Source organism: Agelaius tricolor, unplaced genomic scaffold (genome assembly GCF_023055355.1).
Source record: "Agelaius tricolor isolate 1412-34295 unplaced genomic scaffold, bAgeTri1.0.p SCAF_7, whole genome shotgun sequence".
Lineage (NCBI taxonomy): Eukaryota > Metazoa > Chordata > Aves > Passeriformes > Icteridae > Agelaius > Agelaius tricolor.
In genome coordinates, this window is record NW_027269267.1 from 50,544,592 (window position 1) to 50,616,680 (window position 72,089).

Below are 72,089 nucleotides of genomic sequence, written 5' to 3' on the forward strand. Positions count from 1 at the left end.
TAAACCTAATGTATAAGGCCCATCTATATGATAGAGACCCACTCAAACACTGGGGGGTAAAAGGTTATTCCAGTTGCATCATCAGATTTTCTTACAATATGTAATGCAAAGACTTCTGTAATGATAACTGAAAAAGACATTTTCCATGGGTTTGTTTTTCTCTTTCTCTCTTTTTTTTTTTTCTTTTTTCCCAACTGGAGAAAGGATTATGTAAAAGATGAACAGAGATTTTGATTTACCCAAGATTGGAAAAAGTGACTGTTAAATCCAGCATCATGTGGAAGTGACTATGTCCTCAGACAAAATCCAATCAACAGTGATCAATCCTTTCAATTGTGTAATAAAATCTTGAGAAGATGAAGCTTTGCCACTGAAATGTGACATTATTTTTCATTAAATAATGAAGCAATTATTGTCATAGTAGACCACTGTCAAACAACAGTGAGTAAGGACAATCCTTCACCTATAAATATCTCATATTAGTTCATTTTGTTGAGGTGCTTGAAGCACTGGACAAAAGCATACAGGAAAAAATGAAAATTAAAATATTATAATGGATTCACATTGCAATGAGAAAAATTTTTACTTATGTCCTTGTTTGCATTTTATTATTTCATGAAATAATTAAATAGTTACTGAAATACCTGTCTTCTATTGTTTTAAATGCATCTCTGAAAAACAGATACCACACTGAGGTACAAGAAGGAATCAAAAGAAGTAAAAAACCATTGAAGTTCTGTAGCAATGGATATAATTTATCTCTCAGGTCTTTATCTTTCCATCTTCACCTTTTAATCCCTACTGTCTCTCAGCTTTTAAGGAAATAACCCTGCAATAGCCAGTGTTCATTGCCAATGTCTACCTTTGCATGCGTTTTTGTTTATTTTTTTGCATAGTGGCTTTGAAAACCTGAGCGAGTGGATAAACGAGGTAGCTTTCTTCTTTCCCATACCCTCTCATGAGCTTCTTTCTCTAAAGTATGATGCCTATTGATGTATTAAATATTCACCACAGTTACAGGACTTGAATCAAAAGTCTCCTGAATCAGCTAGTAAAAACACCACGATGGAAACCTTGAAGCAGAGACTAAAAGCTAACTAAATATTTTTCCTCTTACGGTCTTTTTTGCTGAGAAATCACATGTAAAAAAGACTTTTTTAACAAATTACATTTTTAAATATGAATGCAGAACCAGAAATTATGTCCAGTAATGTACTAATTAATGATAAGGAGTAAGGCTTCTTATTTAACATTTGTGATGTTTGGTATTATGGAGGAAATTAACAACAGAACATTTTCTGAAGAAGTTAATGCTTATTTATTTTATTAAAACAAGTATTCAAATATATTAATAGATATATATATTGTATAACAATATAAAGAATTTTATAATATGCTGAATTAAATATATGCTTTCTAAGACAATAATGACTGAAAATGGACCTACAGCTTTAAAAGGTCAGATTGCAAACAACACTATGAAAGAATCTGAAACAAAACTTTCAATCAACTAAAATTTCAATACTAATGAAGTTTACCATTAAGAGTTTGAGACATTTTGGACAGCATTTAATTGGTGAATGTGAAACACTTGGTGTGAAGAAAATGAAGAAAAAAAGAATTATGCCTGACTTCTAATGACTGAAAACAGAAAGAAACTTTGAAAAAATAATCAGATAAGAAGGAAATGAAATGGCGAACACTGTAACTACTTATATATCGTTCTCTCCACGTCATTCTTTTTAGTTATCATTTTAAGAGCAAACCAAAAGACATTTTAAGTTCTTATGTCTCATATGATTCTTTGTGATAAATGGTTGAAAGTGACAAAGACTTGTAATTTACTTCACTTGTTTTCTGCTGTGTAAAAGGGGATGTAAATATATAATGGTTATGGTTAAATGGTAATGTAAAATATATTAAGAAAGAGAGAGGATTTAGGTTATATGTTGGTTTTATATTTATTATTTAAATAATTATTGGTACCTATCAAAAAAAAATTAAAAAGAGAAAAAGTAAACAGGATATCTCTTTTTTTCCTGACAGGCTCTAGTTAATCCATTTCCCCCAAAGCAGATAATTAAAGGATTTTAGATGTGTTGCTGGTGAATTCAATTTGACACATTAGAGTTTATAATCCCTGTGACCTCAATTATTGAGTATGAATGATAGCAAACACTACTAATCCGAATGCCTGGTGTCTTAATTTCTTTATAAAATCCAATACTTAGTTACCTGGCTGTGAATGAAGGTTATATGAATCACACAAAACCCCAACCTTCACCTTTAAAAAGAATAAAAACAGGCCAGTTGTTCTATCTCTGAAGGTCACTCCAATGTGCATTGTCTATGATATAAAATATATGGAAAAGAATGTGCAAAAGATTTTGTCTTTGACATTTATGTAAAAAAAAAAAAGGAAAATTGATAGAAGAATGAAATTTTGTAGAGAAACTGATTCCTTGAGTTTTTTTTTTTTAATTTTCTGCAAGTCTATGCTAAAAAACTTCCATGTTACATTACTGGATAGCTTTGAGGAAATATACAATGAAGTTGGAGTTGCTATTCAAAATGGAGTCAGACTCAGAAGCAGTAATAGTTCTATATTCCAGCTAAAATAAATTTCTGATATATTTAATCTTTTTTCTTCAACTTGGTATATTTCAAACTTGAAAACTATTGTTAAGGAAGAGATCCAATATATCCAGTTGGTGGCCAGTCACTAGTGGGGTTCACAAAGTCTCAATACTGGGCCCATATCTGTTTAATATCTTTATCAATGACTTGGATGAGATCAAGTGCATCCTCACTAGATTTTCAGAGAACACCAAACTGGGTGGGAATGGGCCTTATACATTAGGTTTACTCCTTCTCTCACTGCTGTTGTAGAAGCACCTTCACCTCATTGTAGGTTTTACTCATGGATTCCCACTGCCATCAAGCAAAAAGTTACTATGTGTGACACACACCTGGCTTTGAGAGGACAATGAGAGAGGGTCCTTTCTCAATGGCTGCAGAGTTCTATTCTGTCCTTGTTGACAGCAGGCACAAAAATCTTGGTTCTTCAGATCTCATTTCCACCTCATATAGATTATGTTTCCTTTTTCCAAAGGGTAGGAAGACTCTGCAGAGGGATCTGGAAAGGCTAGCTGGATGGGCTGAGGCCAGTTGCCAGAAGTTCAACAAGGTCAAGTGCCGGCTCCTGCACCTCAGTCACAACAACCCCAAACAGCTGAAAAATGGTTTAGCAGAAAAGTACCTGTGAGTGCTGGTCAACAGGTGCTGAACATGAGACAGCAGTGTGCCAAGAGACTCTCATTGTCTATTTGTGTGAAACTGTTCTGTTGTTTGAAATAAATTATGAAAATAAGTGGGTATATTCCTGCTATACTGAAACCATTGTCTCATCATATATTCTAAGTTTCTACAGTGACAATTTAATTTTCTACAACTTGAAGGTGACTTTGTGTGTGATAGGCATCTATAATTATGTTTTCATATATGGTTTCATTGAAACACTGAAACTGAAACTGTTTTCTAAATATTACAATGAAGACAGATGTTTTCTTTAATTTTTTGTCATTCCTCAGCTAATGTATTTAATACAAGTAAACAATTATAAAACAACATGATAGAAATTACTGTTCCCATGAATGTCATCAGAGTGAGAAGTCCATCTTTCATCACATTGCTTGAGCATTGCCATGCAGCATTAAAATTAAGGTTATCTGTTGCACTGTGATAGTAATTTTCCAGCAAGGAAAAATAATAAAAATTCCATCTAAATAAAAGAGAAATTTTTGAAGTGACTTCAGCACTACCTAAATGAGATTTAAATACCATGTAACATCCACATTAAAACAAAAGTAATAGCAATTACATTACTATCACTTTAACAAAGCATATCTGTTTTGCTGTAATTATGTTTATTTTCTGTATTATATAAACTTCTAAGCTGCATTACGAAGGACTGTTTTCCATGTTTTTAGAACAATGAAAAATTAAGACATTTTGCTTTTGAAAAGGTATTGCTATTTTAAGAGTTTTGTTATTGTGGTTGCTATCCTTCCATAGTGTGTGTTATTTTCATTTTGTAGATTGTATATTCTAGTTTTTGTAATACTTCTAGAATCAGAGTCCTTTGGCAGCCAAAAATGATCTTTCTATCTCCCTGACAAGACTAAGTATGGTGTTAATCAAATGACATAAAAAATCAACACCACAGGCGCTTTGGGCTTGAAGGAGTGCATAAGAAAATGCCAACAATAAATTCTCTGTGTAGCTAAGTTTTTTGTTAAGGAGAATGTAGGGTTGATTTTCAGCTGATACAGATCACCTCTGCAGCATAAAGCTGTCGATTGACCTTGACTGGCTACTGAGGATGGAATTGAGCTATAGGTTTTTTGCTACTTATTATGTTACGTGTATATAACAACTTTGTGCAAGAAAAACTTCAGTAAACAATTTTTATTTAACAATTTTTTTAGAATACTTTCATGGTTTTTATAGATATTTTTAGGTTATAGAAATCCAAAGGCTTCATAAAACCCAGTATCAAATAAGACATTGTCATTTACATCCTTTTGCTGACATATCTATGATTACATAAAATGAAAATCATAATTGAATTTGGCCACAAAATTTATATGTAATTTTCTTAGTAGGAGTAGTACATCTCAATATAAAGATATACCCCAGAAAGAAAGAAGCCTTTGAAAGTGTTAGGAGAAAAGTGTTGAAATCATCCAGAAACAGCACTTAAAAATAATTTTCAGATAGAAATGAAAAAGCAGTTTTTGAGAAGTAAATGATGCTTCTAGACTTTTATCTCCTTTTGTTTGAGCAGCTGCACACAGAAAATAGGAAAAGTATATTGATTTTTTTTTAATATAACTTTGGTTTTTGAAAATATTGAAGTTCGTAAATATATATGGTTTACAAATATTTGCATTCTATAATTGCTTCTACAGAGAACTGGAAAAGTTGAAATAGAGTAGTCCATTTTTTTTTCTGCAAAGAGCAGCAGAATTTTAACTAGTTTCTTTTCCCACTGTTCAGCATCTGATAGTTGCTCTTCAATCAAATTTCCAACCCCCCGCAAAAAAGCTCATATGTGAAATGACAAAAAATAAAGAGCCAATATATTTAGATAATAGGAATTTCTGAAAGTATTATGTGTAGTGCAAGGTTCGGCATGCGTGCCATAATGGATTGTTAAGCAGGGTTTGCTTTCATGATATTTCAATGTTGGATTTTGAAGAGCAGTTTAAAGTTATTTTGGTGCTTCTTAATACAAGTTGTATTGATTTGGAAATGCTTAAGGTCTTTGCTACTACACAGGATCTGCTTGTATGAAAAGTGCATATTTATATGTTTAAATGGATATGTAGAAAATTATGAAGAAGTAGGTTTGTTATACAAAAGATGGTGTTACTCATTTGCTAGACTTGTCTCAAAATCCTCATAAGTTTAAATAGACTGTATAATGTTGAGTAAGAAAAATGCATGCAAAAATTGGTTTTAAAGCAGATTCCATTTTGATTTATGTAGACATTAATTTGCCATTTAAGTCTTAAATTTGACTATTAATAATTCTTGACATTCAAAAGAACTTTTTATATCAAAAAGTCTAGTTAATTTCTTAAAAAGATGACTTTGCACATTAGTGCATTTCCTTAAGGAGCCATGCATTTTTAACAACTTTGAACCAAAAAGAGCTGTCATTAAATTACCAACTTATTATTAAAATACTAGTCTGCAGCCATTGAAAAAGTACTGCTATATATTTGCTCAACATATAAAATAGCAATTTATTAAAGTAAGAATCAAAATGTAGTAGTATTCATAAAACATGGCATATTTTCCAGCTTTTAGTTGCTATATCTAAAGCAAAATTACATTATTTCTTGGAAAAAAGTTTAAAATAATTGTCTAATTTAAAGTTTACTTAATTCTTAGGTAAGGGCAAAGGGAAGTTCCTTTCAGCTTATAATGTGATCACAGAAAGTAACCAGAAATAATCACACTGATGCCCTAAGTTTTAGCTTTCATATTTTCCAGGTTCTGTACTGCATTAGAGTATACATCTAAACTCCATATAAAATGTTAGCAAGTTCTCACACAGTTCAGTTAGACAAAACAACCCTTTTCCAGTGAGAACCAAGGACACCCTTGCAGCTTCAGGCCCAAAAGGTATAAACAGCAGCAAATTGAGGAGAGCAATCTGTGAGGCTGGGACTTCATAACCTGAAGCTGTAATTGGACAATTAACCCCAATTTGTAAATGGACCAAAACTTATAAAAGTATGAAAATATGTGATCCATCATCCATCTTGGGTGCAGCCTCGGCTGTGCTCCTGTACTGCCCAAGGTTTATCCTTTGAAGGCCTTTTAATAAATATCTTCTTTAATAAATACCCACTTTATTCCTTTAACACTGTCTAGCCTCTGTTCTAGGTAGCCTCTGAAGGCATCAACATAATTGAACAATATGTTGGCAAAGATAATGGCAAATTAAATGCTTTGGGATATTGTTGGCAGAGAAAGAACAAATAAAAAACACTTAGTAGTTTAACAGCAGATATGTTGCTTACAAATGTCTTTCAAAAGAAACATTATTCCTCTTTACTACTTTTATAAAACATGATTTTCTAAGGGTTCTAACATTGTTTCATTCTAACACAAATGTATCTTTTAATATCCCACTGAGAGAGGTAAACACAACATAGACTCTATGTATATGTCACAGACTGGAATAGAGTGAGAAAAAAAGACTGAACAGCTTACAACAACAAAAACAACAGAAAAAGATCTCCAACGGGAGAATGGACTGCTCTAACTTTGGAAGAGTAGTGAGTAAGAAATGCTGGTTGACACCTGAGGCTGAAAATAACACTGAGAGCACCCATTAGAAAGAAGACTGGAAAAGTGAATGACAGGGTAAGATTTAAATAAAAGCAAAAAGGTGAAAACTATGTAAATAAATACAGCTGTGGTGGTATACAAAGACAGTGGCAAAAAACATGAAATCTGAAGAATACTTCTTGACAGATTGAACATTCACATTGGGGTCTCAAGAAGAAATTAAGTATTATGTATAAATTAAACAATTTTAAAGAGATGGGATATCAATGCTGAGTAAAGATTAGTGGATTCTGAATAAAATATTAATACAAAAAATAGAAGAAATAAGATTTTCAATGTCTAGCAGTTCTCTCAGTATCTTTAGAGAACTCTAAAAAATCTATGTTCTTGTATATCACAGGAAAAAAATATGAAAAATATTGAAGCAGCTTTGAGAGAATGTTGTTTACTGGAGGTTGTGATAGAGAACAAACTGAGAGAGAAGATCAGAAGAATGTTTTCAGTTTGTCTGTAACACATACAGAGTTCAGGAGCAGACAATGTCAAGAACAGAAAATTGGTGAAAGAGCACAGAAATATACTGCTTAATGGTAAAATAAACTGTGAAAATGAAACCTTCTATCTAATTGGGAGAGCTGTGAAGCCTCCAGCATTCTGTTACATTTTAGTTTCATATTTTTCAGTTACAGGAGGGTTGGATGACATCTGTCATAAAGGCTGAATTTCTAATTTAGTCAAATAGAAAAGTGAATTGCAGGAGTGTCATCTCCTGCTCTTTAGGTACTGTGTCATGAGTGGAGTTGGCATGAGTTAACTAACAGGACTTCTTGTAAGCATGTCTTGTGAATAGCAATAGAGGATAGTGTTATGAAAATCTTCCACTAAAAGCTTTTAATGACAACTTTGATACTTTAAATGGAAACAGTGACACTGGGGGGAAAATGCCCAAGCTATCTTATATTTCCATTTTACCAGCGCAAGAGACCCCAGAATATTTTCGGAATGAAGGATAAGAAATATTTGAGACATATTTTAAGTTTAGTCGGATTGAATTTCCTTAGCATGTTCAGAATACAAATCTTTTTCTCCCTTTCTCTTTCAAATCATGACATGAAAATGTAATGTTTATCAGAAAACAAGTATTAACTACATCTCCCTGCTCCCTCACAGAAAAAAAAAAAAAAAAGGGTTAAAAAAAGAGAAAATGTGATTTTTGGCAAAACTAAAAGCATAAATGAGAATGTTTAATTTCTTAACATGCAAAAATATGGAACATGAGTAAAGAAAAGCAGTTCTGTGTGTTTAAGGTACTTCTGTTTAATTACTCTCAATAAGCTTTATTGAGTTTTCTTCAATATATTTAGTTGACAGAGAATGTAGTTGTAGAGGGAAAGGCAGGGTGGAAATTGCTTATTGTTTGAGATGAATTTATAAGTGTCAGGGCCCTGGGGTAATTATCATCTTTACTGTCCCTGTTCAGCCTCCCTTGGGCCCTTCCCAAGCTGTACGTGGCTCAGGACGCCGTGTCAATCTCCTGAGACATCAACCCCTGCCCCTGTGGTGCCACAGCAGGGCCAGCCCTGCCAATCCCACCCTCCTCATGGCAGTGCCCATGGAGCTGCAACTGGGGCTGCCCTGGTACCAACAAGGTGCTCTGCTCAGTGCTGTGGAACAGGTCCTGTTCCGTGTCCTGCCGTCAGAGACCGTGAGGAGAGGCTCCCCTGCTACCAGCACCCCAGATCCCTGGGAGCAGCAGGTTGAGAAGGGACACAGGTCAGGACTAATTCAGATGAACTGGATATCCTAGAAAGTTACTAAAAATATTTCAACATAGAAAGAAATTAATGAAGACAGCAGGGAGTTAAAATAAAATCATATTGTGTAAACATTAAAGCCTGGTAAAAAATTATCTGAATGATAATTGTCCCACGGTTGGGGAGAAATGAAAATTCAAAACCCTACAGCAACCAGTTGCCACAATGTATGGCAACTTAAGAATATTCTTTTATTTCTATTATATTCTAACCAAAAATTTAAGTAATAGTGTTATTTCAGCTAGAATTTAATTAATTTTTCACACTTACATGTGGAACCAAGATGTTACTCTCTTTTCTTTTTTTTTCTTAATATTAGTTATCAGGAAAAAGTTGAAGGCCTTAAAGTGGGGGAAAAGATTCTTTCTTTCTTTCTTTCTTTCTTTCTTTCTTTCTTTCTTTCTTTCTTTCTTTCTTTCTTTCTTTCTTTCTTTCTTTCTTTCTTTCTTTTCTTTCTTTCTTTCTTTCTTTCTTCCTTTCTCTTTCCTTTTCTTCCCTTTCTTCCTTTTCTTTTCTTTCTCTGCTCTTAGAAACATGCAGCCTTCACTTGGTCTGTGAGCTATGTGACATCATAAAAATAAGTTCTATGGCACAGCACAGATTAGTACAAAACGTTAACTAGAAAAAGGTGGTGTCAGAAAAAGATTTAAGAGGCAGAACATTAATTCCTTAAGCTACTACTGTAGATATGCATTCTTCATTGTGGCTCCTTTAAAATGTGAAACAGATGTTTCAGTACAAAATAGTATAGAAATTCTGTTATATTACCCAGTATTTCAGCATGGAAGCACTTCAGATTAAAATACAATACTTGGTTCATTTCTGAAACATCTCTGGTTTTGAGAAATGAAAACCCTAGACAGTAATGACAGCAGGAATAGAGGGCTGTGAAGGTGAAAGAAGTACCAAAACATGTTTCAATAATTACAGATTTCCTTCATCCTAGGGAGAAAAAAAAAAAGTGAAACCAAGATACATCTTCATGAAAATTATTTTTTCCTGTTCTATATCCAGCAGAAACAGAGCACTACTTTCTGTAATTTGAATAATCTTGTGTTGCCTTTTAAACTGTCAGTGTCTTTCCTTACACCCTTACACCTCTTAGGATTTACTTTAATACTGCCAGCAAAAATAGGATAGAAGGTCCTTTTGCATGGTCAAAGCCAAACTCTAATACAGACTTAAACACCTACCAGACTACCAGTCTTAACTGATTCCTGAAAAATCCTACAGGTCATACCAGGATATTCAGAAGGTCAAAACAGGATATTCAAAATGTATAGAAACATATAAAGTTAAAAACAACAACAACAACAACAACAAAAACAAAAAACAAAAAAAACCCACAAATAATAAAAAAACCAACAAACAAAAAAAAACCTAAAATCCAAAAAAAATCACAGTGATACAAAGGTCCTGGATATATTTGAAGACTTGACTTTGGGATAAATTTTAATGAGAGACTCAATGTCACTTTAGTAATGGTGTAGACAAGCTCACAGAAGCTTCAAGGAGAGATGATAAGAATATTACAAATGCATAAGATATGGTGTATGAATAAAACTTGAAATTATTGGTGTTGCAATGTACAGAACTGAGAAAAGTCAGAAGAATGTGTTGTTTTCTACCAGTGGGCTGCTCAGATCCTCATTGCCTCTTGCTTTTGGGATGGGCAAATAATCAGAGTAAAACTGAGAAAACTTATGGGTAGAGATCAAGGCAGTTTAATAAGTAAAACAAAAGCTGTGCACACAAGCAAAACAAAACAAGGAATTAATTCACCTATTCCTGTGGGCAGGTAGTTGTTCAGCCATCTCCAGGAAAGCAGGGCCCCATCACTTTTAAAAGTTACTTGGGAGGACAAATACCATCCCTGTGAATGTTCTACTTGTCCTTTTTCCACAGATTTATACAGATATTTTAACACATATACATCTAAATTTCAAGATTAATCATTCCCAAGATGTTCAGACACTTTCTCAAAAGCTTTATTACTGTGAACATCAATCAGAATTTTATTTACAAATGTACATAATAGAAATGGTTTTGACATGATCAAAGAAATTAATGCACATTAAAAAAGTTTTAATTCTGCATGGGGACAAAAACTGAGAAAAATCCTTTCCTCCTTTTGACATACATATTATTATTTCCCACTTTTCTGAGAAGTCTTAAGATAAACTGATGTAACCTCAACTAGGAATCTGGTGACATAAAACCAACCAAGAAAAGGAGAAATATGAACTTTGGGAGATGAGGGCAAGTACATCTCAAAAATTCTTAAAGGAAGATTTGGAATATCATATCTGAAATTTTCTTGAATTGACTCAATTTGTGTTTACTAAATTGGGATAGAGCAGATGCAGCTGGCAAGTTAGAACTGAAGTAATCAGAGAGGCTCAGATAGCTCTTTTTTTTTTTTTTCAGAAATGTGACAGTATTAGAGGGACAATGTATGAACACACAATATCTCCTCTGTCTCTGCTTCCTCTGTCTCCTAAGGATTCACTTAGATTTGTGATGCTAATGTTATAAAAATGGCTTCCTGAGCATACAAATATGTATGTTTAAATATGTTACACTGGACAAATAGGATCACATATAAGTCAGTGAAAACAAAGAAAGACAAATGAAAACAATTGGGTTGCTTATTGTTTGAACCAATACAATTTTTTAGTAGAAAAAAGGACATTTTCATTATATTTCATTATTTAATTGGATGAATTGTGCTAACCACAAACATAACTGCAAGAATATAACTTTCAGAGAGTAGAAGATGGATCTCAATACATGCATCATTTGCTTTGGGGACTGTGTTTCAAAGTTATGCAACAACATTGTTTGCTTTCTTTCATGAATATGGTGTTTGGAATAGATGATAAAATGACCCTTTCAGGATAAGTTGAAGAATGCAGAGTATTTGATCAATGACCTATATTTGAACTCATTTCTTCACATCTGACTATTAAGGCTTTTGGTAACATCAGTATGATTCTTCAGAAGTAGCTTATGAACCCAAAGAGAATTATGAACCCAAAGAGAAAAGAGAGAAGCTTGCACTTCTAGGAAAACTTTTTTGTTTAGAAAATATCAATGTTTGCCTAACATTTCCAAGTATAGGGATGTAAATCCTCATATCTATGGGCTAAGATACATAGTTACTGATCTAATTGAGCTAAAGATCTGCTTCAAATATCAGATTTTTGCATTTAAATTTATTTTCATTCTCTATGGTAATAATTGATAATAATGTGTGTGTGATTCAACATTAATGTTGAATGTCAAAAAGAATAAAAAGGTCTACAAACTACATAATATTTATATCTTCCTTCTAACTAACAGCACAAAAATTTTTATGGCTGTGAGTGATATCTTGGTTACAGAGATATTTGTGGGAGTTTTGTAGCAATTTGAAATGAAACAGGTTTTTGACCTAAATCTGTACCCAAAGACACATTAGTGGTTTCCTATGGAGCAAGACAAGAAACTTTACTATAACGAAAATTGTAGTTCCAGACCTTTTTTTAAAATTTATACAGTCTTGTAAAACTATGTTTATACAAACTGTAATGGTCTGCTGTTTGTATGAAATTAATCAGGAACCATAACATGAACTTCAAAACATACATGCATTTTGATATGGTTGTTTTCTTACCCTCCTTCACATGCTTTGGAAAGGGTAGAAGCGAATGCAGTAAAATTGAAACTTCACTGTTGAGATCACAAAGATTGATCATTCTGCATCTTCACCCCAGATTATTGAGAGAAGTCATGAAATAGGGTGGATATAATGTAAATCAAAAGCACCCTGCTCTATGCTCCTTTCAAGAAATATAAACATACAAATTAAATACAGTTGGATCAAATTTAACTGAGATACAAATGAAATGGCACCAGCAGGATTTAAAAAATAGAGTGTTAATAAGGTGGGAGCATTAAATATTTTTATTTTCAGTATGTATCCTAAAATCCTCAGCATAATGTCTGTTAGAGCCACTTCTGCTCTTGGACAAAGTTTTCTGCCAGGGAAAAAATGCTGCTTTTACTTTTTTCTATTCCAACAGAAATCTTGACAATAAACTGATAAAAGACACTGCAACTCCCTTTCTATAGTTTGCTATAAAAACTCTTACCATTGACCCATAACAGCCTGTGCATTATGACTTCACTGGCTTACTTTCTTTCATTGTGAGCCATGGAGTCAAATCAATCAGGATCAAAGGGAGAGGTGTAAGGATTGTAACCAGCAGAACTGAACAACCAGTAACTGTTTATATGAATTTTCATTCCCTAGAGTTGCATAGAGAAAATAAATAATGGTGGTGTTTGAACAAATTTAGCTGTAGCTGCATCACTGACATGTTCCCCCACACACCAAATTTTATGATATAAAGAAATAGAGCTTTCAATGGCTTTTAATAGAAGTTAAACTATTTCCTTTGACCTGAATTATAAACAACTCTCATTTTATTGTCTCTAGATACATAATTCTAAAATATTTTCATTGATTCCATCAGAAGAAAAAAAACAAAACTCAACAACTTAAAGAAACTAATGAAGCACTGCAGCAGGTATCTCCACTTACATAATAGCAGAATCTCAAGATCTTGCATTACTTTAAGATTTGAAGTAAAATACTATGAAGGACATAATCATAACATCATGCAAATTGGAAGAGATCTCTGAAGGTACTTTTTTGCATTGTCTTTCTTGCTGTTAGATAGCTAGATTAAATTGATAATGGGTTCTTCTGTTCAGTTTTGAATAAATTCTAGGATGGAGATTCCATAACTTTCCTGGGAAAACTCTTGAAGTGTTTGACCAGCTCATGCCTCTTCTTTGATTTTGTTTTTACTATTTGGTTGGATTTCCCTGTGCTCTAGCTTTTGTCCAATGAGTCTCGCCTTTCCAACATGAGCCTCTGTCAATAGTCTGGCTCCATATTTTCTGCAACTACCCAATAGATGTATGAAGAAAGGAATAATATTTCCGCCCTAGACTTTTCCTTTCAAGGATAATATTCTCTCAATCACTCGTCTTCAGCCCCTTGGTCATCTTGGTCAAGGTTGGGTGAACTTGCTTGAGTTTATTCCTTTCTTGTACTGAAGTTCTCTACACTAGGCACAATACTCTAGAGATTACCTAAAAAGTGCCAAATAGAAGGGGAGAATTTTTACCCTTTATCTGTTGACTATACTGTCATTATAGAGTAAGATCTAACAATCGGCCTTTCTTTTGCTAAGAGACCGTCCAGCTGACTCAAGTTCAACATGTTGCTTATCTTTTTCTAGAAAGCTGCTTTCTATTTAGTTGTCTTTCAGCTTATTAACTTGCATGGAAGTATTAGGTCTCAGGTGTAGAACTTTGTATTTTTCTTTATTGAACTTTTTGAGATACTTGTTGGCCCATTCCTCCTGTATGTAGAGGTTCTTCTGCATAGCAGACCTCAGTGCTGGTGTTCTTCATAAACTTGCTGATATTGTATTCTATCCCCACATGCTGGTTGTTGTTAAAGATGTAAAACAGTTCTCTGTATTGATCTCTGAGGCATATCACTCATAATGGCCTGCCAATTACATGATTTTCACCACTGATCACTTCCCTTTGAGACAAGCTGTCAAGCAAATTTTCCATCCACATCTTGGCTACTTGAGCCTATACCCCTCCAATTTTAGGTAGACTGTGAGGGAAGTGTGTTAAAAAGGTTAAAACCCTTTAATCTCTAAAGTTATGTATACAGCAGCCACTGCACTTGCTTTTTCCATGCGGAGATTTGTCTCATTGCAGAAGGTAATCAGTTTAACAGGGTATCATTTGCCATTTGTAAACCCTTGCTGACTGTTCTGGTCCTTCATATACTTCACAATGGTTTCATGATCTTCCCAAGACCTGTAAGCTGACTGCCCTGTAGTTACCCAGTCCCTCCTTCTTACCCTGATTAAAGATAAACATTACATTTGTGTCTTTCAGTAATTCCTCTAACCACCATCACTTGTAAAGATGGTAGAAAATGGCCTCACACTGTCACCAGTCAGCTCCTTCAGCAACTCTGGTTCTGATTATTTGGTCCCATGGACACCTGTATGTCCAATTATCATAAGGGGTTCCCAAATTTTAGCCTCCTGTGCTATGATTAAAGAGTTGTTCATAGAGGTGCTATTTAAAGATGTAATGGCCCGGGATGCCCAAAGACAGATATTATCATTTAAAACAGACAAAAAAGAAATTTTTTTCCACAATATTCTAACACGTAAGTTACAGCCTACATTCTCCTCATTCTTCCTTGACTGACAATGTACTTACAGAAGCTCTTCTTGTTGCACATCACAATTCTTCCTGCTTTCAGTATCAGCTGAGTTTCACTTTGTTAACTCCAGCCTTGCATGCTCTGTCAGGGTCTGTATGCTCCTCCCAAGCAGACCTTTCTCTTTTTTACCTTCTATATAGTTCAATTTTCTTTTGATGTGTTCCTCTACTCTGGTACACCATGGGACTTACATGAATTCATAACTCAGTTTGACTCCACATGAAATTCAAAATACTCATAGTCCTTTTTGTCATCCTTTTCACCTTTAGCATTCTGGATAAAGAGGGTAACAGAACTTTCACAGTAACATCAGAGCTTTCATGAGCTTGCAAGTCACACTCTTAAAGCATTTAAGTGAACAGATGGTGGTTGGTATAAATCCATGGTTTTGGCAGCGAGGTGGGGTCTGCACAGGATACACTTGAGAGAACAGTCCAGGAGCTGCCCTATGTCGGACACAACCTGTTCTGCCATCTCCAAGGGACTTACTAAAGGACACATCTGAGCCTGCCATGGTGGTGCCTGCAAAAACATATTTAAAGTGTTTAAACACCAAAAAGAAGCAGAAGCGGGTACCATAGCAGAAGGAATTCTTTCATTGTATAGCTGATATCACCCCTGAAGAACTGCAGCCACATTACCTCAGGCAAGACCCTTGAAGTGACTTGTGACCTGTAGATAAGCACATACTGCATCATGATTCCTGAAGGGACTGTGGCTCATGGATAGGCCTACAACAGAGGAAACAGAAGGTCTGAGCAAAGAGAAAAAGAGAAAGGAATAAGGAACAAGGGAAAGGAATCACAGCAGCCTGATTCCAATCTCCTCCTCAGCCCATTGCCTCACCAAGGTAAGTGAGCTTAACCTTCACTGATGACAAGGGAGTGGAAATTTGAAAAGGGGAAGGAGAGGTGTCTGGAGTGAAAAGGAAATGGGAAGAAAAGATATTTTCCCTAAGTGTTTAAATATTTGTCTACTTTGTTTCTAAATATCCATCAGTAATTAAATGTCTATACTAACTAGCAATGAAGTAAGTTAAATTTTCCAAGCAATTCAGTAATTGGTAAGTGATTTTCCTGATGAATTTTTATGCCCTTGTTCTTGCTGTTTTCTGCCTTGTCCCACTGGAACAGGGACAGTGAATGGGTGGCAGAATGCATGCTTGACTGCCAGCTTTGGCAAACACCATACAGACAGAAAAAAATCCAATTGTTGCGTAAACTTCAGAGCATATAGAAATCCCAGGATATCTTACTCTACACTATGAAAGCTTATGAAATGTTTTCAGCTGAATTTCTTATTAGGTGTGACTATGACAACCGACCAGACCTAAAAACTACATGGGGTAACATATATATATATCATGAAAGATTCAGTAAGAGAGAGAGAATAAAAAAGTGATTAGAAGTCAGGGTGAGTGGAGACACTTTCCCAGACCTCACTTAACACAAACTGTATAGCTAAGAAAACACTATTGCTAATGCTTTTATTAATATATAAGTATTCATAATCAGTAATATGTAGGAAGGCCATTCTCACCTACCTAAATATCAAAGAATTTAAAAAAATTATTCCAAAAACAAGGCACATAGGACCAAACCTCTTTCTTTGCAAAAGGAGGTTCAAAGCCATTCCTGCTATTTCCAGAAAACTTCTACTGCGTATTACCTCTTATCATTGGAGTCTTTACCTTCAGGCCAAAAAGTTAAGACACCTAATTAATTATCTGCTTTCCTTGACACATCCTCTGTGCAGCATAAATTTCAGGAACTGGTTGGTCATTTGCCAACTGAAGAGTGTGAAAACTGTAAGAGGGGCATGACTGTGGTGTCATAGACATCTTTTTGTGAAAATCCTTTCTTAGGATTTTTTTCCCTTCTGAGAAGCTGAGGCCTCAGAAACAAAATGTAAACAATGGTTATCTGCTGCTGTGGAAAGCATCAGGGGGATTTTTGATTGGCCCATCTTAGATGTTTATAATTAATAGCCAATCAAGGCCGAGCTATCTCGGACAGAGTCTGAGAGAGCTGCCTTTTGTTATTCATTCTTTTCTATTCTATTCTTAGCTAGCCTTCTGATATGAAGCCTTTTCCTTCTATTTCTTCTTTGGTATAGTTATAATGTAATATATATATCATAAAATAATAAATCAAGCCTTTTGAACATGGAGTCAACATTTTCATCTCTTCCCTCATCCAAGAACCCCTGTGACCACTGACACACTGTGGAGCAAAACAGAGACTTGCTGCTCTTTTAAACACAGAGGCACACTAAGCAGGTTTTAAATAATATTAGCTTGCTTATCTTTAAATGTTAACACACTGATAAAAATAGCTAGGAAGCAATATATTTCTGCACTCAGTAGCCCATTTTATTACCATCACTGGAAACAGGATTTAAGCCCTTATGCTAACACTGCTATAGATCATCCTGACCTCTTAGGTTTGTTATCAATTGCTATGAAACTCACTGTGTGAAGCAGAGCCTAGCTGACTGTACAAAACCCCAAACATTTTATAAAAGATGACCTTGAATTAGGAGTGAAGGGACAATGGGAAAAGGGCACCTGTGTGTCTTCTAGAATTCCTTAGTGAAGAGCTCTCAACAGCATGATTTCTCCATCTTTTTCTCCTTTGTTCTTTACTGTTTTTTTCTTTACCAGGAAAACCCTTTTATATTTCTTTGCAATATAATTTTGAGCTCTAAGTCATAACAGGTAAATGTAACATACAAAAATATACTTCCCATTGCTTTCTGTTAAAGGTTATATTTCCTATTGTCCATTTATGGTTCTTCACATTGATAATGAACAGAATAAAAGAACATTCTATTAGGTTTTGAATAATCTGCATAACCTAATAGAGAATAATTCTCAATGTTTTTTTCTCCAGAAAAGATTATAAAATACTTCCTTGATAAAGAAAAAGTTGTGGCCAGCAGAACTGTTCTTAGGGAATCATTACGTATAAACGGTATAAACTGTTTGAAATATTCCCTACTTGCTATACTAATTTTATATATAAAAGCAGCTTGCAAAGCAAGAAAATTATTTGTTGTAGGCAGATCCCCATGCTTGGAGATTTCTATTTTTTTTTCCAGACTGTTTCTTTAATATTCAAGTTTGGTTGTTTTGCAAAGAATGTTGAAACAAATTTCTAATCATTTTTTTTCTTCTGCTTGTTGGTACACTTACAAATTAGAGTTTTTTTGCCTTAAAATAAAATTAGCTTGTAATGCTATTTATCACTTTGGCACATAATTTTAATAATGTCTGTAATGATCCATAGGAGATATTTATTTACCTTGAAATTCCATTTTCATCTGAAGTACATTTACTGTTTGCAAACAAAGTATTCCCCAGCACAATGAGTGCCATCAAAATCCATATAAATCAAATCAGTTACAAGTAAGGATAATTGAAAAGTTCTAAATTAATATGAGTAAGAAGTTACAGGTCTGAAATTTATGGAAAAAAAAATATTGGCCAACACAGATTTTGTATAGTCTCTAGATTAAAATCTATTTCCAGTTAAATGTCATTGAAGGAAAGTTTTACACTTGGAAAGCAAGCAAACAAACAAGAAAATTAAAACTCAACTAAAAATCATGGTATAAATTATGTTCTTATGAAAAAAAAATCATTTCCTGTATCCTTTGTTTTGCATAGCACAAGATGAAAAATACATCTCCATGCTATGGCTTGTTTTCCAGAGTAGTTTATGGAACATGCTATCGACCTCACCCTTTCATGTGTCCTAAGCATGAAATCTCAATTACCAAGAATCTTAGCTTCTATAAGTTTTCACATTGATCTCTATTTATTACTTGATGAAAGCAATTTTACAGAAAATTTTAACTTAACTGTGAGGAAATATTGAAGAGAACTACATTTCTATAGAAATAAAACAGGAGACAGAAGAGTTCATAAGGGGAATAGGAATGCCAATGCACTTTAAATCTTGGTGAAAGTATGTTTTCAAATATTATTTTATTTAATACATAATGCATTTTTGTTTTTTTATCAATGAATGAAAAATAGAACATGTGTCATGGTCTTTCATATATTATGGACAAAATCTGATTTCCATTCATCTACAATGTCTTTCCTACAATATTTTTATAGGATGTACTTTTTAAATTACTTTAAATTTCCTTCTTGATATGCTTGGCAAAAGTTTATAGCATTTTTTAAGTGGGGGGTTGATATTTTTTCCAATTAACACTTGAGTTTAAATTTTTGAATAACATGACAACAAACCTGATGAGTAATTTTAGTTATGGAATAGCCAAAATTAATACCAATTATCTCTTTGCATTTATTTCACACTATTGTGCAATGTGTACATTTTGGAATTTCGTAGGGCTAAGGAGTTTCTAGCATTGGACCACAGTAGTAGTCTCTCGTCTTATAAAAAGAGGGGGGGGAAATAAATGAAAAAATTTTTAAAAGACATTAAAATAAGTAAAAAAGTTATTGCCCTTGGAAAGAAAATAGACTCCACACTTATTTTCACATCAGTTCTAAGATCTAAAATGATGTAACATTTACACTTTCTGGTCAGCTCAGAAAATTACTGGAAAGTAAGGCAAGAAGAAAAATGGATGAGGAAGTGTTTTCTTGAAAGAAGTTAATGCAAACAACAGACATTACAGCAGACTTGAAAAGAGGCAAAAAATGTCCAGAGACTGTTATTATTTAAAAAGCACAGTAATCATTTGTTATTGCTTGAGTAAAAAGGTCTTCTGGATATTTCTGCATATTGGTTGTGATGTCAAAGAAGCCTTACTTTTTCATGGTGGGCTGGAGGACCCATTACTCAAAAGTAGGAAATTACACTATTCAATCTGAAAATATCTTTCAACTCCTCTAAAAGTGCAATAAAACAAATTTTCTGCTGTGGCTGCCAGAGTAAATATATTTTCCAAATCATGTTGCATTGTCTTCAAAGTATCTATTTTCTCTTATATCCTCTCCCATACATTATACAGAGGTCTCCAAGGAATATTTTGCAATGAAAACTATTGTTTGTTTGTTTCCTCTAGCCTGTCCTTCTCTCATATAAGCAAAACTGTGCTTTTAATCTTAAAGAGAGAATAACACATGAAACCTTAATGGCATAGAACAGCAAAATAAATCTCTATACACACTGCTGAAATACCAATAAGAAGACTTAAAAAAAAAAAAACAAAACAAAAAAACCTGTGACAGTGTTCACAGGGGTTCTTGGATGAGGCAAGAGATGAAAATGTTGACTCCATGTTCGGAAGTCTTGATTTATTATTTTATGATATATATATTACATTATAACTATACCAAAAAGAAATAGAAGGAAAAGTTTCCTCAGAAGCTAGCTAAGAATAGAATAGAAAAGAATGAATAACAAAGATCTGTGGCTCACACAGAGAGAGAGCCAGCTCTGCCGTGACTGGTCAGTAAATCCAAACATCCACAGGAGACCAATCACAGACACACCTGTTGCATTCCACAGCAGCAGATAACCATTGTTTACATTCCGTTTCCAAGGCCTCAGCTTCTCAGAACAGAAAAAATCCTAAGAAAAGATTTTCACAAAAAGATGTCTGCGACAAAAAAACCCCAAAAAAATGAAGGCAAGCTAAATAGTCAGGAGGAAAGAACTAGAAATAGTGAAATAGTAAATGTTTCTAAGTTTTCTAAAAGTATAAAGATTTCTTTGAAACGTTAAAATGGCGGGACAAATTTTGAGTTAAATAATATCTCTCTAATTAAACTGAATTAGAATCTTTCTCTGCTTACCTGGGTGCTTGGGGTTTTTTATCTCCTCTATTGACAGAAATATGACTCAATACTCTTACAGATTCTGGATCTAACAACTTAGATCATAACAAGATTGTTATGATCCTGAGAACACATACTTTAAAACTGAACAATTACTACTCAGAAAACAACTTGAAGAAATGTAGATTTCATGTCTAGATAGGGAAGGGCTAAAAATAAAAGTTGTACAGTTCCAAAAATTTATTGTATGCATTTTATGGCATTGTTGTTTGAATTGAAACAAAAGTATTTTGGTAACAGCAATGATTAGATTTCTGACAATGCACAGGGAATTACTTTCATCTCTGTTTATGTTGATCAGAATTGCACAGACGTTCTGATTCATGGTCTGTACAATCCTTTTTGAAGTGCTCTCTAAAATTTAAATAATCTGGTTTTTATTCTTCTCCCTTTTTTTTTTACTTCTCATCTGAAAATTACTGTTGGCATACAGAGGTGTCTTTTTTTTCTACTTGTGCACATAACTCCCACTAACATTAAGATGAGGTAAGCATAAAAGGAATGTATCCCTTAGAATTTTGAAGGTATCTCTTGCAGCCCCCTAGTATTTTGTCTTCAGTTTCCTTTGATAACTCACTATCAATTGTACGAACAAATGAAGTCAAATCTTTTTAGATCTTGTACTTTCAGTAGAAATTTCTTACAGGATAACAGTTAGTGTATAATAATCTGGAGTTGCTCTCATTTTCTTTTTTAAACAGGCTCGTGTGTTTTTCACACCAAGATGTCAATTTTATTTGACATAATGCAGTATATTGTACCTGCAACCTGATGAAACCCATACTTCATGAAATTTTTATAGGTTTCTATTTCTAACAGTTTGCACACTTTAATTTCTCACTAAGCCTTTTTGCTAGTGACAATTGCCCTGAATGGCTGTTAATAGCCTTTGCCTTTCTTTATTTATGTTGCATTACACACAAGTTAGCTGCTGGTAAACTAATTAAGACATTCTCAAAGTATAAATCTGAGCCTTAATCTTTGCTCTTGAATGAAAGATGGGCTTTATTGATCAAGCTTTAAGATTATCTGTTTATCATCTGATGGAAGGAGGGTAGAGAAAAACTGTTGTATTAACTCATGATTCTCTTTAATGTCAAGAGAAGTTGGTCTTCTCTATACTGTCCTCCCTCTGCTATCCAAAAATGTCAGCTACTTCAAGATCTGCTTTTTGAAGCTAGCACATAGGAAGGCATTTCTTTTCCAGAAGAATGCACAATGGATAAATACAAGGAAAAACCTTGTGAATAGAAAGTACCACAGGATTTGAGAATATCATTTGCAAATAAGCCCATGCATGTGCCCATCCTGAACTCTATTTCTGTCACGTCAGCTATTTCCCTCTGTGCTTTTCTATGTGAATTAAGAGCAGGTAGTGCTGGTCTGCTGGTCTACTGGTGTAATGCATATGAAGATAAAGAGAAAATGGCAGTTAGATGAAATGTTGAGATTTCTTTTTATTTTTTCCAAGATACTGGAACTAACTTAGGCAAAGATTTGCTGTGAATACAGTGGGAGATTAAAATATTTTCTTTCTTAGGTTAACAAAGAACTGAGAATGGAATTCCTCTATAAACAGTATATTTCCTTGTAGATCAATTTCATTTTTATTCCCAGAATAACCTAATCCATATAATTTAAATCTTTTACTCCTTTTGACCCTATTTCGGTTTCCTTTCATCTGTTTCCTTTCTCATCAATGAGAAATCATTGAGATAGAAGTATCTGTTTGATTTTTTTTATCCTTTCTTAATTTTCATATAGTTCTACAACAATAGACAGATTCATAGTGCTGTTGAAGGGTCAAGTCTTTCTGGCTATTCAACACTTTTATTTTGGAAGGTGAAAGTCAAAGTCAAAGAAATAGAAAGTATCATGACCATTTGTTAGATGTTTAGAACATTGCCTATTCCCTCTGGTTACTCCATATTGACATGGAAGAAATATTTTCATAATAATTCTGGTGTTCTAGATGGCTAAAAGGGTGATGCCGACAGCCATGCTGGATATCAAGAGTTTACCTCTGTCAATTAATATGGGTGTGGAGCACAATACACAAACAAGAAACTCTGAATTTTAAATATAGATATTGTAGTAAAGCACCTTATCTTAAATTTTTACCAGTGTGGCATATAACTCAATAGGATTAAAAATATCACTTTCCTTCTATTTCATACATCCCCATAAGAATAAAAACAGGTAAAAAACACACAAACACCTGAAAATAAACAACATTCAACCACAAAACACACACAAACAAAAAGCCCCAATACTTTTCAGTATTTCTTCATCTTACTGAACTAAATACAAGGCTGTCACTATTAATTTCTATGCTCAATGAAGTAAGTATCTAATCCTGTATATGAGAATATATGATAAGAAAGTGCAATCCCCATATATACATAATTTCTGCAACAGCTCACACTAAAGAAATTGAGAAATGTAGGCCCTTCATGATACAATGCACAATTTTTTCCTACAGTTCCAATAAAGACTGGTTTTTATGTGTCTTATTTGTCTGCTTTGTTGATGGCAGAAACTTGTGAAATTCAACTAGAAACCAAAATAGAAAAAAAAAAAAAATTAATAACTTCAGGAAGAAGTTAAAATTCTGGTAAAATATTTATGAGAGGAGACTCACATTGCTTTGAAAGGCATAAGGAACTTAGGTAATTCATTTATTTTTGTGATACAGTAGAGGAGATACTAATTCTGGTTTAGAGTGGGAGATTACTTACTGTTTCAAATATATTTCTTATTCATATTTTTGTGTCACAATATTTTTTTTTAAATAATGGAAAGTTATAAATTTTTCACCTACTATACACTTCCTCAAATTTTACTTTAAAGATTACCAGGTAAACATCTCACCTCAGAAGAACCTAGGACACTGAAAAAATCACTTTACTGTGGATTTGTGCAATTAATTTTTAACTACATTTAAAATTTGAGAGGGAGCTGTGTGTTAGGGACTTCATCCTTCAATTATTGAGACTTAGTTCATGTTAAATATGACTGTAAGTGCTATAAATGTCTTTCCCTATAATAACAGCAATCTGCATGATATTCTGTCCTCAGTCCCTTATTAAAGTTTAGGTGAAATTTGAGTCTAAATTCTGATTTTGAGGGAATAACCCCCTTCTTATATTAAAAAGTAATTATTTTAAAAAAATCCAACAAATCTTTTTATTGGCTTTTACTCTTGCATTAATTTCCTCCCGAATGCCACAGTACTGTGGAAAGACAGGTCACCCTTCTCCACAGCCCTGTCCCTATTATCACTCTTCATCCTAATCTTGTCAAGTGGAAAAACTATCTCAAAACCATAGAATAGATATCTACATTACTACTTAATAGCCATAACAAGGCTCTGCATCCTTCATAACATCTCTTATTAGAGCCTGGAGTAGTAATTTAGGCTTCTATCCACAAAGCAAATTAGATGTAGCAATGCTTAGCTGTATTTCAGACTTGTACTTGCATTCTTCATTAGTGTGACTGATAAAAAAAAAAGTGCTGTCTTCAGAGCAGTGCCCCAAGCCATGTTATATCTCGTCTCAGGAGAACTGTAATGTCAGGGTTAAAATCATTGTTTTTCTTGATGATTTCTTTTGCCACTAGGAAGATTTCATGCTTTCTGACACATAGCCTGAGGCAAAAACTAAAGCATTATTCTAAGCACCGGTTCACTTTTCTAACGAGGAAGGCCAAGGCCCATTTGGAATTAGATCTGGCTAGGGATGTCAAGGGTAAGAAGGCGGCTTCTTCAAGTATATCAATACGACATCATTCGTTGCCGAACTTTTGTCTTGTGACAGTATTTTTTTCCAAGCTATTTTTTCTCATTAATTTAAGCAGAAGATAGAGGTGTTTTGTTTTTTTTTTTACCTTACGCTCTATCATACACACAACATGCAATAACAACATAAATACTTTAAGGAACAATACATGGAAAATATGTGATCATGACATTTCTTTGGTGTTGCGCTACTATATGTACGTACCTATGTGCTGACCCTCAGTCTTTCCTGCTGAAGTTCTTCTTTACTGTGTCTCAACAACATATGTTTATCTATTAATACAATGATGTTTTCAGACAAGTGGAAGCAACAAAACATTCAAAGGATTGAAAATTTTACAAGGTTAGGGAATTTTACTTTACACAATTTCTCTGTGTGAAGAAAGTAGAAGATAAAATTGGATAGCTACATCAGCTATTTATTATTAACAGCAGCAATTTATTATTAAGTATTCAAATAGCTGCACTTATGTTGCATATAAACAAGAGCTACATTTAAGAAAGAAGATTTGTAAGATTAACACTTGCTTTCATCTGTTCCCAATAGTTTTCCCCAAGGTGAAAGGGCACCCTGCAATCATAAAAATAGAGGGTAAAAGCCTGAACCATCAGCTCTTTTAGTTAGATCACTTCACATTAAAAACTACAACTCAAACCAGAAAATAGCAGTGTTACTCTATGCTCTCAAAACCATCCATAATTAAAGCTTTCATGAGTAGTAGTTCTACCATGTTATGTCTCATACCAGTTACATTTATTCTGAAATAAAAAACATCAATCTAGAGCTCACTTTTTGTATATATGAATTTGTATTAATTACTCTCCTGGGTAAAAACATTAGGATGAATCAGACATAACTAATGGCAAAAATGGCGCTCCTGATACGTATCTGTCCAGTTAGTAAACCTTTACCAGAAAACAAAACAAAAAAAACCCCAAAAAGCAAAACCAAAAATAACAAAAAACAACAACCACAAAAAAAACCCAACCAAACAAAAAAACCCAAAAAACCCCAAAAAAATTGGAAGTATAGGTTTTAAGCCATTTCCAGACTAAGATGTTTGATTCCATATTTTCCACATGTTGTGACATCATTAGGGAGAAAAAAATTTAAGAAACATGAAGACAAAAGCAGAAAAAGTTAGAGGAAGTAGTAGTTTTGTCTCTCTGGTTTGGGAAGATTCTTAATTCTTGCAGAAACCCATTGCCATATGCTTTTTCGGGGAATGGAACTTGACAGGACCAAGGTGTAGTTACATATTGTTTCTTTAACTTTCAAAATTAAATGTAGCACACTATGTGTGTGTAAATGAACATTTTTGATGAGCATGTGTATATTTAAATATTAGAATCCAGAAAGTTGACTAGGATTTGGGCATATTGTCTTGTCGAGTAGTGGAGCATATAAAGTTGCTTGGGGTTTTTTACTGACATCTGTCCTTGGCATCATTAATCCCTTTAGGTAAGAATCATTTCTTCTCTACCTCTTAAAATATATTTACTACATTACTCTTCCTGTAGTGGTGTGGATATCTTGTGTATGATTCTCTTTGCTTTCCCCTTGCTTGATCTGACAGATCGCGAATCATTAAACAGAGACAGAGAAGGAGAAAATCTTTTTCACTGGAACTTAATGCATGGATACAATTTCTCAAGGTTTTGAGGGTCTTTTGGTCAATTGCTTCTGGTTTTCTGTTAAGCAGAAAGCAATGGCCTTAACAGTATAAGTAATGCTGGCTGTGTTCACAAGATGCTGATACAAACATGACAAGACATATACTATTTAAACTTTGATGTCCATTATTTTCTCCAAAGGGATACAAAAAGGCACTTTAAAAATATGAGGAGATTCTCTGTATCCTCACATCAGAAAAATGCTTCTTCACACAGGACCTTACATACCTTCACTTGGTGAAGTCTTTGTGACATTTTAAAAAATAGAGTTTGATTTAGAAATTAGAGACAGACATATTCTTCTTTACATAGGGAAGAATGATCACAATCCTTCTCACTGCTAGGAAAGCATTGGTATTTCTGGGTTAAAGAGAAACATGCCTTTTGCTTGCTGACTGGTTTAATAAATCTATATATTATTAATTTGCAGTAGCTTATATTTCTCAAAAGGGTTGAAAAATAATCAGATTTAAGTCCCATTTAGACAGTGTGGGTTAGAACATTCTCCTCACAGTAGGATTCGTGATTTGTCAAACTGAAGAATTGTTTCTATGTGTACATTTCCCTTCTTAGGGAAGTATTCCATCCACTATAGCATTATGCAAAATCAGTAATGATTTCCTTTTCCTTTACAGTTATCTGAGTAGGTCTAATGTGCAAATTTATTCAGAAGAGAGCTCATTGTGAGAATCATAAAATCTTGAGAGGGAAAAGCTTCTAAGCTGGAGTGTTTGCAGAGAAACAGAACAAGACGTGCCCCAAAAATGTTTTCTCATGAAAGCGGAAATACTTAAATTGACTAGAGATAATGAAAGAGATTCCCATTTGAATTGCATTGCTTAAGTTAAGCTGCAAGGGGTAACTTAGACAACATTTTGACATTTTGTGTATGATTCAAATGATAACTTCTCCAGCCTCCATGACCCAGAACCCTTCTGTCTGGCTACTGGGGCCCATTCCAGTACCAATGATCCCTGCTGGGATCTCTGTCCAGGCCTAGAGATGCTGCTTCCAATTTACAGGTTCAAGCACTAATGAAGCTGAACATGTATCCCAGAGACTCACAGAAACACTGAGAGGACATTGTCACAGTCTCAGCTGCAGCTGCACAGATGGCCACAGAACAGGTGCTGCCTTCAACAACACATATATAGAGAACTCAGATTTAATAAGAAGGAATAAGAATTTAGGACTGACTGCAGTGAACAAGCACAGGCTCAGACAGACATGTTTGGACTGGCCCCATTTTATACATGACCAGACCCATTCATAGCACTTTCTGTCTCACCCCTTCCAATTGTTCCTTTCTTTTTTCCTTCTCCTGCACCTGTCTTCATAGGTCTATACAACTTTATTAATTCCAGTTAGAGTCTCCCCTTGTTTTCAGTCTTCCTGCTTGCAAAGTCCATGCTGAACTTTCTGGAAGACGTGCTTGTAGTGTGTGCATTGTGTAACTAACAAGGTTTGTTTCTTGACATTGTTGTTTGATGAAAATAAGAAGCTATTTTCAAGTTTGATGAAAATAGGAAGGTAGAACCCAACTTGGACTTTGGAATCTTCTTGGGTATCTAAAAGTTAGATAGAAAATACTCAGCCAGATCCCATTTTGTGATTACAGCCTGAATCTGATTGTATTTCAATGTTTTAGAACTGACATCTAGGGTTTTTGTTTTCCTCTGAGACAATAATACTTTGCATTTATAGAATGCCTTTCATCTAGAGATCTCAAAGGACTCTACTAGAAACAACAAAGCTTGAACCATTCAGTAACATTCTCTTTTCATTTTGGATATTGTTTTCTCACAATTCTATCTCAGTCAGGTGATTTAATTTATGTGTGTGTTTTTATTTTCCTTTACAGGCTACATGAAGCCTATCTACCTTACTTGAAGTTTATTTGTCTTCACAGGATTAAATTTTCAGTATTAACTTTAATTACATGAATACAAATGCATACATGCAATTCTAAGTACTATCCCACTCTATTCCAGTCTTTCCATCTTAAATCAATAATTTCAACTGGATAATTATAATAAAGAAATGCAACCAAAAATATTATCAGGAATATAAAGAGTGAAGAGAGTATCAATGTGCTTATTCTGTTAAAACCAAGGAAAAACAAAAGTAATCAGACTGCTGACTGCAGTCTTGCCAGGGGTAATAATCCCCATTTCATCAGGTACATTTAAAAAATTGTGTTTCACATTCCTCTAAAGCAGCTTTTCACATGTCACAGCACAAATTAGTGAAGTCTAAATTTCAGCTCAAGGCTCCATGTGTCATTTAGTGGCATACACTTGCTAACTGTAGCCAAAAGCAGACTTCCATCAGGGACACTGAAACTCCTCATTTACATAAGAATGGGAAGTTAATTGTGCTACAAATATTCTGGCTTCCCCAAGGAATTCATTAAGCATGCTGGACTTGGTGAGAATATAACTTAACTGACATTTCTAGGAAAGCAGGGAAATTCAACTTCAGAAATACAACCTTTGGAAGCAAAATAAATTGTTTAATATTCATTTGATTCAAACCTTTCCAGACTATGTGTGGAATATCTATTACACCCTCATTTCTCAAATAATTTTCTAGACATATATAGTTACGTAGAGTAAGTTTTCTTCTTTTTCAGTGTAGGATCCTGAGCTGATCTTATTATTTGACAAGAGGATTTACACTTACATTTGCTGCTGAGGAATTAAAAAAAAAGGCTGGGTAACATTTTGCATTTTATACACATTGTTGTTAGTAAGCAAGTACTCAGAGTATTTATTTTTAAAAGTACAAAAAATTGTACAAGCTATTTCTTTCAGTACTATAATATAGCTATATAACTTCTAAAAATATAACACTAAAATGCTATTTTAGATTAGATACAATCTCCAACAAAAGGGTGTACACTTCTTGTATCAAAAAAAGAGTTTTACTATGAAGACCTTGCTTTCACAATTTCCCCTACAAGGGCTGTGGTCAACTGAAGGAGTTAAAAAATATTCCAGTGTAATAACATTTATTTCTCACAAAGCCGTTTTTCTTATGAAACCTACTTTTTCTGGAGTTAATTACTATTAGACAGAAAAAAAATATTTACTCGATGGAAAGGAGGGATCTGTTTATAAGTTACAGGCATTTTATTTTATTCAAGAATAATTTTAATTTTTCTTCTGGATTATGGAGGAACTATGAAATTTTTTTAATAATCTACTCTGACAGAAAACTAATGCATTCTTCTTTCATTGCACTTATGTATATATAAAGTATATAAAAATATTTCTATTTCCATACATTGAAGAATCTTCAGCTATTTTAATTTAGCTTTATTTTATGCATGCTCATTCACAGCTGAAAGTTTCTAGTCAGCTAGAGTTTTCCCATGCAATGCTAGTAACAGTAGTAGACAATGGTAGAAGACAATAGTAACAATTTGTTATTCCCTGCAATATGATTTTAATATTTTAACAACACATTTCATATCAACTTAAAACTATATGCTTCTTATGCTTATTTTTTACAGAGACTTTAACTTCTAATTTAATTTTTATCAGTAGACTTGTAGTATTATTGCTGTCATTAAAAAGAAGCTTTAGCAAGTCATGGCATTAAATTGACTGAAAGTTAATAACCCTACAATTTTGCACAAAAAAAAAAAAGAAAATTTTTTTTCTTGCGTTCATTTGTTTTATTACCATTGTAACTGTGAGAATGTATGCACAAGGTTGTATCTGTGTGTGCATAGTAAGTGCAGAGGAAAATAATATATTTATTTTTTTATTGGATCAATTTTCCAATTGTATTGTAAATGTCCTATAACCCACTGCAGTTTCATACCACAGTAAGCAATCAAATAGCATAGTTCAATATAAGAATAATATAGACCATAATATTGCCTTACTGAACTAAGTTTTTTTCTGAAAAATCCTATGATAGGGATAAATCAAGTGTACCATGTAAATTTTACTATTTCAAATACATTTAAAAATTATATCTATAAACTTAAGTAGGGACAGCTGCAGTGGAAAAATAGTAATGTCCTTAATTTAAGGAACAAGGTGTATGGACTGAAGGATACTAAAAGAACAATATTCAATACAAAGCTGAAAAGATCAGGAGGGAAATAAACAGCACAATAGCAATAAATAACACTGGCAAAATTAGACAGCAATGCCATTGACTGGCATGAACAATATTAAGTGGCAGAACAGAGAGAAGTCTTATGAGTCCTTTTCACTGAAATTTAAAGTCTGAAAAATAAGATGGGTAACCACAGTGTTTGACATCTGTAAAAATCTCTGAGAAAACAGGTATCTCTTAAATGTGCTAAAAGGAAGATAATCATTGTGTTATAGCATTATCAGACTGTCAGCTTTATAAGAGTGATGCAAGAGGGATTACAGGGTATGAAATAGTACTGTATATGAAGAGAATTACAGAAAAAAAAAACCCCTTCAGAATCTTTGTGGGTGGCATTCACAAACAAAATATTAGGGTTGAGCTATCAGCACCCTAAGCAGGGCGACTATTATACTCAGGAAATATTGAGTGATATTAGGGAAGCTTCAAAATTAGTAAGATTAGCAGTAAGAGTTCTAGCTAGCCTTACATGGGCTGGACTAATGCCTTGCCAGCAAGAGATGCAGAGAGGCTGCTTTCTAGGACTAGTCTTGGAAAACACAGGTAAAGATGCCATTCTGATCTGGACTCTGGTAATAGCCAGAATATAAAAGATATTAGTGGAATATAATGTAATAAACACAACAAAATTAACTGTAGGATTGTAGCAGAAGAAAGTAGGCAAAATAAATTGAGGAAATTTATACCTACTTTCAAGAAGGGGACTACAAGAAAATTAGGAAAGGGGAAAAAATAGCACAAGAAACTCCAAGAAACAGTCTAAATATCAAGTGGTCTAAAAGGAGCCAGCAGGGTGTTTTTATAGAACCAGATAACAATATGTACCCCAAGTCAGAATGAAAAATTAAAGTCCCACTCCCACCCCCTCCAAAACAACATCCTGTCACCTAAATCGAAGCCCTCACAGGACTTCCTCAGAGGAAGGTATCTCCCAGGATATTCTCATATGCTGCATGTGCTGGAACTGTAGAGAAGTATCTATGGATAGCAAGGATGAGATGTGAATGATGTTCAACTGATGGCAGATAGAGAGCATTCCTTCCACCTACTGGTAACTCAGGAATCGCAGGGATACCTAGCACAGCTGTAAACAAAACTCCAGGATATTATTTTGCATGTAACTGGGCCTTTAATGAGTGTGAAAGCTGTCAAGTTTTTTGAGCAGTGGTAAAAGGATGTTGAACTAACATCAACAAATGGACAAGCCTAGTGGATGCATAATGGTGTACATTTTGAGAATAGAACAAAATGCTTGAATACAAAAACTATGAGTGCATCAAGGAGGCATCAGTGGTTAAGATAGTAATTTCCAGCTTTGCCCTGCATGCTGGTTTTGGCTGGTTCACAGTGGCTACTATGGGACCATGTATTTGGATTTGTGCTGAAAACAGTGTTAATAACATAGAGATTTTTTTGCTATTGCTGAGCAGGGCTTATACAGAATAAGACCCTTTTGTGTCTTGATTCATACTGCCACCCTGGCAAGGAAGCTGTGAGTGCATGGGAGGTTGGCAGGAGGCACTGCTGGGACAGGTGACCCAAAGTGAGCAAAGGGATATTCCAGACCATATGGCATTATGCTCCGATATAAAGTGGGGGGAAGAAGGAGGAAGGGGGAACTATAGAAACATAGAATTGTAGAATAGGCTGAGTTGGAAAAGACCCATCAGGAACCTCAAGTTCATTTCCTGGCTCTGGGCAGGACATCCCAAAAGTCACACCTTGCACCTGAAAACATTATCCAAACATTTCTTGAACTCTGTCAGGCTTGGTGTTGTGATCACTTCCCTGGGGAACGCGTTCCAGTGCCCAGAGAAGAACCTTCTCTTCACATCCAACCTAAACCTCCCCTGACTCAGATGTATGCCATTTCCTTGAGTCCTGTCACTGGTCACCAGAGAAAAGAGTCCTTGCCTCTCCACTTCCATGTGAGGATGTTGTATACTGCAATAAGTTCTTCCCTCAGCCTTCTATTCTTCAGGCTAAACAGACCTCAGCTATTCCTCATACAGCTTCCCCTCCAGATCCTTTACCATCCCTATGTCCCTCCCTTGGATGCTCTCCAACAGCTCAATGTCTTTTCCATGTTGTGGTGCCCAAACCCACACCATATGAGGTGCAAAGGCAGTGCATCTATGCCTTAAAGTAGACATGGAGGTTAATGAAAGCTGCTTGATATCCTATTTAAGAAGGTGTGGAAAGTCACAATACTGCTTTTTCAATTCTTTTTTCTACTTATGTTTAGCTTTTCCTTTTTTAGATAGAGACATGGTTGATCCTTCTTTAGATAGAAGAGATTAAATTTGTTTTCTTGCAACATCTTCAGACAGCTACTCTTCAGAATCTTACCTCCTGACACTAGTCCAGACATTTTAAAACAAAAACTGTAAAATATTGTAGCACTTTTCCATACTGAAATGGAAAATTATGATATATTTCTCTGAGGGTAAAATTATCAGGTTTAATCATCGTTATGTTTTATGCATTATGTACTTGTATATGAAAAGTATGCAAAAGGAAGCAATCACCTTTTCTTGCAAATTAAGGAAGAATTGAGTTTATTTCATATTAAAGTCTTCTAAAAATGTCTCCTGTTTTTTCACAGTAACATTTCAATCAAACTTTAAAAGGCATGATTGACAGCCTCCCAAACAAAACTTTTGACAAATTATTCTTTATTTACCAGATGACATAGTTTTTGATAACAAATGACTCATATTTAGCTTGAAAAAATGTATCTAAAGGACCTTGTATTGTTAATCTGCCCCATGAAATAGTTATTTGTGTAAGAACATCATTGTACACCTTGAAATTCTATATGTAGAAGTCTCATTACTTTATAGTTTTTTGTCTTTGTATTCAAGTTGCATTTGAAATTCTACATGTGTGGACACAATTGCACAGCTTGATCTGAAAAGCAACAAATACATTATTTGCGTGGGGCCTTTCTTCTGTGCACACAGGGTGACCCACTGAGTTACTGCTGAAATAAATAAAAATGAATTACTAATTTATACTATAAATCATCCATCTGGTACCACCCTTACCAGAAGTATTGATGCAAAAATGATGAAGAAGGTAACGAATTTGTAAATTATAATCTCTGTAAGTGAATTTTTAATTTCCGTGACTATATCCTTCTTGGATTCATGTCTTTATTATACCATGCATCTTTTTATTCTTGTTATATTATTTTATTGATTTTTTTTCAAAGCATTGTTTGTATGTTGTGCAACAACTTGATCTCTGAAGACCTGCATTTTTTTCAATTTCATTCCCTATATATTTCTAATGTCAAATACATTTCATCTCTATAGAAGTACCTCAAAGGAGTGATCACATTTCTATAATTCCTTCTTCTTTACATCAGTCAGAATAAGTAGGTTTTGAAAACTAATGTTTTGATTAAGCACTAAAATCAGAATTAAAATATGTTACTTATTTTGTATTTGTACATTTTGACCAGTTAAGTTTTAATATTTACTAGGTAGGTGAAAAAAGCATAAACTTGTGAAAAAGCTCCCAATTTATGTATATCTTAGAATAGAGCTCTAATAAATCTGTCTCACAAATTTATTTTCTTGTGTTTATTTTACACAAAAAAATACACCAGTGACTCTTAATCCCTAAAGCTATGTTTAATTTATACACAAAAATAATAAGGTAGGATGGAATAATTCTGTAAATAAAGAGCTCAAATCTTCTGTCTAAGAAATGTTAAATAAACTGCCTAGATATAAATCACCTTGTTTAATGTCCTTGCAAATTAGATATTTCTGTTTTGTTCTACTTAATCCATCAGAAACTTTTATATTATTAAACCTGTATACTTGGAACATTCTCCAAAGTCTTGGGTGCTTCTGTGCTGATAAACAGAAGAAAATCAGAGAGTAAAGTTCAAGCACTGGACTCCATACTTTCCATGTTTCTTAATTTTTAGCTCATGTCTTAGTTCTCCTTTGAATCTCAACAGCTATTCTTTTTTTCCCAATAATTCTGCTACAAAAATAGTCTTTCAGGTAAATAGATGTAAAAATGTATTTACCATAAGCTTTAAAGTACCCTTCCATCTTTGTTCCATCTTTTGTGTAGTAGCGGAAAAAGACCTAAGGAGAAAGATATTGAAAAAAATCCAAAACACCATCATATTCAGAGAGTGAATATGAAAAAAAACATTATCTTTTCAAACCATATTATCAATTAAAAATAAAAACTTAATGTGTATGAAATGCGTAAGAAAACACTGGTGAGAAAATTTGGTCAGTTAACAAGTAGAGGAGAAATATGATCTTCCAATAAAAATTAATTAATAATTTAAAAATAATAAATATATAGTAGTCTGAGCATCTGTGTAAACAGTGCTGATTACTCATTCAGATAAAATGAATACATATTGTTTGACAAAGCTGTAAACCTTCTGGACTTACCATTGGACTTACTGGTACTGGAAAAGACTGAAGAAAGTATTCAAGTAGATTTTATTATAAAATTTCAGTCGTTCTTCAGTGAAGACTCCTTTAATAATGATTTCCTGCAAATGTGCAGGAAATCAGGCAAGAGAAAAATTAAATGCCACTTCATGCTTGAGAACTGAGCTCTTTTAACTAAACAGACAAGTAGTGATGATGTATATACAAAACCAATATTTAAACAGAGAGATTAATGTGTAAATTACAGAACTATTTTATTAGGATTTTTTTTCAAAGGAGAAGCAATATTTCTATTATATGTAATAAAATCAGTATTGTTAGCTTTGGACAGGTACACTCTGAAAGACTTGAGTCTACCTTTGGCTTCAATATATAAATATTTTCCTTTTACAATTTATGTGACCTTAAATGTGAAAAATGATAACTCAGGAAATATTCACTAAAATATTTTTAATTTTTTCCTTTTATGTTATTGGTAGGTAGAAAATTTCTGATCTCTTAAGGATTATGGGTATTTAAAAAAAAATCAACATAACAGATTACATATATATATTCTTTTTATGGTACATTGATAAAAACTGTACTATAAGAAGTGATTTCTCTCTACTTTCATTTATTTTATCCAACATGGGACCATGAATTTTCTTATAGTAAACTGCATTTTTTAAGAATTCATAAAAAACTTATGTAAAGTTTGGTCATTAAATACTCTATTAATTGTGAGAAATATTTTTAAAAAGTGAATTAGAAGTAGTCAGCAGCTATAATGAAATGTTTTTTCTTTATTTAAATTCTGTCCTCTTTGAGACACAGAGATGTCCTCAAAGTAATTCAGAAAATAGAACTTCTACAAAATAAGAGAAAAAGTATAGAAGGCATCTCATTAGCAGAGTAATGCAAATTGTTTGGGTAAAAACATAGTTTAATATGAAACATAGTTTAATATGAAAATAAACCTGGGAGAATTCTCATGCTGCCTTGGTTGATGGATTATAAGAATATCTAGGACTTACATGGGGAGTAAGTTTCGTGCTGTTCCGCTCCATACAAAATTAATATCACTGCTGTATTACTATGCTATTTACATTTTTCAAATACCTGCTGGGAATTGGAAAGGATTAGCAAATCGTCATTAAGAATGTTTCCATCTTTGGTAAGACTTGCTTAGGTCAGACATTTATTTCAATGACTGTATTTCCTCCCCTTTTTGCAATCAGAGGTTTCAGAAACAGCAGGTTTTTTGGTTTTTTTTGAAAAGGATAATAGGTTAAATCATTCTGAATTCTGAAAAACCATCACAAGTGTCAAATCGATCTGAGTAGGAGGTTAAATCATCTCAAAAGAAACTTTCATACATTTAGTTTATTTTTCTGTTTTACTTGGCAAACAATTTGGATATCTTATTTCCTGGGTATTTTCTGAGGAAAGAGGCTTAATTATAATTATACTAATGCATATTATATAAATATACATTAAGAGGGTTCAAACTGATAAACAGAGAAGAAAAAATCTGCTAATTAGCTAAGCTACAGCATCAGCCCAGTTGCATAATTGTGATTTCCTGAAATCCTGAGTTGAAAACAGATTTTGAAAAGAATCCCTAAAATTCAAGAAGATTGAGTTCCACTTTTGTCTTCACTTAGCTTTTTTCACTCTGCCATAATTTCAGCCTATTTCAGTGAATTTTGATGGATTCTATCTATGTTAAAACATCTCACAGACTTCACAGAACACTCCAGGAATTTAAAAGAGGCAGTTGTGAGCAAAATATACTGATTATATTATTGTGTGTTCCCTTGGATTTTGATTGGAAGAGTCCCATCAAAAGATACAGTAGTCTGCTTCTAGCTGATAATTTCTGCATAAATATTTTGCACAAATAACATTTTGAGACCATTAATGGAAAATAGTCCTTACTCATCCAGATAATTTCATTCATGGTACTACATTCTGTGGAATGAGACACACAAATCCATACTCAAGTTATGCTTTCTTGAGTTGTCAAGATAAAATTTGTAATGGGAAAAAAACCCCCACAATTTACGGATATAGTAATTTATTGCTATTCCAATTGAAGGAAAAATTATGGGTATTTCAGTTAAAATGAATTTTATACATCAGAAATCCATAGTCCTCCATTAAAATAATTAACAAAAACCAAGAGAAATAATAATGCAATTAAGAATATAATATACAGGCCAGGATATCTTATTGCTGCTCCACTTTTCTGACATTCTTTTTAGTCTTTCCAATTGATGAAGAATCCCTGAGCAGTCTTCCTGAGAAAAGCAAAGCAGAGAAGCCTCCATGGCTAAATGTGAACAATTCAAACTCCTGATAAAACAAGATTAAGATGCTGATAGTGTCACTCCTGGTTTTCTTCAGATATGAGTTCGAGTTTGTCACTTTGTCAGCTTCTCTCCCATTCCTCAGCCGGTGTCAGTCCTCTAAATTCTTAGCAATCCTAAACCTCAAGAGAGGTCTCACCATCCTCCTGAGCCTTTCACATCTCAGAATTTCTTTCCCCCAGAGATTTCAGTTCTACTTAAAGACTTTGTGTATGATTAATAGAGCGTCAGTGAGAGCAGCCCTGTAAAAGCATCTCCTAATCTCTCAGGCTTTCACCTTTTATGGTGCAGGAGAGTTAAAGAAAAAAATCCAAATTATTAGCAGAGCTGATTGCCCTTCAGAATCTTGATCTCTTTTTCCTCCATGTCACAGTGATCCATCCCTTGTTTAGAAAGCAATATCCCTAAATGTTTCCACTGGGGAAATCAAAGGCTCCACTTCAACCCCTGACTTTTATACTCAATATCAGTCAAAGTCAACAGCCCAGTTGAAAACCCATATATTCAGGGCCACTAGTCATTCATCATTAATGACTCTTGATTGTTCCATCACCTTTTCTCAGCCTTTTTATTTGGTGCCAAACTTACACTACAAAATTTTTGTACCAAAGCCCAAAGGTAATTTTAGCTCAATGTATAAATAGCAAATGAAGGTCACAGCAAAATGTACAGTCTCTGAAGCAAGATAGAATTCATTATCTGATAAATGATACTCCCAAACACTTCACCTTTTCATCTTTATTAAGATATATTTTCCTTAAATTCTGTACTTAATTTCACAATCTTTTATCCTATATTTTACCTGAGCATTAGATATAATACCAGTATATTTAAAGTACAAAATTTGATCCCTAGTCGACTCAGTAATATTAGTGTTGTGTAATATTAGTATTATGGGTCAGCAAAGTGGAAAATTCAGGTAAGACAAAGAAATGTTATTGGTATGATTTTCTTTTATTAAATATGATTTTAGAAATAACAAGATTTATTTTACTTGGTTTTAATTGGAAGAAGTAAAATTCTTTATAAATTCACAATACTGTTCTTCTTGAATAGCTTTATCATGTAGTTGTAATTAAACTGGAGTCTAGATTTGTTTTTTAGGATGGAAATATTGATAAAAATATAATTAAAGGTTAACCTTCTTTTTTCTAGTATCATAAAAATATATAATACTATGGGATATATTGAAAACTGTACCTCTATTGTCTGTGAATTCATATCCCAGAACCAGAAAAATCTATTGACAAATAAAGCATATATTCATACCACATACATCTATAAGCATTGTATAATTTACTCAAAAGATCAACTGACATTGCAAATTAAAAAAATAATATAGATTTTTCTCTCATCCTAAGAACCTTTTGTAGGTTTCAACACCAATGTAAAATTGATGTCAAGATCTACATGAAAAGATCCTGGCTGCCTCCCTTTCACATTCATTTTCTTTTAATGAGAAGCACTGTATGGTATATCTGACTATACATGTTACCATACAATTTGTTAGAGTCTCAAATTATTGGTAGAGGCATAAATTTTGATGGACAGTCTCCTGTTTTAAAACAAAAATTTCAACCTATGGTTCAACTCTCAAGCCTTTTCCAAAAATTATGAAGTTTTCTTTTTGGAGCAGTGACTATCTTATTCAGGGTATATCATCTTATTTGCATAGTTTCAACTGAGAACATTTTTTGATGTTCCACAGGTTGGACTCAATGATCTCAGATATCTCTTCTAAACTTAATGATTCTATGAATCCTAAATCCATAAGCAGCTCTGTGGATTTTTACTAAAGGGTTTCTTAGAATTGTGAGAATCATCTGGAAGAAATAAACTTAACCGTAATGGCTGTGTCCAAGGTGAATTGAAATAAAGGAAAAATTGAGATGAACTTTTTATTTTTCCTCCTGCATCTTAAATATTAATTATTTGCTCTTTATCCCGTAGCTACACACAAACCACTGGCACTAGCCACCACTTGTTAAACATGTTTGAGGCTGGCATGACTTCACTTCTTACCTGACACAGTGTTACAGAACATTGTTTTTGAACAGTCAATTCTTAAGTAACTTATATGACTTGGCAAAATAAAAAGAACAGATTCAGGGTAATGTCAATAATTCATCAATCATCTGAAAGTGTTTTTCAAGCTTACTAGAGATGCTGTTTCAATCCCAGGGTAGGAGAAATGTGTGATCAATAAAATAATGGCAGGTTCCATAAGCTACCTCTTACCCATACAAATTTTGCTGGGGAGCACCAACAAAATCTGTAAGTGTGCCAAATATGTGATTAAATAACCAAGCCTGAAATAGCTAAAATTTTATTTCTTGCATGTAACTTGAATTATGTCAGGAATTATGTGCAGTCTTTTATGGGAAGCACCTTTTAACATTATCACAACCATCACAAAGAGTGATAAATTATCCAAAGCTCCCAGGAAGGATTGTAAATAAGAACATGTTTTCTACACAGCAAAGATTTTGATTGTCTCTGATACATATAAACAAATATTCCATGTTTTTCAGGGAAGTTACTCACTACAAAAAAAAAAAAAAAGAAAAAAAAGGCTACAAGTAAAAAATATATATATATTAGAAGGGAGAAAGTGGGAAAAAATTGTGAAAGGAAAAAAATAGAAACAAGGAAAGGGAAAGGAAAGGAAAGGAAAGGAAAGGAAAGGAAAGGAAAGGAAAGGAAAGGAAAGGAAAGGAAAGGAAGGAAAAAGGGAAGGGAAAAGAAAGGAAGAAAATATCCTCCAAATATGTTCTAAGCCATGAAGTAGTCAAGTAAAGTCCATATAAATTTAAGACTTAACTATATGTACACACCATTTTGGTATGTGAAATATTGCCTAGTGTTGTTCTCAGAAGTTTTGATTGGTCTTAAAGTCATCACTTTTAATTTTAATTTTTATGAAGATGAGGGAGAACTGCTAGTTCCATAAAAGTGTTCCATTCTGTTCAAGGAAGGCTGTGGTTTTTTTCCACACACTGTCTCTAGTAAATTCAAAAGCCAGCATTGCCATTCACACCCCCTTAAATCCATTCTATAATCAACCATGCAAAATAGACACATCTGGAATACAGTTAAGATTGTAGGTGGTTTGAATGATCCTATGTGCATTTCTCTTTTTCTCCACAGACCACAAAATATGCTCAGGGCACCTCTCAAGGCTAGGTAGGATAAATATAGAGCCCAGTGATGGATTTTATAATACACGTTATCCACAGACATAAGTGGACACTCTGTCCATGCAGAATAAATAGCAGACCAGTTCTCTTAATTCTCCTTTCAGTTCTGAATGCTTAAAAGTTAGTAGTAATCTGACTGTATCCTGGGGAAGAGGGTGTTTAGTGGAAAAAAGATCTGCATGTATTTTTCTCTATTATTTATTTCTGTTTATTGTCAAGGAGTTGTCTGCAGTCCTGGGAACATTTTCATGTTTTTAATCCATGTTGATGAAGGAAAATCATTATATATCTAATAAAAAGGGTAAAAAACTGTAAACAAACCCCATTTTAATTTTTCCTAATGCCTCCCAAGACCTCTTGGTAATCAGTGCAATTGTAGCACATCTCTAGATAAGAGTTTAATGATTCCCTGTCCTATCCATCAGGAACAGCTGAAAGTGATATAGTTTCTGAGCAAAAGTAAGTAGGAGCTTATTATGCTTTTCTCTTAATAGAGAAGGCTTTAAGATGGAAGTGTATATGTTTAAGACAACTAGGTTTTACTCTGGAATATTTTGAAAGATATAAAATATGAACACTAAAGGACTATGACTATTCTTACCATAGGACAGGAAGGGAAGTCTGTGAAACAGAATTTCATCTTTAGCACCTTAGTGCTGAAAAACGCCATAAAATTGGGAACTTAAATTATAGTTGCAGCAACTGCTCTTCTGATACCTGCCCAAAGCTTAAATCCCACTGAATTTTCATGAGATTATTTGGAACCTTGAATTAAAATCCAGAGAAGCATGTATATTATTAATTCATATTTGATGCTTAAATCCCACTGAAATGCATGCGAAAGATATATTCAAAAATTTTAATCTAGAATGTTAGCCTGTTCTATGGAAAATAATTTATGATATTTTGATTAGATTTTGAAATAATATTAAATCACACACAGCCAGCAGAATGAGACTTATGCTTTCATGGAATGTGATAAAAATGGAAATAAATATTATCTACATTTTTAAATTTACCAAATGATCAGTCACTCTTTAGTTAGTGCTGTAAAACTTTTTGAGCAGTGGGCATACTTATATATACATAAGCATCCATTAATTAATTCCCATTCTAGACTGCAATGGAAAAGGTAACAAAAGAACAACCTTCTCATAAAATTTTATCTGCATGATCAAAATCACTACTGTGTTTAGAAAAGAAATATCAAATTAGGAAAATTCTTTTTGTAATGATGAAAAAAGCCAATTCCTTATAGTTTTTGAGTTCTTTTGAAACATGGAAATTATTGGAAAAAAAAGTGACTATGAAGATACCTTTTCAAGAGAAATCTCTGAAGCTTTGGCAGATATTTCAAAACATTTTTCAAAGACAGGAGTTAACTTTGAATTTCTAGTTAGAAACATACTGAGCTCTATAAAACTTCTTAGTGTCAAAAAAAGACATTTTTAGCAATGAAAAGCAATCTCCCCATATCTTCTGTCATATGAAGATGTGAACATGAACAGCAAATTTTAAGGAATGTAGGAAATAAAACATTTTTTTCTTTTGAATGTTATCTTGGTGCTGTGCCTTCCTGATTTTTAACACCTCTCTGTCACAACATCTCAGAAATGTTCATGGCATTTATAAGAGGTCTGAATTGGTGACTTGATCCATAATAGCATCATGACAAGAATAGCAAAAGAAAATATATAGATATATCTATCTTAAATTTTTGAATTATTTTCAAGGAATGATCAAACAAAAAGTGTTTGAAAAAAAACTTCCTGATGTGTGTCTGCAGAGATAAGTGTCATCAGAATCATCAGATTGCTTCATTAAGTCATTTAGTCAGGATTTTTATATAGTTGGAAATGGACTGCTATAAAAATATGTTTGAAACCACATAATGATGGTGATTAAAAGAAAATGAAGTGCAGTTCAAGACTCTGGTCTTTTTACCTATGTCAAGGAAATCTAAGATATTAATTTCTCTGGTGCTGCAAACAACATGAGGACTAAAAAATTTGTTTTTTGTCTATCAGTATCTATACATTTATTTTCTTTTCTGTCCTGTGATTCATCATTATTATAAATTGCATTGTCCAAAAAATAATGTCATAGATGGTAAAGAATCCCATGTTAGACATGTAAAGCATCTGACAGTCATTTTATGTTCCTTTATTTCATTAATTAGGAGAGAACACACTATGGCTTGAATTTGTCTGCTTTGCAACAAGTGCTCCTTTCTACTGTAGTAGAAGCCTAGATGGCTGCTATAAATACCCAGTTATTTCCTGGGCCTCCTCAGTCCAGCAAGATCTGACAGTCCATGAAACATGGCTTCTCCCTTATTATTCAGTTCCCTATCCTGCCCAGTTTTTTATGCAATTTACTTAGATTGGCTGCGAGATTTTTACTATGTCTCTGAATACTGTTTGATGGAAATAGTTTCAATTCTAATTTCTGTTTCAGGTGCCACTGAAATATGATTTCTTCTATATCTGAATATGCATTTTCAGAACTATTTCTTTTAGACTAATACTATTTTGTGTGTAGTATTGTTTTGTTGCATATTCGAGAAGCTCATATTTCCTGCCTAATCTTTTTTACTAGAGCAGTGCATATTTTAAAGATTCCACTTCTTATTTCCTATTAGGACAAATTTTCAATACAAATGAAAGCTTTTTTAAGAAGTCCTTGCTACAACATGAGAGTCTTCTGATCTATTCAAATTAAAATTTCAAATTGTGATGTTGTGGTGATTCAATAACATTTTAACTTTGCCTTCCCAATCAATAAAATAAGAAGACAGTCAAGCCTGGTAGTGAAATACTTGTCTAAATAAAGCTGCCATGCCATTCTGAAATAAATGACTAAAACAATATTCAGATATATATCTGGTTTGTTTAAAGCTCTCAAGAAGTGTGTGCACTCACCACATTTATACATCTGCACTTACTGGTTACATTATTCTACCTAATAAGCATCACAGACATAAACTAGAAAAGTCACTTTATTTCACTTCACCTATTTATGTTCTGATTTACTTTAGGAAAAGGATATTCTGGGTTCTAATGCTGAACATTATACATTAAAACATAATACTTAAAAATGATGGGGTTTTTTTTGCTTTGTTGTTTTTTTTTTCTTTATTTCTTTTTTTACTTTTTTCTTCTTTCCTCCCTTTCTGCTCCTACATCTAAACTTGTAATAACTAAGTAATTAAACAAAAAGGAAACAGTATGCTGATCAGAAAAAATGCTGAAGGGTATCTGTCCCTTCTATCTAGTAGTATTTTATATATGGTTAAACTGGAATATAGCATTTTTAAAACAGGCAGAGTACACAATAAATTTAAAAAAACATGTTAATCCTTGAAAAAAATGAAGCAGCCAGGTAAAAAATATTAAGATCTATATATGTTGGTTCATTATTTCATTCAATTTTTTCCTTGTTTTTGTTCTTCTTTTTGTTTTGTTTGTTTATTTTCAGTTTTTTTATTGTTAGGTTTTGTTTGTTTGTTTGTTTTTGTTTGGGGTTTTTGTGTGTTTTTTGTTTGGGCGTGATTTTTTTTGTTTGGGGATTTTTACCGTGTTTTCATCATAGTAAATATTTAGTACAATTTCAAAATATAGCTTATTTATCATCATGTATGCCCATGTATTACTTTGTTTAAATGCATTTATTATATTAGTGATGAAAAAATGCATTTCAAAGTAGGATAAGTTTTACTGAAAATTTGGTTTCATGTTTACTGAAAAACAGCAACAGACTTTCAATATTTATTTGGTTGTACTTTTTTTTATGAACACCCATCTCTTCTTGAATACTCATCAGATTTTTGAGAACAACTTGATGGAAATAAAGACTGAAAATGAAAAAGTCTGTATTTCTCTCTTTTCTACGCTTATAAAGTATGACGGAGAATGATATACAAAAATATTAAATATTCAATGCTCGTTATTCACAATACAGTGAAAATTAGAATCCATAAATCTCTAGCACACAGCTGTTGTAAGTATTTAAAAATACAAACCTGAAATGAAATGTGTGTCAGCTTAATGATCGGTCTGAAGCAGAAAGATCTGAAAAATACTCTCTGTGATTTTCACCCTGCCAGTTTAGCATGATTTATACAGAATATGTTATGTCTTATTTCCATGAATCTAAGCATTGATAAATAATATGTCCTTGTTCTCTCCTTCAACAAATGGAACATTTTTGACCCCAAAAACTTGAAATCACTCATAAAATGAATTTCCATCAACAAACTTTCCTGAACATATTAAATTTTTGTTTCTGTCTGTCAAATGTAGTTCCCAAACTTCTTAAATCAGCCAGTATCTTATTGAAAAGTTCTTGTTTCAGAAAACATTCGCTGTTTTTCAAAAAACCTTGATAGATTCTTAGCATAAATCATGTAGCTAATTGCTAGTAACTTCTATGGAACACAGACATGGGTTTTATATTTAAGCTGTTGGAAAAATGCGTCTGTGAATCAAGAATTATTGAACTGAGACCCTTAATGTTTTGATGGCTTGCAAAACATTATTTGATGGTAATGTCATTCATGTTGATTCCACTCTTCTTTATTATTACTGCTATTACCAAATACATCTAGGAAAGAAAGAGTTTTCCAACAGCTCTCACTCTCGCACTGTCATCTTTCTGTTCAACAGCCCCCTGAGAATTCTACAAAGCTCATGGTTTCAATATTTATTATTTATTTATATGCTGGCTGTAGAGCATCCAAGTTCATGGTCCAGTCTTCCTTACAATTCCAGACAGACAAGAAGAAACATTTATTCACTGTGTATATAAGAGGAGCTAAAGTTGCAGGAAGACATAGAAAAATATTAGAAGTCATTTTCCTTCTGTCAAATTACTTCTGCGCAGCTGGGTAAAACTCAGTCTTGTCATTTCATTGGAAATGTCTCTGTGTTAGCAGATTTATTTATTTTCAAACATGATACCTGCTTTCCCCTTCCCCTTCTTAGCTCTCCTACTGAGGCAACAGAAAGAAAAAAAATATGTAGTTAGAGTCATTAGAGTCCACATGCTGAAATAGTCTCATCTTGAAATTGAGAGTATTTATCAATACACAGTTTGAGAAGTTATTCCATCAATTATTATAGTCAGATTGCATCTTAGACTGAATATATTGAGAGAAAAAAAAAATCTCTTCTTTTTTATCAAGCTTCTGAATCATTAATACTGCTAGCTGGCTCAAAAGAAATGACAAAACAAGTGTGCCAAGAATAAAGTATAGCTCACAACCCATTTTACACTAGGCCAGAGAGATTTGGCTCACACCTCTTGTATGCTTCACCCTCTAATGACTGTATTTTCCAAACACACTGCTCTTGGGTGTTCCCCACTCCACACACCCCTTTTCTAGGCCAGGTGTCTGCATGCTATCCTGCCAGAGTGATTTATGCCCTCATCATGTCCAGGTCAAAGTGTGGTGTGTGGGTGCTACACCTCACAGCACGCTTCAGTCACCGCAAATGCCAACATTTGCACTTGAACAATCTTCCATGCAACCTGGAGACTCACTATTTATTGGACAAAATCAATGTCCTCATCATTAGACACATATTCATGAAAGGATTTCCTTCTCCTACATCTTCATAACATTTCCACCTTCCACATATCTAAAAATGCAGTAACAGAGTTATATTCTCAACGCAGATATTATCTATTAGATGCTTTTGTTTAAAAGCAAAAGTAAAAATTAAATATTATGAAATTGCTGATTTTATTCAGAATTTTTTCTTATTTCCTTCTCATTTTTAATTAAAAAAACCCATAAATGTCATGTTTAGCTTAATTTGAAATGCTTTGTTTAATCTTAGAAAAAAAGAATTTATTATTCAAGTATTTTAATTCTTTAAGATGTGAGAGCTTCAAAATCAAAACAATTATCAAAATAAAAATCTTAAAAATAAAAATTTCCTAAACATTTTAAGTTACTTTTTTATTAGCTACTATTCCACCAGTTGCACCTAAATGAATCAATATTTTGGAACACCTTTGAGGTCATTTTGTCACTAATTTTACCATGGATAAAATCCTTTCTCATGAAAATTTATAAATTTATTACTAGTTTCTGAAAACATGGGAGATTAAAAAGATAGAAAACATTTAAAAATATTATGTATTTATAGTAAAATAACACTAATATAATTTAATTTCTTAATTAACATATTGCTTTTTTGGTGTCCTATCTAAATATATTTTTTTTATGCAGGACAATACCTGAAATTAAATTTCTCATTAGCTCAGTTGCACAATGTTAATGTCTCCTTTATGTTCAGCTTTCACCATGAATCAGCTGGCATAGGAAGGCTGTGAATTTAAAGGAGGTTGCTTGTCTAGTTTTGCAGCTGGGAGAACATTTTCCCACAGTTCTGTATATATGCAAATATTCTAATACATACCATTTATTTTCTCAAGTATTATGGTGTGCCATTGATTCAATGAAGCTCCATGAAGTATAGTATCCTGATATTTGGGGAGAAAAGAACTCCCCAGGTCCCATAATGCATCTGGCCAATCCTATACTGTTATGCTACAGGGAAAGACCTTTTCTCAACATTTCAGAGACTAGGCTCTGCCCCAAAGCTTCAAAGGTCTGTGATAACAAGCTTAAGTCTGTTTTTTTATGTATATTCCCAGAATTTGTATTTTGTGGTATTATCTTTATCAATGGTAGAATTGTGGTCCAGTTCAATTTTATCATTTAGCATCCTTAGTGAACATAGATGGATGTCAAAAATGTGTGCTATGGTACCTGCCTTTGATCTGTTGTGGGTCTGTTCAAAGTGTATATACTTGGATGTATAATAAGACATACAAAAAATACCCCAAACAAACAAAAAACCCCAACACTTTTACAAATGCACTATTTTTTCCTACATATATATTTTTGTGTTCATTCAGGCAGATATCAAATTCCTCTTGGTTTGCACATAATAATTTAAAAATTAAAGGTAAAATGCACCCTTAGAGGACATTGTGCCTGATAAGAGGAAGCGCATTTTTAAATCCTTGGTGTACATAGTCCCTTGCTCTGCTTACATATGCTATGACTTCCCAGCCAACAATCAAAAAGCCTTCTAATGAAAAGCAAGTAGAAGTGAATAGTGGCTAACTGAATAAAAAAAAATCCATTAGGAAAAGCAATATGCAACATTTATTATCTGAAAACTCTTTTACATTTTACACTGTATGGAAAGCCTATAAAACATCACTGTGTATTCATGCAGTCAACACTGCAATCCATCAAAAAATTAATGGCTTTGTTGGTATGCATTGGTCCACTGAATGGGCTGCTATTGCAACAGTAATATGAATGTGACTTGTTTGGAAAATAAACACAAAAAACCCCAAGCCCAAACAGCATCAGTAAAAATTCCCCCCTCATCCCACATTAACAAAAAAACTCCAAAAAGCAAACCAAAAAACAAACAAAAAAAAACACCAAACAAAAAAACAAACAAAAAACAACCAAACAAAAACAAACAAAAACCCAACAAAACACAAAACCAAACCAAAAAACAAACAAAAAACCAACAAAAATACCATGCAAATACAGAAAAAAGTCAAAGAAGAAAACCAACAAACTCCCAAAAACTGGATCTGAGCAAGCAGATAATTTTTAACCAAGGATTTTTCTTTTTAACTCTAAAAGATCTGTTCTTATCCTCCAAATGAACATCAAGTATCCCAAGAAGAGATAAAAAAGATTAATAAATCTCACTAACTGGATAGAAACCACTGAAATGCAAATTCTGTGTCCACTAAAGCATCAGAGATTGAAGTGATACATGTGGTTGTTTCTGTAAGTGCTATTTGCCAAGCATTTACTGATTCCCAGTGTTTAGTGGCATCTGCTTGTTTTGTCTATTTTCTTACCATGGTCAACAAATAAGAATTTAAACATTGCATACAGTACATGTATTAGTAAATCAAAATTAAATTTAGGCATGTTCTTTCTAGATGTCTTGGTTAAGACTGAATGGAAAAATGAACAAAAGACGTTAAAAATCACCCAATAAAGGAAAGAAAGAGAAGAAACTACATAGGTTCATCATTCTACTTCACATATCTGCACAAATTCCCATCTCCTTTGAAGAAGAGCAAATGTGAATAAACATATTTTTATCCTTCTTTTTCAATAGCACACTGGTACAAGTATTCAAAGAGCATTTGGTACAACAGAATCAAATTTATTATTTCTGAGAAGGTTCAAGCTGGTTTTGGGAGGGTAGGAGAATATGTTTATCTGTAATGATTAAACTGTTCACCAGAGAGAGGTGAAGTCTTTGCAATAAGTATTTCCTGGACTTCTCCAACTTGGGTCCTTCCCAAAGATTGTGGACCTTCATGAACTGCTTCAGCATGGTCCTTTCAACAGGATACAAACCCTTGGGAATAGATTTTCTGGTGTGGGTTCCCCACGAGCCACAAGTCCTGTTAGTAAACCAGCTCCTGCGTGGACTCCTTTCCTCAAGCAGCAGCTTCCTTCAGGGCATGCCTACCTCATCCAGCAGAGTTCCCCATGGGCTGCAGTAGAGATATCTGCTCCACTCTGGTAGGCAAAAAAGAAAACCACCTTGCACTGGGACTTGTTGATCTTCATGAGGTTCTCATGGGCCCAGTTCTCAAGCTTGTCCATTTCAACCGCACTGCTCAAATTCATGCCATCTGCACACCAGTTCACAGAATTCACACAATTCACAGAATGACCAGGTTGGAAAAGACCTTAAAGATCGTTGAGTCCAACCCATGCCCTAACACTCAACTAAACCATGGCATTGAGTGCCACACTTAGTCTTTTCTTAAACACATTGTGTCGATGATGTCCTCAAATCACCTACCCTTGCCACACCTGGCTGTGCATTTATTTCTTACTCCTGTTTGAGGAGGAAATTCTTTCTCAGTCGTGCCAGTTTCCAACCTGTCTTATATCATTTCCTACACACCAGGATAGAGAGCTCTCAAACTCTAACAAAAGTGGTCTTAAGTAGTTTTCAGCTTTGGCCAGCCCCTCTCTCCCTAAAGACAGTTATCCAGGGGTTCTCATTCACTGCTCTTAAACAGGTGAAAGTTCATTCTTAAAAAGTTCTTGACTTTGCTTCTCTCCAGGCTCACCAAGCTCACTTCTAATGTCATAATACACAGAAACTTGTTAGTTGTCCCCACATTTATTGTTCATCCAATATATTTTATAAGAAACAAAATAAGAAATAGTAAGTCTTATATTTGTTTGTTAGAAAAACAAATGCAGATAGCTACCAATAAGATTTTCTGTTTCTGATCCTGACCTCTCAGACAGCATTTGTCTCTAGTTGTAACATTGAGGACTAAGGGCCATAAAAGTGTAGGACTTGCAACACATCTCTGCCCTCAGTGTTTCCTGATAGATAAATGCAAGTAGATCTTGCAGGAGGTTAACTTTTTTGAGAGAAGTGTTCAATAATATTTTTTTAAGTATTCATCTTTGCTCAGTGTACAGGGAGAATACTTTATGATTTGGGAAAAGAGAGCAAGAGCTTAGCAAGAAGATAAAGACTAAGTGTGTAAATTTTGACAAAATTATTTCTCATGAGTCATTCTCTAGCTCTCATCTAGTGAGTTGTTATTATGACATATTAAAGAGTTTGATATGACAGCAAATTAATCCTGAAAGTATACTGTTAGATGTAAAACACACTGCAGAAATTCATACTAATAGTAAAGTAAATATTATTTTCCTATTCTAATTCTTTCCAGAATTATGGACAGCTGAGTAACTTAGAATGTCACTTTTTTCACCTCCTTATGGATAAAAACCAATTAAGATATATTTTATATATATATATCTCCTCATTTCCTCCGTGTGCAACTTCTGTAATCATGCATTGCATTCTTGCTGTGACTAGGCTGAAATATTTTATCTTTCATTGATTATATGGCTTGCATTATTCAGAAATTAATAACCTTAGTGTTCAAGGAGAGAAGTAAGATTCTGAATGTTGCCTCTGCTTAGATGAACATTTTTACTTTAGGGACAGTAGAGCAGTCCTGAAGCAGGCTCCTTTCGAGGCTCCTTTTGTATCAGAAATTGATTCTCTAAAGATTAATCTTTTTTTTTTCCCTGAGATTCCTTGGGCATAGCAATTACACAGGAACCAACTGAATGATTTAGAACTGTAGAAAAAGCAAATTAATCATATAGATTATATTTTAGTATTCACACATAAAATAAAATCCATTTAATTGCCAAAATTGAGCCAACGTAAATTCTTTAGTACTCCACATTGGTGGATTATAAACTTACCCTTTGGTCTTAATAAAACCTATTTTGAGAAGAATGGTAGCAATTAAAAGGTCAGTCTACATGACTTACTGGATGATTTTGAAGTTAATAATCTTATTTATGCAAATGGATTGGCCGATGAAAAAATACAATAAAAACATGTGAAAAATAATTATAATTATTGTCATGGAATTTATTAAGCTAAAATAATTTCAATTTAATTATATTCTTATCCCATTCCATTTATGTCCGTGGTTTTGAAGTAATTGAGGTATTTGTTCTGTTTTTTTGTACTTGCTACAGTCCCTGGCAAAGTAATGGAATAGGACGTCTTATAAACTATTGCCACGTGAAAGAAGTGTTTGGGAAAATCCAGAACAGTGTTTGAGAAAATCCTGCCTGACTAACCTGATCACCTTCTACAATTAAGTACAACTCTACTTCTACAGAAACTCGGTAGATTTTGTTTAACTAAACTTTCAGCAAATTATTCCACACCATTTTCCTCAGCTTGCTTCCTCCTAGACACACTGGAGGAAGTGTGATAAGAATTGAATATATATAGCCAAAGTGGTGGAGTACAGACCTGAAAGCTGAAAATTGGAGTATGGGCCTTTTGACCTAAAAGGGCTTTAATTAGTGGTTACAAGTTTTTTGACAGCTGATTATAAAGGATCATTACTGGATATGATTTTACATCTTCATTGACATCACCACCTTGATGATGGGTTAAGACAGAGGCTGAGAGAACTTCAACTCTGCTCTGGAAAAGAGAAGGCTCAGCAGAGATTTTATCATTGTGCTTAAAAACTGGATGAGAGGGAATGGAGAGGAGACAGGCTCTTCTCAGTAGTGATCACTACTAGGGCAGGACCTGATAGAGAACAGAAAAACTAATTCCATCTGAACATGAGAGAATGCTTCTTTTTGCTGCGAAAGTAGTCAAACTTTCAAAGTAGTCACCACTCAATTGGTTGTGAAGATAGGCTAGAACCTCCATCTGGGCAAAAATGGGCAGAGTCTTGGCCAACATGCTTCAGCTGACTCTGTCTTAGAAGTGGGGTTAGACTGATCTTGCCAATGCTTCCTGTTGCTGAAAAATGCTTGTGCAGTGTCAAACTGTTTTCTTCTCACACAATGAGGAGTCTGGGGATGGGCAAGAAAGTGTGAGGGGTACTGCTGGGTCACCCGACATAAGTTTACCAAAGAAATATCCCCATATCGTATGTTGTGCTTGGCAATAAAAATACAAGGAAAGGAGGAGGAGAAAGGGACATTTGTGTTTATGGCACTTGTCTGTCTAAGAAGCTATTACACATGCTCATACCATGCTTTCTAAGGAGTCAGTAAACATCTGCCTGTCAATGGGATGCACTGAATAAATTATTTTCTTTCTTTTATCTATATTTGTTTGTGTGTGCATGTTTTGCTTCTCCTGTGAAACTACTGTTAGCATGATCTATAGTCTTTTCCTGTTCCTTCAGTTATCTCCCTCTCCTCTGGGGGAGAGGACCGAGTGAGCAGCTGTGTGTGTCCACAGGGTCCACCCAAAGCCCACCTCTTGGTGCCTAGTGGAGGTGTTGAGGGACTCCAGATAATGATAGCCTTGACTGGAGTGTGCTAGTTACATTTATAATTACAATTCTTCAGTTTTTTATTGGTAGAGTCCTTAGATTAGTCACATGCTTGCTTGTTTTACCATGTATGGGAAACTAGGATTTTTTACTGTGCTTTCAATTCTACAAACAGCAATAGTACTACTGCTCTTGGAAATGTTTTGTTATGTTTTAGCTAGTCATTATCTGCCAATTCAGACATGTGCAGGTTTCCTCTAAATCCAATGTCTAATTTTTCAGTCTCAAAAAAATACCTCTCATATCATATCATATCATATCATATCATATCATATCTCAAATAGAATAAAACAGCTTCACATGGACAGATGAAAGCATAATGGCTGAATTTAATTTGAATTTATTATATATTTTATTAAAATTCTCAAGTTTATAATCTTGCTCATGAAACTAGTATTAAAGTATCACCAGTCATGCTTTTGTATTTCAGTTAAATGTTATGCCCTCTATTCACTTGATCTAATTTCTTCTAGCTATAAGTTGAGTTTTCAGGATAAACTAGTCATCTAAGCTCTTTTCATGATCCATGAAAGGAAATAGGCATTTCTAGAGGCAATTCATCTCCTTTTAAGATTGATATCATACACATAAGTAAGTTGCCCTATGGATGAGACTATTTCTGTCCAGAATGGTAAAACAAACTGAGCAGACTATGTGCATTGATGATGTTGTTTGTAGATGCTGAAATACAGGCAAGATAAATCACCTCACATCTTGCACCTACCCACTCAACTCTTCTTTCCTTCCGTATGCCTTTGGTAGTTTAAGCATACTTTGATTGACCTGCCTATTACAAACATTGAGGTGATTTGAAACTTGTATAAATGAAAATTATCCATTTGTTTAAATTTGGGAAACCTTTCTTCAAAATTATTTTAACTAATAAAAGCAACTGAACAACAAGATAGTAATATCAATAACAACAACAACAACAAAACCAGGGAAAAAACGAAGCAAAAACACCATCACCATCTCCACCACTAGTGTTTTCTAGAGGGCACAACTTATTTTGCATCACAAATTTTAGCAGCTGCCAGTGAACCACAGAAAGAATAGACAACTCTCAGCAGAATATTGCGCAGGGGAAAAAGCAGAATAATTACTCCACCTACCACTGATGGCTCTTAATCATGCATAGTCATTAGAATCTCTAGTATCTAGTTGGTAGACAAAGTACATGATAGAAGTATGTTTGAAATAAATCAAAATGGCTTTAAACATTAAAAAAAAAGTGAACAGTAATGCTTCAATGCAGCAAATTATAAAAAATTGGTTTTCTGTTTGAGATTGGTTATAGCTGAGGAGCAGTAGAGAGACAAGTCATATATTTGCTTCAGAAGAATTAAAGAATGCAAAAAAAAAAGGAGAAAATAGTAAATTAAATGAGCCAGATAATATCTACTTGATACATTTCCTTAAATTATTAGAGACTGAAGAGTGGGCTCCATGTCCTAGATAGCTTTTATCTTATGGTGGAGACATTTGTCCTTGACTTCCAAAGATTTATAATCAAAAAATGACAACTAGGATTTTAGCTGCCTGAAAATAAGCTACTTTTCTTAACTTCATCTAAGTTAAGAATTCCTACCGAAGGATTGATCTTTTTTCAAAATTTTCTAACTATAAATATTACTTGAGGTATAGTTATATCTTTCCAATGTTCAAAGAAGACAACTTAGAGAAAACTTAATTAAATAGATTCTGCTGGAAACACTCATAAAAAAACACATAACAAAACAAAATAAAGACAAAGTAAAAGAAACCAAACAAACAGAAAACAGCAGGAAATTAAGATGGAGCTGTTTTTGTAACATGTATACCATTTTCTACTATCTATAACAATATTAAATTTTGATGTCTTAGTTTATAGTTTATGGCTTTTAGATAAACAATGGAGGAAAAAGCAAGAGGTGGTGACTGATCCATTTGTGTCTTAAAATGAGTGACATAAATACTAATAAGATATAATTCAGAGATGTACTAGCCAATTATTATCCATGTTTTTGTTGGTCTCAGTGAAGCCTTATGGAAGCAGCAGTAATGGAAATAGCCTAAGAATGTGTGTTATTTTCACTGGGGAGTCTTATTGTAGGTGACATTGTAATGACTTGGCCTAACTGTTATGCCTACATGAAAATCTAAAAAATGTAGTAATTTTACAGCAAATCATTTGCATAAAAATTCTCTAACAGACTAGCACTGATTTCAATAAAACATTCTTCCCCATCTATTGAAGTTTAACATTTAAATGCTCTGTTTAGTAATATATTTATGTACTTTATCAAACCTTTTAGTTTGCCAATTTAAAGTTTATATTTTGTATATACTAAAGAGGTGTCTTCTGTTTTTAATATTATACAGCAACTCGTGATTAGACTTACTTACACACATCTCAAAAAAAGTGAGATTATTTCCAATGCTGCGATTTAGTTAGAAGAAAAGTTGGACCTTTTGCTTAATTCACATTAGATTTTTGCAGAGAGGGAGTTACCCAGAGTTGGACTTGGCATGGTTAATAGCACTTTCTGATTTGTTCAATTTCTTTTATTGTAAACTCCTGTCAATAGTTTAATTGAAGCAAACAGCTTTACTACAATTTTATTTCTTGCAGTACCTTCAGAAATGTGTTGTCTCCAGTGGCCTTGCATGCATTCCAGCAGGGAAAAAACAAAAAAAAAAAAGAAAAGTATTGGCAGTTTAAAAGCATGGGAACTGAAGCCATCTGAAAAATATATTGGATGATGTGGATGCCATTATGGAGAGTCCATGAAGGATGAGGTCCATGAATCAAGCTGATAAATTGTGATTGGCCTTTAAAAAGACAAGTAAATCCAATTGGTTAGATAATGTTCATAATATCAAAAAACATTACATTGAGGCTGGCACTGTACATTATTCTATAAAACTGATCCTGGTCTTTTAGACCAAGTATCATCAGGAAACACATAAATTAAGCTATAGATTAAAATGAACCCCTCAAAAAACTAACGAAAATAACCCAAGAACCCTCCCCTAACCCCAAACAAATCCAACCAACCAAATAACAAACCAAAAAACCCACAACTCGAAAAACAAAGCAGTGATGATAGTGGAGAAAAGCAACACACATCTTTCACCTGTGTTTCATGTATAATGCAGTCATAAATCAGGCCAATAAAATGAAAAGTTAAATGAAGATGGCTTGGAAAATAAGCCTATATCTAGGCCTTTTGAATCACACAGGTAACAAGGCTGCAAAGCATGAGGGAACAGTGTAGCCAAGCAAATGCTGCTGACTAGATGGAAAATTGAATGTTCTTCAGTGCACCTGCGTACAAGATATAAAAGCACATTTTTATAAATCCAAGGAAAAAATTTGAAACATTTCAGAATTAACAGTTAATGTTGCCTGGTTTAAAGAAGCTAATCTAAATTATCCTCTTTTCTGGGCTTTTCTGGATTGGTTATGCAATTTTATGACAGACTCAATTCTCTTTAGTTCTTTCCCTTACCTGTGCTTCCCTATGAAGGAAGCTGAATGAAGAATAATTCTCCACTGTTTTTTTTCTGCCTTAGTTTGTTTTTTGTTTTTTTTTTTTTCATCCAAATATGTTAATATAATGATAAAATTATTGATAATCCCTAATAATTGTAAAGAGACAATGAGCTTTTTTTTCTCTACACTATCCATTGTGACTGCTGCGGTTTTTAACAGCAGTGGGGCTTGGATAAAATTCAAGAGCTCTACTGTAAAAAGTTTCAACAAACTATTATTCCCCATTTCTCCCGAGAAAACTGAACTTAAGTAAATTGAGCTATTTGAATATGTGGTTAATATAGAGAAAAAAATACAGGGAATGAAAAAATTATAGGCTTGATTTAATTACATAACCTAAGAACACAAGGACTTCATGTTTTTACATCTTACAGGTATTCAAGAGTTCTGTATGGGGACGTTGCTATAGTATGGAGTGGTTTGCAAGGGACCCATACCCTACCTGGTCAGTGGGTTGCTAGGCCATAAAACCTTTGATGTTTGAAAAGGTATAAAGCCTACTGACTAGGAGTGCATTTGATAAAAAGTCACTTAAAATCTAGATACTGATATGAATGTTCTGACTGTCAGCTAGATGTCTTAATTCCCATAGAGAAAGGACATGAGATTGCATTTTTTCTTAGGCCAAAATAGACATTTTGTGTCATTTGAGACACCACAGGACAAGCCAGGTGGCATACAGCTACCTATCTAGTACATGAAAATACATGAAAGTATGTGGACTCTGTGCCATAGCCGTCAGTTCCATTCAGAAATTTCAGAACTGAGGCGGTAATGGTCTGCTTCAGGAGGAGTCAAATTCCTCCTCCTGGCTTCATTGAATGTATGAACTAGGAGATAAACACAGGTATCTAACACTACCTGAAATGCTTTGACCTACTGGCAACAGCCACACAAAGCAGGTAAATAAGATAGAGGAGACTCATGACCCAAGTAGCAACAAGACGGTTGTACAGGCATTGCAAAAAGTGCTAAATGTTTTTTGAGTGATAAAATTGATGCCTGCGTAAATAAATCAAAACCTATGTGTTTTGAGATTTTAAAGCATTAAGGAGCTCTTAGCTTCTGCTTACACATATAGGGTGTAGACCCTTTAATTCTGTTGTCTTAAACTGCATCTGAACTCAGTCAGTAATATCAGTTATAATTCCCAAAAAACAAAAATCACAAAACAGCTATTCATTTCATAGCAGGGATAACATCTACATCTTTAACGTCCAGTTAAGTGACTGATAAAACAACTCATTCTGCCTCTTCCTCCGAGAACAGGGGTTTTTTTTTGTACAATAATGCAGTATTTTCAGGTTTCTCCAACCCCTCTCTGTTGAAGGTAATTTGGATCGTGATGTTTCACATGAATTACTGCCAATCTTGATTTTTTTTTTTTTTGCCAGTAGCCACACCTGCTTAATGGGTACGTTGTTGATCATACAAGCTATGGTCCCATTAATCCCAATCAGCAGATGTGTCATTAGGTACTTTTGTTGGTTATATTCTTTTAGCAGCTCCCACCAATCTGTTTAATGTTGACTATCACCACAGTGGTTTACACAATCCCCATGTATATATGCTGCTAACTGTTATTTGCTCTAATTTGTAAACTCTTTGCTAAAAGTGTACCAGAGTAAAAGTATATCTCATGGGATTTTAGAATAAAGTGAAAATCCATGTATGCTCAAATTCCATTTTATAACACTCAGATTTCCCAAACCACTCTTGCTAAAAGGCAAAAACAAGAAATCCCAAACTCAACCCCATCAACAACAAAAAAAAAAAACAAACCCAAAAAACAAAAACCAAAAAAAAAACCAAACCCACCCCAAACAAATAAACAAACAAAAATGTTAAAAAAAGAACCCTGACAAACTCAAAATAAATCCCCCAAAAGTCCAAACCCTCCTAGAAATCAAAAAATTTCAGATTCTTCATTGTTGCAAATCGTGATAATTTCCTTACTCTTAGAAAACTGGGCACAGCTGTCATCCATGCTGTGAGCAAAATAACTTCAACACACATCATTTTCTCAGGTTAACAAAACACAGTTTTTTATCAGAAAACCCTCTAAGCTATTGCAGTTAATTGGCAATTAACCTTATCCATTTCTTTATAGTCAGTGCCCTAACTTTCCACTGAAGGCAAAAAATATTTTTAACCTAGTAGGATATTATCTCTGTAAGTAGCAGAATACTAGGTTTATACTACTTCATATATGTCCTTTTGTAGGTGGGATAAGTTTTAAACTAAATGCCCTTGAAAAAGTAATTTTGGAATATGCAGTATAGGTAAAATTAATTTTCAGGTTGTATTTATTGGATGCAAGTGACAAAGTGTTGGAAGAGGGATCCTGCATGAGGATAGACTCCATGAGGAGGACCATGAATCACCCACACCAGAAGATATGAACACTTCCTGAGGAACTGCAGCCTGTGGGAAGAACTCACATGCATGAGAGGAAAAATGTGAGGAGGAAAGCACAGTAGGAAAAAATTCTTACGGATTGATCACTGTCCCCATTACTTGCTCCTCTTTGAGATGAGAAGGAGGAAGAGGACTCTGGAATGAAGAAGTGATATTGAGACTGGGGAAAAAGGAAACGGGAGGAGAAAGAAGAGAATGACATATCTTTGGGATTTTTTCTTTGTTGCTCATTCTTCAATTCTGCTTGGCAGTAAATTAAATTAATCCTTCTCAAGCTGAGTTTGTTTTTTCTTTGATTCTAACTGATAACTGATCTCCCTGTCTTTATCTTAACCTACAGACTTTTTCATATTACTTCCTCCCCTGTCTCTCTGAAATAAAAGAGTGAGAGAGCAACTGGGTGGGTAGCTGGAAGACAGACAGGGCCAACTCATCACACTAGAATATAATATTTCTAGTCTGCCTGTAACCTGACAAAGTAAATATAAATTTGCAGAGTACCTTTAAGATATGAGCATAACAATTTTAGGTTAAAGGTTTTTATAACATAAAGAATTTTCAAAAATTGAAGAGAAACTTTTACAATAAGAGTGGTTTGTGCCTCTATAAACAAGAATCACAACTTCCTGAAACTCAAATCTCAGTTTTAGCTGTTCTATCAGTGTTACAACTGTAATATGCATTGTGTCTTTTGATATTTCCATAATGAGAATTTAAAAAATCCAATGTGACAAGGTCAGCATGATTTGGTTGTTTTTCTGTTGTGCTCTGTAAAGGAAGATTATTTTCTTCCCTCTAAACACCTAAATATTTAGGATTTCACATCTTGATCACAGAATCACATAATCTCAGAGTAGGTGAGGTTGGAAGAGGCCACTGGAAGTGATCTAGTACAGCCTTTGTTCTCAATCAGGTATCCTTAGAGGTTTTGAGTATCTCCAGGAAAGGAGACTCCACAATCTCTCTGTGTTACCTGTTCCAGTGCTCAGTCACTCTCACGGTGGAACTTCCCATGTTTCACTTCTGCTGGTATCCTCTTATTCTATTGATCATCACCGCCAAGAAGAGTCTGGATCCATCCTCTTGGCACATCCCTTCAGATACTCATATGCATTAATGAGATCTCCTCCTAGTTACATTTTCTTGTGGATAACCAGGTACAACTCCTTCAGCATTTCCTTGAAAGAGAGATCTTTTGTGCCTTAATCCTCTTTGTAGCAGTAACCTGGACTCGCTCCAGGATCTCCATGTCCTTCTTGTACTAAGAGGACTGCCTAGGACTCAGCACTGCACTTCAGGTAAGGACAGAGTAGACCATCTCCCTTGACCTGCTGGCAATGATGTAGAATTAATTGTTATATAATATACTGAAGAGATGAATGGTCATTGATATTAGAATTTGTTGGCTGCAATTTTTAGCCAGTCAACAAATGCATTTTTGGTATTTTTATTATTAATTAATTAATTTATTTGTGCCTTTTGTTCACTGATTTTTTTTTTTTTGAGTATTCAGAATCATGTTGTGATTCTCAAAGAATGGATAAAACTAAATGAAAATTCAATTTTTGCCATGGAACGATTAAGTATAATATTTATAATCATATAAAACTCCAATATCTTGTTGGATCATTGTGTCAGAATGTGTTCATAGATGAACAGACAAAGGGAGGCTCTTAAGCTGATTCAAAACTATATAGTGTTCCCTAAGTAATTTATATTCATCAGAAACAGGTATTTAAACAGTAAAGAAAGTAATGAAGCACTGGTGACTGAACACTTACTGGTATGTTTCTTATTATTTTTCTCCTTAAATCTTAATGAGGTGTAATTACAGTTTCTTATATTTTGTCTTCTAGATGCATTATTCTAACAGAGAGTAGTGACAAGTAGTTGTGTCTGACTTCATGAGCAGCAAACTTACTGCAAATATGCAAATGAGGAACAACAAAGAAGAGCCTGGAGATATTAACATCTGTGTGAATGAAGCAACCATTTCACAACTCAGTGGACCTTAAACAAAGCAGACATTGAAATCTGTTCAGTACATGGGATAGATTTTTGAATATGTTCAATTACTGCTTGTTGCACAGCTGTCACTAGAGCAGTTTCTGTCACACCAGGGATTCTGCTTTAACATTATCAGCATATAAAAACAGTGTTCATGATAAATGGTTTTTCTAGCATAGCAAAACAAGTATTTTTCACTCATGTGTGAGTTAGAGATCTGCTTATACTTCCATATCTCTGGCAATTTAGATGAGTAGAGATAGAGAAGCATCTGCTAGGAACAAAATAGCTATTTTGCCAATTGACCTAGTGACTAACTGGCTAACTATCTCATTCCTGTGTAATAGTTAAGAAAATATATTGCTTTTGAGGACATTATGCATTTTAAATGAGAGATAATTCATGCCTTTATGAGGAAAGGAAGGAGAGAACCACTCTTATGATCTATGAAAAGGTAGATTTCACTGGTAAAATTTTCCATGTGGTGAAACAGAGGACAGTGAAAGAACCATTTAATTTCTTAGAATATTTTCATTTAAAATATGTAGAAACATGTACTACATGTTGGTTGAAGAAAAAGCTTAAAGATTCAGTTAAATAATATTTTAAATAATTATCATTTTTCATAGTATTCATCTCTATTATTAGTTTAACTACAATGATGGTACTAGTAAAACTTCTCATATGCATCACAGAGAGTCACATAAATCTTATTTTATGTATTAATGCCATGAATAAAACTTGTGAATATATACTGCTATAATATTTCTAGTGATTCTTTAATTAGAATAACTGAGAGGCAATCTGTATCTTTTGGTAAGACTTTAGTAAACCCTTATGCTCACCAAATTATCTCCCTTAAGTACCATTCCTAAATACTGGAGGAACAGTTTGAACATGTATTAATAATAATTCCTGATTTGGAAAAGCTAACACCAAGCATAATTTATTTGTAATTCTGTCTGACTGCTTCTCTCAGTCTTTTATTGACTTACTCTTAAGTATCTAATATCTTCATCTGCAAAGTATTTCAGTGTCACAGCATTGCAGCACCTGTCACTTGAAAACTCAAATACTAAAAATGACATTGGCTAAAATGTCAAAAATCTGAATACAACATGCAGAGAATTGAGCATGTTGCACAGAATCACAGAAACAATCATACAAAGGGAGGAGCTTCTTGCAGAAACAATAAAATTTGACCCAATGAAGCAACTATATTCTGCTTGAAAACCTTTTAGCTTTGATAAAAGTGTATTTTAATTTGATTTGGGTGCCATAAAGTACCATACAATAGAATATAAACATAATATTCAGGAGAAAAGAAGAATAAAACAAAATTTCTCTCATGTCTTTTAGAATTTGTCTTTAAAAAAATCTATCTCGACTGCTGCATTTCCACAAGATTTTCTTTTGCCTTTTGAAATTCAGTTTGTGATGAAAATCTGGTGCAGTGAAAAAAAACATTGACCTGGTCTTCTCAACACATTGGTAGTCTCTGATCAGGAAAGGTTTGAGCTTGATTTTATCACAATTATACACTTCTCAGCAATAACTAATTCTATCAGGTCAGTGCATTCATATTTCATGACCAGTTTACAAGTCCTAGTGGTGAGTTAATGGTTAATGTTTTTTGTTTAGTTTTAATAAATAGGCTATAGTCTTTCAGAAAGTAGAGTAGACAACAGTCTGATTCGTGAATTTGGGTCTTAGAATCTTCTCTTACTGAAACCAGAAAACTACACCTGCAACTATATTAAGATGTGTGAAGAAAATACAAAAAGCACATGCTTCTTTGTTTTGCATAATACCAAAAATTATGTATTCCTACTTCAAGAACATTTCAGGTAACAGATTTGTAGTACTCATTTATTGATTACTTAAATTATATGTTGGAAAAACAGAGCAGAATGGAAGAATAATTTTTTTATCTCATATAATGCTGCAGATTGTCAGCTTGAAGCTGCATCTGTATTGCATTTGTAAATACTCTCAATTTAAGAGAATCAGCATACAACTATAAAGCACAATGCAACTAAGGATTACCATAGTGTGTAGATCAGTTTCAGATTACAAAACTGTTCAATTTTTATGTTTAAAATGTGTGTAATCATTAACAGTCAATCGATTTTTGATATGTCCTATGGATGTTATCTCTGTAAGCATTCTCATTAAAGAACTATTCATACAGTCTGTAGCTTTTAAGAGAATTACAATTTTATTAGTGAGAACATCCAATATATATTTTCAGTTCTTACCTAACAGTAGCTATTAATGTTTAAATTTTTTTCAAGGAACTACCATCCTTCATGGCTCATTATTTAATCCTGTAGGTTTAATTGCACTAATACTTCCATCTAGGTGGCATAGCACAAGATTTAATTCTGTTTGAATGCAGCTGGTGCACTTGTGTATGCTGCAGGGCTTTTATACTTAATCAGTCAATATTTGAGTCTATGCCACATTTTAAAGTCATATAGGAGGCTTGCAAGAGCATTAAAATAAGACAGATTGATCTAGACAAATAAACATGCATGCACACACGCAAACATTTTCACAAACGCATCATTTCCCTCAAAATAGAAGCAAATCATTGAAGAAGTATCTCAAAACCCTAGGTTGTGTCATCCCATCAGCTTATGAGTAAAGCTCCCTATTGAGAATTCTGATTAAAAATTGATGATATTATATATAGATACTAGCTTTCAAAGATGATCACAAAGATTCAAAGTTTTAAATGACTTTGGAAATAAGTGCCACTCTCATGATCCTAAGAGACTTCATGAGTCCTGAAAAATCTTTCCTGAAGCCTCCAACCACACCTGTGAGGCCAAGGACCACTTCAGTTCTGCTGGGACATCAGCCCCTTCCCCAGCTGTGCTGGAAGAGTGTCAGACTCCAGCTCAGCCGCAGACAAGGCCATGCCTGCCCATACATCCTGAGTGAATAAGGATAATTTTAGGACTTGCAAATACCAGAGTAGTAATGGTAATACAGCACTAAATTACTGACACAAAATGGACACAATTATATCCAGAATAAGCATTGCAAGTCACCCTTGGATTATTTCAAGCAGAGTAGTGTGATATTTCTTTAACAAGAAGGATTCTTGTCTGCCCATATTCATAGAGTTTGTAATTGGGAAATCACTGACAGATGCAACAGGAGCCCTAAGCTGGGGAATTACTTGATTATGTTGAGTTTTACAATTTATACTACTTTAAATAATATGTATTCTGAATTTTATTTGAGTAGTTATGGCTATGTCAGCTATTGCTGATATGTCACTTTTCTGTGTATTTTTAAGAAAATAACAACTCAGATGAATAATTTTTCAAGAGTGATACTGACAAATCAGATTAAAACAATGATTAAAATCATGATGGATCTTCAATAAAAATTACCATCTCTGAAGACCTTTCAGAACTCTGAATGGGATATTTATTTCTATATTTCTACCATGAATACTTTCTAAATAAATTCATATTAAAAAAATTTTAATGACAGAAAGAGTTTGAGAAAATCAGAGTAATGGAAATGTATATCATAATTTAATTTAATTTAACAATTTAATTTAACATTTATTTTGTCCTTCTACTCAAATGTTCAACGTAATCAGCTCTGAAAAATACTGCTGTCATGGAAAATATGTAACAAACTCCATCAGAAAAGTTAATCTTTACAACACACAAGTTTCCAAGACTGCAACCCTAACAGAATTGCAAAAACCTCCCCTTAAAGTTTTTTGTAATTTTCTCTAGAAAAGGTGATATCAAATATTTACAATAAAATTCTATAGAGTGGTAATCTGAAAATGAGATTTTTCAGATAAAATAAAAATAAAATAAAATAAAAATTATATTACTACTTATATTATTAGTAGACCACAATATTATATATATATATGTGTATATATATATATATATAATTTTATTTTATTATTTTATTTGTGTAACTTTCTTGGGGAGTTGTGGTGGTTTCTGAGGAGTTTATTATACCATTAACTATAAATGGTGATATAGCTTAATATGAGATTTTGAGTGACTATTTGCAGTCATTGTTTCTGAGTTACGGGGAAAAAAACAAAACAAGATAAATAATTTATTTAATTTTAACAAGATAAAACAATTTATTTGATGTTTCTTCCTACGTAGGTGTTGTAAACCAAGTCATTAAGACATTAAAGTATTCAAGAGTGTCCATAGGAAGGCCATGAGGATGGTGAAGGATGTGGAAGGGAAGCCTTTTGAGAGTGGCTGAGGTCACTGGGTCTGCTCAGCCTGCAGGAGATGGAGGAGCCTGAGGGGAGACCTCACAAGGAGGAGAGGAGGATCAGGTATCAAACTCTGCAGTCTCATGACTGGTAGCACGACTCGAGGGAATGGCCTGAAGCTGAGTCAGGGGAGGTTTAGGTTGATGTCAGGAGAAGGTTCTTTGCCCAGAGGGTGGTTGGGCACTGGAACAGGCTCCCCAGGGAAGTGGTCACAGCACACCAGCCTGACAAAGCTCAAGAAGCATTGGGACAGTGCTCTCAGGCATGTGGTGTGACTGGTGACATGTCCTGAGCATGGCCAGGTGTTGGAATCAAAGTTCCTGGTGCATTCTTTCCAACTCATCATTTTCTGTGACTCTAGAATAAGTCCTTTCAATAATCCATAATATTGTTGTTTCAATTACCCATATACTGTTGACATTTCCAATTAAAAAAACTCTCAAAACTTCAGCCTTTCTGACCTTATGAACAATTTTTCTGTAAGCATACTCTGGTCTATTACTTTTTTCTCATTTCCCAAACTGAAACTTCAGTGCAAAGCCATTTAAAAAACCATTAACATTTGTATTGCTTCCTATTAAAATGTACTTCAAATTATATTTGATATGTTGAGTGACAATAGTTTTTTAACTCTTTAAAATTTTTGCATAGGTAAGCTTCCGTTTTGTACCTGAACCATGTAAGTATCCTTCCCTTTTGTTCTCCAGAAGTTAAGCCAAAATCCAAAAATATTAAGAATGTCAATTGAGAACTGGTATATAGTTTAGTAACTTTATCTGTGTGTGTATTTTAATTATTTGATAATGATCAAGATAAGAGCTTTTATGTTATAGATAGTAGAAATCACAGATTTATAATGTAAAACTTTTGAATTTCCAAGCACTTCCATCCTGCCAAAATAATAAAAAAAAATCAAATACTCTTCCTCTGTGGATAGAGAAGAGTTTACAAAAAGGCAGTCCTTATCATAGCACTGTAATAGTTGGCTCAGAGGTCTAAATATAACAAGATTCTTTTATGTAAAACAAAAATAATATAATAAATAACATGTCTGCTCTGTTATCCCCCTCATTAGTTGATATTAAGACTTCAGTATCTAGGACATGGTAAGAAGATGTTAAAAACTTTTTCTGATAGATGCTCTGATATAAGAAGAATTAATATTACAAAAATAATGAGAAGATAAGAGATTAGATTGAGCAATCTTGCCTACATTTAGTGCTCCATCTCAGACAAATCTGAAGTGTCTAAATAAGCCATGAAACCAAAGACTACGGTTTTAAACATTGTGAGACAGTTTACAGGCACAAACATTTGTAATGAAAATTGAATTAGTGGAAAAACAAATGTTTAGTTAAGCAGGAAAAGATTAACCGATGAGACACTCACATGTCTGGGCCTTACCCTTTTCAGTGACTCGTATTATTGCCTTGTTGCTTCAATCTAAAATGAAGAGTGTAGGAAATAATCTTCTGCTATTTGCCTCATCAGTGCTAAAAAAAGAAATATTTTTTTTATGTTGAAGGACTTTAACCTTATCTGGTCTTCATTTTGTTTCATCCTTATGCAAAAAAAAAATTATGTGCTAAAGTGAACAGCAGCACTGATCCTTACAGAAATTTTAATTTCTTTATTTCTGCATTTCCTGGTGCACCATGGACAGAAGGAATGTCAGGCAGGGTAGAATAGGGAAAAATCTTATACAGTCAATGACATGTTTCATCTCAACCCTGAATCTCTGCAGCACCTCACAAGGGCAACCCGTGAGCTCATACTGCAGTCTTTGTTGTGATTAAATAACTAGTTATAGGCTTGTGTATAGGTGTGGAAACCTACTGCTTTTTTATTTGATGTTGAGTTGTAGGCATGACTGAATTTAATAATCGGTTTTTGTGCTATAATGTAATAGATGACACAGTTATTTTTCCATACGTCACTTGACAAAGTTACTGTCAAATTATAATGTGTAGCCCAGAGTTTGGCATGGATTTAGCTGGTAGCAAATTATTGTGTTAATCTGGTGGTGTAAATTGTTTGCAGCATTGTATTTCTATTACCAGAACCTTCTGATATAGTAGCAGAAGGGTTACACAAAACTGAGAGCCAAAGAGCCAAACTTTTTGTCATCTCATTATGTTACTTTAATTTTCATGCCTTTTATATAGAATAACATAGGACAGTGTATGTTGCTAACCCAAAATAATCCTGAGTATGTATGGAGAGAGTGCAAAACAGTGTCAGGAGTAATCCTAAGGCAAAATCCAATACAAAAGCATCTTGAATCATAGATGCACTGCAAGCTGATATAGTATTTGTAGGTTAAATCATAGGTTACTCTTTATTACTCATTTGTGTTCTATGCAACACCTGTTTCATCTCCTATGGATATTGTCAGTTTTCTTAAAAAGAATTGCAAGCAGACAGCAGACCACCAGCCTGCATTCTATTCTCAGCTCCCATAGCAATCAAGAAAACTTCAGGTGGTACCACGTATGTTCTTCCTTTAATAGAACAAGGAGATGTATCAAGTGGATTGGAAAAAGCAGAAGAACACACAAATTCTATTTGTCATATACACATGTACTTAAATAAAAAAGTAAGACAGTAGGAGAGCAGTAACTGGAACAAGAGTCAAAAAGAGAAAACAAAACAAAAAAACAAGACAGAGATGGAGGTAGAAAATAGGCATAAAAGACAACTTGGATTTATCAAATCTACTTAGCAAAAGCTATGTACTGGAAACTTTTTATGAGACATTTCAGGATAAGCACTGGTAATTACTGTCTTTGGTATCACTGGTTTATAATTTTCACTTCACAGGATAAAAGCCAAACCTTTTAGAGGTAGCTTCTTTAGTTAGCTAGATTGTTGTAACACAGTGTTCTAACACGTCTGGTTTTTTTGCCGAGACCATGCTGCGAAGTCACTACTAGTGGAAAGGTGGGAAGAGCTTCAAGAGTCACTGACATCTCCTCCACAGTTCTGTACCTGATAAAGCCAATGGCTTTGATACATTGAAGATTGAGACCAAGTAAACACTGAACACACTGTAATTAAAAGAAAAGAGAGTTTCTTAGGTACTTTCTGTGGGAAAGAACTCTAAAACAATTTCTTGCATTGCAAGGGACAAAAAAGGCTTTGTTGATGATTTATTTCATCCATAAAATCTGTAGTATCAGAAGAGCAGTCTACAGCTTTTGCATGTCTTCCAGCACTCTGGCATAAAGGGAAGAAACAGAAGGCATAAAAGGAGCCATAATACTCTGAGTTAGAGAATATAGTTTGGTCATTTACTTTCAGAGTTACATTGTGACAGAATTATTTATGGATATATATTAGTTGCAATACTGGGCTGGAAGTAGAAACGACATAGTCAATACAATTTTTACAAGACAAGCCAAAAGCAAAAGTTTCATAACAAAAGAAGAACACTATGGTGAAAAGATATGGGATAATCTAAGTTCTATATTAAGTCTCATAATGGTTGCCAGTTTGAATATATTTTAATCTTTGAAGTGTATAATTTAATAACTTTCAATTTTTAAATTATTAATTACAACAGTGAATATTTTTGTGAGCAAATTTTCAGTGATTTTTGTCAGAAGAAAATTATGATCTCTTGAGTTTAAAATCATTATCGAATGTTGCCTATGTTTATGTTTCTTTTGTGATTTTTGGTGGAGTATGTCCAAATTATTGATTTCTTAAACTGCATGGAGGAAAATGTTAAGCTAAACCCCAATAAACCTAAACCCAAGCTCATACCCTTTTTATGGAACTCCTAATATTCAGTCCCATTTTGAGGCTACTTATTTGTTTCCTTCCTGCAGAAAATTACTTTATACTTAATTAAACAGTGCATAAGATAATTTCTTAGATATTTAACACTTCCAATTTTAATCTAACTTGTTCCATTTTTGTTGAGCTTTGAGGCATGTAGGAAAAAAATACACTCATATATCTCCTTCATACAGTTAATTTCTGATTTGTTTTTATAATTATTTTTCCTATTCTTCTAAGACATATTCTAAGACATATTTTAAGGTTAAAAATAATCCCTCAATGTTTGTTTGGAAAGATTTCTCAACTCTTTGGTCCTTTTCTTATTCTTTCTTTGAACATCTTTTAATTCTGAATTGTCCAATATGTCACAAACATTTTAAACCTGTAGCCATTTTTCAATAAGGTCAGAATAGTATTCTTTGCATGTTGCACTTCTTCATCCCCTGTTTTTTTCCAAGAGATATTTCACAACATTTGTGCAAGCAGTGGTTTCTTCTGTGCTGTCAACAGAGAAATAAAGGTTATTTTCCAGACTACTGCTGTAAACTGAAATTGTTGCAGACTTTAGGAATATCTTGAATTCTTACCCTGTGTTCTTTTCTTAATTTTTATTGATATTAAAATTCATTAGCAATTTTTTTATCTATTTTAACCACCCCTTTAAGTATTTCAAGTTTTCCATAACTCTAACTGGTCTGACGTAACTGAATTTTTTGTCTTCTGTAAAGCTTGCTCCTAGCTTTAGAATAGTCTCCTAACTTTCAAACTTTAAAAAATATATTAGGAAAAAAAAAAGGCTTAACTTTGATTCTAAAATATACATGCTTTTAAATTTTTATGGTGGTTAAAATAGATAGTTCACATTCCATTATGTTTTTTAAATTTAGAACACCCTTCTCCATAACACTCTTCCTGTTGCCTGTGGCTCTGCTTTCATTGAAATAGCAGGACTCCCAAACTTGGAAGAATTTCTCAAAACCTAGCATATACACTTTACAGAATTTTTTCTGTTCTGCATTCAAAAGCTTTTAAAAATGCAATAAAGCCTCAAAAGTTGGTCTGACATTTCTCAATAATTACACATAATGACCCTGAGATTAGCCCAGCTGGTCAGAGAATGTTGCTAATAACACCAAAGTTGTGGGTTCAATTCCCATGTGGGCCATTCACTTAAGAGTTAAACCTGGTCATCCATGTGGGTATCTAAACAGAAATAGAAAAAAAAATCTTAAAATGTACCTGACTAGTAGAGACTCTACATAAACAGGAAAATCTATCTAAAATTACATACCCCTATTACCTTATCTGCCTTAGTACATTAAATTTTTGTACTTTACTGAATATTTACAGAGAGTTTAAAATAACTGTGTCAGTAAGGATGTTTTACTGCTGTAGGCATTTAGGCCCCGAAATACAAATACTTTGTGTTTATCAATATTTTTTTTCAAAGCAGTTTCAGTCCATCAGTTTCTTGAATGCTTTCACAGTTCATTTTTTCCAGAGAGAGCGCTTAATTTCTGAGCTTTGTTTTGAAAGCCTCACTGTACAGCTGACCCTTTAGTAGCTGTATCACTGCTCTGAGCTGCCTGATAAGGAGAGAAAGGGACTGAAGACTAGATTGTGTGACAAAAGATTGTATAATGTCAAAGGCAAGAAGCTGAAGTTTAAGTCAATCTCTCTCTAGGTGTCACAGCTGAAGATGCAGGCAAACTCTCTCTAACACTACTGAGAATAGTGGAAAACTACTATTCACACTAGAAAACTTCAGATCCTTCAGGAAAAAAATTTAAAATGTCATAAATTCATTTCAGCATAGTTCACATAATCTACGAAACCAGATGAAAAGCTATGAAATGTGAAACAGACAAACAAAACCCCCAAAGTCTCTGTGGAAAGCTCATGTTGACAAAACCAGCATCCTCGTCTCATTTTTGATGTTCTGCCATCAGACTTTGAGAACTTATGAATATTAGAATCCTGGTCCTACTAGATGAAATCCATAGCTAAGTAAAAATGAAGAACATCAATATTGATTCAGTTTTCATATTGCCATATTTTGTCACTGTGTCTATTTTTTAATTATATTTTTTCCAGTTTTATTGTACAACAGAATGATATATTAGTTATAATATCAAGAATCTTTTAGTAGAAGTATAAGGATGAATGATAAAATTAAAAATCAAAGGAGGAATATTCAAATGTTCAAAATCTCTGTTTTTTGAAAGGTGCAATATGTGGTAATGAATGGCTAATAATGTCATCCACAAACAAATAATATATATATACAATAAAATATAAGAATAAATTTGTAGGAGGCAACATACTTTCTTAAAATGTATCTTCTTTTATGAAGGAGTTTCACCTCCCCATCAAAAATGTTATGCTATTGCACATTGCTCAACATAGAAATGATGAATTGTTCTATCAATTAATCAATTTAGCAAATAGTTTTCTAAAAGTATAATATTTGTTGTTTTTCTCTTTTAACAATTTTCAGCAAGCTCAATGTGCATATTTCTGAATAAGAAGACAGTCCCTTGCACAAACTTTTGCACTTTAGTCAAATATTGGGAATTGCCTTTACAGGACACATAAGAGCATTCTAAAGCAGATGGCTTTTGGATTTAGAACTAGGTGAAACACTCTCAAAATCATAGAATCACAGGATATTCTGAGTTGGGAGGGATCAACAAGGACCACTGAGTCCAACTCCTGCCCCTTCCCAGGACAGCCCCAAAGAGTCACACCATGTGCTCGAGGGCTGGTCCAACCTCCTAAACTCTGGCACCTATTCCCTGGGAGGTCTGTTCCACTGCCCAACCACCCTCTGGGTGAACAGGTTACACCTCATTCAATGACTGAATTCATAAATGAAATGTAGGAAACAAGAAAAGTGGGAATGACACTAGTTTTAGAAATATGGAAGTTGCTCTTTTTCAGTGCAAGATGATTATTTTCATAATGATCAGATTCAAAAACAAAGTTATGTAGACAAAAGTTTCTCAACAACTTATGTCAGTACAAAACTCCATAGTAATGGAATATCTTGAAAATTGCCTGTATAAAAATATTTTTAAATATGTCCTGAAGGTCTGTAAAACAGGTTATCAGATGGATAATCTGGTGAATCCAACAGTGAATGGTTTCACTGAACGTTAACTGAGCATTAATTTTCATTTAATTAAAAATGTATGTATAATAGATAAATAGATCTATTATATATGGTTGTCTTGAAGTTTTTTTTTTTTTTTTTTTTGTTTTAATTATTTTTTTTACTTGGTGAATAGAGTTTTCACACACACACACAAATATATAGCACAGCTATGATAACAAAAGGCAGATTTTTCCCCCTACATACTAGTAGGGTATAAAAACTCTATTCTACTTCCAATATTGTGCAATGATGACATTAATAATCTTCCTTGCTTTGATGTTTGTGCAAGTAAGTCATAAGCATATATGAAAATTAGAAGTTGGCCCAAAAAATCCCACAAGAAAAGTACAAACACAAATCCTCACTGTCTGGAAATAGAGATGAGGAATGGAAAATAAAAGATGCTAAGGAATATAAAGAAAATTAAGAGGTTTTTGTTTATCATGGATGCAGTTTAAGCATCCTGCAGAGCAGATTATCCCTTGTTTTGCTGCCGTAAATTTCACTGCAGTAATCAAAATATCTCATGCAGACATATATTCTTAACCTTTTGTTGAGAATATTGTAACACAACAGTATCAATATCAATTCCTTGTTAAAAATTCAGGATATTCC